At 43.4% G+C, this 72089-nt stretch overlaps 1 protein-coding gene and 1 pseudogene across 3 annotated transcripts; one reads left to right on the top strand and one right to left on the bottom strand.

The window, feature by feature from the left end:
- The first annotated feature begins 12052 nt into the window (after window positions 1–12052).
- LOC147444614 (hydroxyacylglutathione hydrolase 2, mitochondrial-like) lies at window positions 12053–49616 on the top strand. Of its 3 annotated transcripts, XM_086527165.1 has the most exons (9): window positions 12119–12212; window positions 12962–12995; window positions 13091–13228; window positions 16514–16717; window positions 17157–17280; window positions 18270–18370; window positions 48238–48312; window positions 48925–49023; window positions 49124–49616. In XM_086527165.1, exons 3-9 carry the CDS (start codon window positions 13091–13093, stop codon window positions 49268–49270), a joined length of 888 nt encoding a protein of 295 aa, XP_086383291.1. In that variant the 5' UTR covers window positions 12119–12212; window positions 12962–12995; the 3' UTR covers window positions 49271–49616. The 3 variants fall into 3 exon arrangements, with proteins under 3 accessions (XP_086383290.1, XP_086383291.1, XP_086383292.1); XM_086527164.1 differs by lacking the exon at window positions 12962–12995 and having other exon boundaries at window positions 12053–12212; XM_086527166.1 differs by lacking the exons at window positions 12119–12212; window positions 12962–12995 and adding an exon at window positions 12266–12606 and having other exon boundaries at window positions 13180–13228.
- LOC147444615 (guanosine deaminase pseudogene) lies at window positions 33342–35439 on the bottom strand (annotated as a pseudogene).
- Window positions 49617–72089: the final 22473 nt, after the last annotated feature.

The raw sequence follows: 72089 nt of genomic DNA, 5'->3' as shown, positions 1-72089 counted from the left end.
TTCGGAGTCCACCACTCCTAGATCTTTTCTAACTAAAGTATACAAAGTAGTTTATACGACTCACCTCGTAGGATTAGTCTAAGGTCACCTACTTAGGGCTCTCGTCCCCGACAACGGCGCCAAATGTTAAGGCGGTTACGCCGCTAGCGGAAGCTAAATAGCGAGAACTCAACCAACAACAGAATTTGTCAGACGAGGACGGAGCTTGACCCGCAGGCGCATGGAAACAACTAGGTGGGTGTCAAATCACCTACTCGACCTTCTAATGACAATCACTACTAAGGAAATCAAATCTAAGTTCTAAAATACGCAAGTGACTGAAATCCGTACTACGAACGAATGCTATACGAAACAGGATCTAGAATCATTGAATCGATCTCAAACTCAAGGGGAAGTCTATACACTAGGTAAGAATAACACCCTAAAGACTTGAACTGCAAAATCAACCTATAACCACTCCGTGCGGTAAACGCGTATGAAGACAGGCCGAAAAATACAGGTGACCAAAACTTGACCCTGATGGTACTAATGTGTAGCTCTACTCGTTGTGGTTCTATAGATATGCTGCACGCTCTATTCCGACACACGAGTTGGAAGAAAACTCACACCGAAGCTCGTAGGAACTTACCACACATAGAAGCCGATAGCGCGCACTCTTGGTATCTGTGCGTAGCTCTCACCGTTGCTAACACAATGGCGGTGTCGCTTCTCCAATGGCGGCCGCGTAGCTCGCGTAGCTCGCGTAGCAAGGAGATAAGACTCTCTCTCTCTCTCTCTCTCTCTCTCTCTCTCTCTCTCTCTCTCTCTCTCTCTCTCAGACACAGTCACGGCGCTCAAAAACTCACTTTGATTAATAATTGAATCCCCTTAGGTTACAAAACTTTGGCTTCTATACCTCAGCCTTGGAGGTGAGAACATCTCTAATTATTTACATCAACAGGTGAAATTACTTCGGGATTACAAGCCGGAAACTCAATTGAGTCCCGTTACTTAATGAATGGCTCAAATCAAAATTAATGTCGGAAAGACATTTATTACAATCAATGGTTACAAAATGATGGGTGTGAGCAAAAATGTGGGTGTGATCCTCTGCTGGCTCAACACTTCCTCTGCTGGCTCAACACTGGATGAAGGTCAATACTTTGTCAGTGGCACCAAAGGTGCCATCATAGGTGAGAAAAGAGATACTCTTTCCTCCCTCTTTGAACTTCTTGAGATTTTGTGACCTTCGCCATGCAGGGTATGATTTGCAATGTCCTCCCCTCTTGTATTCTCTAGGAGAATAGCCATAACTTTCGTCAGAAGATGAGGAAGGTGAAGAAGAAGGAGAAGAGGCTGACCTCTTCCTTGCCCTTTTCTTCCTTTGTTTCCTTTCTTCCCTTTCAGAGTGACGAGGACAAGGACTATGTGTTGATCTTTTCCTCTTGGAAGGAGTTGGCAATCATCTAGACCGCCATCTTCGTGGAGCCACATCTTCAGAAGAACTTAAAGTTTCATTACTTTCTTGCTCTTTGGATTCCTCCTCTCGTATGTGAGAGAGTCCCCCCTCCAATACGCATTTGTATTATAGTTTCTCCCATCAACAGAGACTTGGTACAATACAATCTTTGCGTTCCTTGTGACTTAGGTGATGCAATGAAGATGGAAAGCTTCATGCACTATGAGCAAAACATAAACTTTGTGAAAAGACTATCCCAAGCCTCAGTCCCAAGACCTCAAACACCTTCGAAGGTGGAGAGAGCTAGCAGGGAATGAGGGTAGGGAAGAGGAAGAAGAAACATTTCATAGGAGAAAGAATTAGTTCCTCACTTATCATCACTCTTCTTGCTAGCATACATAATAGCATAGTAATGAAGATGGATAAGATGGCAAGCTTAAGCATTGAAGCATGGCTCTTGGTTGGATTTGTATTCCATAGCCAAGAGTGTTGGTGTAGGCTCTCAACTTCTCTACTTGCTTGGAGAAGGAGATGGAGCTCTTTCCCTTTTGCACTTCACGCAATGAGTGAGTGTGAGAGATTATACCCCTCAAGCATGCCCCTAGCTTCCTTGGTCAACCCCCCTTGTAGATCAAGCTTGATGCTCATTGGACCCATGCAAAACTGGCCAATCACATGCAAGATGCATTACAAGCAACAAGGTACTCTTGGGACAAGTGTCCCCCTTTCCCCTTTGAGAGAGAGGACTTGATAAATGCAAAAAAAATTAATTAATTCTACTAAATTATCATTGGACCCCTTGGGTGGCCAACCGATAGGCTTTAAGCACACCATGAGGGCAACATGAAGAGGAACTTGACAAGTGTCCTAAATGCTTTCTTTGTACCAAGCTAACCTTGTGAGGGTGTGTGTGTTCTCTCACTACCCCCCTCTTGTAGGGTTCGCCCCCTCCTTGTAGGGATAGGTTTTGACTTTTTCACACCTTACCCCAAGCACCTTAGTCAGCAAGCATGACAAAGCACCTCAAGTTTGGGTGGTGTTCCCACAAGCACCTCAAGCTCCCTAGTCGGCAACCACGACAAGCACCTCAAGCAGCTTAGTTAGCAAGCACGACAAGCACCTCAACCAGCTTAGTCATCAAGCATGACAAGCACCTCAAGCACCTTAAGCTTGGGTCGGGTTCCTAGCTTAAGCTCAGCCCTGGCTTACCTAAGGTCAAAGGACTTTTTAACACTAACCTTTGGAGTTCTTTAATGAAGCTAACCCTAAGGTCTTTAAGCTCCATTAGCTCACTTGTTCTTTGACATATCATCTCTCATTTGGGCCCCTTTACCATTGGCCCCGTGTTGAGATAGACTTGAAAGCACATACCTATATTCTAACCCTTGTTCCCATTTATTGTCTTACATTAAATGATCAATTTAACATGAGAAAATAAATGGGGTTGGTTAGATACTAGATTTTATGACAAGTATATTATATGTTCAAAATGACAAACGAGTATAAATTCAAGCAAGCTTGCCAAGAAACCCCTATTGCTATTAGAAATCTATTTAGTGATGAAGAAGCACACTCAGAACACAATAGTTGATAACAATAAACATTGTAATTTTGCTTCTAAGAAGCATTGTATATAATCAAAACACGTTGATATACAAGCTTTTTTATTTCATAGTTGCAATCTTGATTCTTCACTCAAGTTATGTTGAACTTGTGTAGTTATTGTCTTGTTTTGAGTCTGAGTATTGGTGGTTTGCCTGTATCTGAACTTCCACATCTATTGTGAGGTTCTCTTCAATTTCTTCTATAGTGCATTGAGATACATCGGCATTCAACTCACCTTCATCTTCATTTCGATAACACCAAGCTAGACATTTCTTCCTCGTAGTTATCACTTTCAATGTGATGCAATATCTTTTCATTGCAATACATGTGAACTAATTTTTCCGCTATGTAATCTGTTTCAAATAGTACTATGAACATACTTGTACATGCTCCAGTTTCTCTAAGCTCGAATTTGCTGCACATTGCGCTAAAAATTTCATTGCAAGAGGGCGTAGGATCGACTAAAGTTTCCCACCATTCATCATCCACCACTTCCATGCAGGTTGCTCTTTTGCCATCCATTGTACAAAATCATTTGCAAAAGGTCCTTCTTTTAGTTTAAATGCACTCATTTCTTGATACAATCAATTTGATCCTGAACATTGGAGTAGAATGTATTGACTACATGATGAAAATCGTTGACCGCCTCTGTATTTGACATTAGGTCAAAATTCCAATACTCTGGATCGAGTATGTAAGCCACACTATGGAGTGGACCATGAGTGCTCTTCCACCTTGCATGAAAGTACTTAGACAAAAAAATTTATTGTTTTGTAAATAATGGTATTCGCCACTCCTTCTCTACTACGGACTCTTTTAACTCCTCAGAATCTTCCAAACCTTGTTGTCCATATTTGGCGCCTTCTAATTAAGGTTACGAATCGCGAACATAACGGGCATCATTACATGGTATGCATCCATTACATTCCTCCACCAAGCAGCCTTGTTTATGGAGCCACGTAGACAAGTAATTGTCTTTTTCACTTTTTTGGTCTGCTCAAGTTGCCAATCATCAAAAGTCGTGCAGTTGAAAGTGTCAATCACAACACACTTATTGCGTAGGAGTGATTTCAATGTATAAAAGTGCGTGCAAAATCGAGTTTCAGTAGGTAATTTTAACATAATAAACATGCGCTTTTTGTACAAATCGAGCACTCTATGTCGTTTCAAGACAAACTTCACAACTTGTCGTGCTTTGTCAATTATTTTGGCTTTACTAGTATGCCAATCTTTTAGCGTCAAGTTTAAACTGTGCGTATTGCAACCATTGGCGAAAATGTGTGAAAATCACTTTTTTATTATTTTGACATCATTTTTATAGTTCTTTGCATTGTCCATGACTACTTGAACAACATGTTTAGCACCGATTTCTTTAATTACAATTTAGCCCACCGAGGTTTTTTTGTTTTCCCGACACGGTTACCGGCTCTAGTGGCTTTTGCAGGTTACCATGAAAATCACGTTAATAATTAAAGTAATCACGTCTTTTTCATGTGTAATCACTCACATTATTAATGTAATCACATGATCGTGATCACGTCAGTGAAATCCTTGTATCAATTGGATATATATTCCTAATTTACTAAGTAATTGGGGTGATATTCTCTCAAAACGTGTTCATGAAGATCAATAACAATTTTCACTCTCACTTTCAATGTAGTTCCTCTAGATACAATCTATAGCTCATCATGATATATGGTAGTTGGTGAGTTGTACGGTTCTTCATTATTGGTGGATAGTTGATTTCTAAGTAGCCTTGGTTGTTTGCATTCTTTGGACATTGCATGGCAACTTGGAGATTTTGGAACGTGGTATGTGACCGGAGGTGAAGGTTTGTGACTCTTTCCTCAATGGTGGAGCTTTTGAGAGTTGGTAAATGATATGAATACAAGTATTTTATGCCTTAACCCTTTGTTTTGATGCTTTCTCTTGGAGCGGTCATCACAATACCCTTTATGGATATTGGAATTGGTCGAGTTGATGAGATTCTTGTGAGAGTCGGGTTCTTCTCTAATGGACATCATTTTACTTCTCAGATGTCTTTTGAGGATAGTGGTTGGATGGTGTGGCATCCCAACCTCAAAATTTAGTTGCAGATATCCTCGTCCACAAATCCTCATTTTATAGTTACAGATTGCTCACTCTAGTGTTGGAATTAGGGTTGCAAAGAAACACACACAGCTTGGATAAGACAAAGGAAGCTCAAGGCACACAATTGAGAGTGTGTTACTTAGTGTGCAATGGAAAGATAGATAGCCTTAGAATGAATGGGCGTATATACACTGCACGGGGGAAAAAACCTCCTAAAGAGGGAAAAAATGCCCCGATGGTCCTAAGTGTGTTCACACACATCACTCTTACATGTATATGGTAACAAACCCCCCCTGGAGTGATAGGGTGAATGAGAGATGGCACATGAGAAGGAAAGTGCCATGCCCTAAGGACATGATCAATCCACAAAGGGGAGTAAAACCAAAGCTTTGCGGAAAGCTTCAAACTTCTCACGAGACAATGCCTTTGTGAAAAGATCTGCAAGGTTGTCCTATGTTGGCACATAAGCCAAGCTGATCTCTCCTGCTGAGAGCCTCTCCATGACATAGTGGTAATGCACCTCAATGTGCTTTGTGAGAGCATGAAAAATTGGGTTCCACGCAATTGCCAATGCACTCTGACTGTTAGTGTAGATACTATTGGCAGTGTCCTGTCCAACACCCAAATTAGCCATAAGGCATCTGAGCCATACACACTCAACCGTAGTTGTAAAGACTGCCCTGTACTCAATCTCACAACTAGAAGTGGCCACAATAGGTTGCTTCTTGATCAACCATGATATACATGAACTGCCAAGCATGAAACCAAAACCACTTGTGGACACTCACATGTCAAAACAACCAACCTAATCCGAGTCCAAAAAAGCATGTAAGTCTGGTGGCAATGATCCCCCCTTGGGATAAAACAAGCCAAGATGTAAAGTGCCAGTCAAGTAGCGAAAAATTCTCTTGACAGTCTGCCAATGCTTAGACCCTGGGCTATGCATAAATCTGCTGACTAGTGAGACTACAAACTGAATATCTAGCCTTGTGTTGCATACATAAATGAGACAACCAACAGCTATTTGATAAAGAGTGACATTAGCAGGATCACCAGCATCATGTAGACTTAACTTCAAACCTGTTTCCATGGGAGTGGCAATAGGTTTGCAATCCTCAAGTCCAAACTTCCATAGCAATGTCTATGTAACTTTTCTGACACAAGGCAATACCACCATCACACTGCTTAAACTGTATGCCCCAATAATGATGCAACAACCCCAAATATTTCATCTTGAAAGTAGCATTCAAATCAGCCTTAAATTTAGCAATATGTGCCTCATTGGGACCAGTGCAAATGATCCACATAAAGAACAACAATGAGAAGTACATCGCCCTCACGCTTTACATACAATGTGCTTTCTGTTGGACTGTTAGAAAATCCTCGTTTGACCAAATGAGTGTCAGCCTTCTCATACCAAGCACAAGGAGATTGCTTCAACCCATACAAAGCCTTCTTATATCTACACACTTTGTCCTCTTGTCCTTTCTTGACAAAACCGCGAGGTTGCGTTACATAAACGTCCTCAAATATGTCACCATTCAAGAAAGCATTAACAATTTATGATTGATATACATCCCAACCAAAATGAGTTGCCAATGCACATAGAAAATGAACAGTAGTCATACGACAAGTGGGAGCAAAAGTCTCTTCATAATCTATGCCTTTTTTGCTGCACACAGCCTTTTGCAACAAGTCGAGCCTTATGGCGATCAACCTCACCATCCAACTTGTGTTTCAACTTGTAAACCCACTTTGTACCAATGGCCTTTTTGCCAGGAGGCAAATCACATAAAGTCCATGTGTCATTTTCAATAAGTCCAACATATTTTGATTGCATGGCAGCCATCCAAATTTCTGAATTCTGTGCTTCATCAAAAGACAGAGGTTCCTCGATATCATGTAGGCTAGACACAACCAAAGCATAACAATCTGATGCAAAAGTTGCATGGCGAGAACGTGAACGAGTACGACTAGACAAAGGTGCATCCAATTTACTGTCACGCAAAGTATGCACCAGCCATTTTGGCATACCTCTAGCCTGCTCATTTTCAACCCTTTCCTCATCAAGTACATAATGTACATTTGCATCATTAATAGGTTGATCTATAACATTTCAAAAACCCCCATAGGCTGTACATTTGCCTCATTGGAATTTACATTCGTATTTCCACCACTGAAAAGAGGCAACAAAGTGTCATAAATGTCCTGTGAGCTTACATTACTGTCTCTAGTACATGACAACAAGGACTGAACAAAATCTTCCACAAACACATCCCGTGAAACGAGAATACGCTTTGTTTGTGGATGATACAACATGTAACCTTTGCTTTCAGCACTATAACCAACAAAAATACATTTGACAGCCTTATCATCCAATTTTTTGTGCTGTGTTTGTGGCACCAAAGCATATGCCAAACAACCAAAAACATGCATTGCTCAATAGAAGGCTTTCTATCATGCCATGCTTCATATGGAGTAATAGACTGCAAGGCTTTCGTAGGACATCTGTTCAGTACATAATTGGCACACATGATGGCCTCGAGCCAAAAAGAATGCGGCAAAGCTTGACTTTTGGCCATACATCGTGCCATTTCCGTAAGTGACCTATTTTTCCTCTCAGCAACACCATTTTGTTGAGGTGTATAAGGCACTGTACATTGGTGTTTTATCCCATGACTAGTCCGAAATGCATTAAATTCATGAGACATATACTCCCCCCCTCGATCGGAACGGAGGGTGCCCATAGTACATTTCGAGACATTTTCAACCATAGGCATAAATTTTTTGAAGCACATAAAAACTTTGGACTTCGCTTTAAGCGGAAATACCCATGCATGCCTGGAGTAATCATCAATGAAAGTCACGAAGTAAAGGTAATTTCCCAAGGACGGAGTTTGCATGGGCCCACAAACATCACTATGCACAAGCTGCAACCTGCATGTGGCCCTAACTAAACCATCCTTTGGAAACTTAGAACGCTGCATTTTACCCAAAATACAAACTTCACAAACATGTTGGATAGATGCTTCAAGAGGCGGCAAAGAAGCAATCATATCATATTTTTGCAAACGCAGCAAACTGGCAAAATTCAGAGCCCAAAACGTGCATGCCACAGTTTTGCATCTGAAATAGCCCTTGAATCTGCAATTGCATTTGCAAATTCTCGTCCACACTTGTCATACAAAGTGAGTTTATACAGCCCACGACACAAAAGGCCAGATGCAACGATTTCATCACCAAAACTGAGAGCATGAACTATACATCTGTCATCCACAAATTTGACTACAAGTCCAAGTCTAGCAAGTGCAGATACAGACAAAAGATTCTTCTTAATCCCAGGTACATAAAGTGCATCAACAAGTGTGAAAGAACTGCCATTTGCAGCAGTAAGCACAATCTTTCCACCTCCCTGAACCGGATAAGAGGCATTGTTGGCACAAGTGATTGAATTCCCATGAGGGACAGACTCGAGAGAGGTAAACAATTCACGATGTGAGGTAATGTGCTTTGTAGCACCACTGTCAAAATACCACACATGTGAATGTGCAGCAACTGACATGCATGCATCATGGACGGCAGGATTGTAAGTGCCCTCTGCACTAAAAGCCCATTCTGCATCAACATCAGCATCACGGTCTCCTTTCACAGAAGACTCGACAATGGCTGCATTTGTAATGGAACCAGCATTTGCAGTGGAACCACCCTCTTTCTTCTTAGCCTCTTTGGTCTTTAACTTGGGACATTGCTTGATCAAGTGATCATTAGCTTTCCAATAATGGCAACGCATCTTGTTTTTGCCCTTATCACTAGAATTTCAGACGAATTGCTGCCAGCAGAAGCATTAGGAACAAGTGATTTTCCACTCGCAGAAGAACCATAAGAAGTGGTTGTATTGCTGTTACCACCCTTTCTTTGAGCAACAATAAAAGCCTATTCAACTGCACGCTGTCTAGTCTGGTTCTTTCTAGAAAGTGACTCTTGCAACAACAATGTGCATAATGCATCAAACTTGACAACTTCAGGATTTCCTTGGGTCATAAGTCTCGAAGTACTAGCAAAAGTCTGGTAAGACATCAAGAACAATTTGCACAAGGGAACTATTTGAAATGACTTCACCTGCAGAAATAAGTTGCCATTGATATCCTTGACACCAGCAAGGAAAGTGTCCATATCATCTTCCTCATGCATAATCTTCGACTCCAGTTCTTTACGTAGCAATGCAATTTATGCCTCATTGTGGCTTGCATAAAGACCAGCCAGAATATCCCAAGCATGTTTTGTAGATATTGTTGAACAAATGTGAGGAGTAATGGCGCGCTTCACAGACAACACAATCAACGCATGAGGCAGAGCATCCTTTACATCCCAACGAGCTTGTTCTGCCATAGGCAAAACAACTCTAACAGTAGCAATCCTTGCATCAAGACCTGCAACATCCTCAACATCGCCTACATCCTCAGAACCAGGACGTACATCAATGCCCTACACAATATTCCAGACACCCTCTGACACAAGAACATGTTGCATCATGTAAGCCCACATAGGGTAATTGTCCCCATCCAATCTATCCTCAGCAGCAAACATCTTGAACACATTTGTGTTGTTGTCAACCATGGTAAATGTTGCACCTGATATGAAAACTGCCTGAAAAGAGGAGAAACGAAGCGGGAACAACAAGTGCTATATAGCACAATCCGTAGAAGACTGTAAGAGACCTGTTATGCAAAAATGGCACTAATAGAAATTTTGCACAAAATGACGAGATAGCCTGTGCAAAACTGTCTGTAGTGAAAACGGAGGCCAAAATGAGATCGAATCAAAAATCTGAGCATCCAAAAATTTTGTCGACCTACGAACACTCACCAAAGCTCACTAAAATCGAAGAAAGTGAGTAGATGTGTGCTTGAGCTGGTGGCGACTAAGCTCGAGAGGACAAAACCTGCTATGATACCAATTGTTGGAATTAGGGTTGCAGAGAAACGCACACAGCTTGGAGAAGACAAAGGAAGCTCAAGGCACACAACTGAGAGTGTGTTACTTAGTGTGCAATGGATAGATAGATAGCCCTAGAATGGATGGGCGTATATACAATGCACGGGGGGGAAACCTCCTAAAGAGGAAAAAAATGCCCCGACAGTCCTCAGCGTGTTCACACACATCACTACCACATGTATATGGTAGCATCTAGCTCCTTTGGATATCTTCCTTTCCCATAGCTAAGAGGGGGTGTTAGATTTATGACATCTTTTTGTATTTATCTAGTTGGTCTTGATATCTCCCATGAATTGTAGTAGGGAGTGAGTGCTGTGCCCAACTAGAGTGAGGCAGTTTTCTCATGTTGGGATTTTCCAGGCATGTTTAGCTTGGGTTTTTTCTCATTCCATGGCCATTCAAGCTCTCGTAGGCTAGGAGTTATTTTCCCTAGTCTTGGACTTTTCTTCCCCTGATCCATATGGGCCTATATTGCCTTTCTCCTATATTTCCTCATTCTAACACCTATTTTTGTAGGTTGTGAGCTGGAGGAGTGGGTTGGGCAATGTGGTTATTTCCATACATAGGGAACGTCGAAGGGGGGGGGGGGGGGGGGGGGGGGGGGGGTTCCTCTCTTTGACTACATATTTGTAGAGTCCTTTGGAGGGTGCACTCATCAATCAACATGCAACTAGGAGTTTCATACACTGCGTTTGGGCTCTCTCTAGCATTTTGACCAAATTCGCTCTATCGTTTTGCGGGGCAATATGAGCAATTATGGGCGACTCCTCAACGGTGCAGTTCCCTCCTCAGGCCAGCCTTACACAAGTTTTGTAATCATGTAGTGGCAAAGTTTCTCATTTGAGATCCAAATCTAGATCACCTCTCGCCAGGAGGAGATACACCAGATCTATACTCTTAGAGCACGTTAGAGGATGTACCCATGTCAATGCCTTGCCAATAGTCTCATGTGAAGGAGTAGATGGCAATAGTAGTGGTCACTTTGTTTTTCATAGTTTGTTATTACAATGGAGGCCTCTCTCTCTCTCTCTCTCTCTCTCTCTCTCTCTCTCTCTCTCTCTCTCCCCGGTCACAAATGTCCTATCTCTTTCTACCTTAGCGACCTCTCTTCTCCATGGTTGCTTGCATTTGTTCTCTCATGTGATCTTATTAGAGTTTAGCCAGATCTGAGTTGAGGTGTCCACCGGATCGGAGGCCAATTCTTGTCTTCATTGCATCTTTCAGCTGCCTACTGTGACAATTCACACACGCAAGGTGCAACAGAGCTTACACCCAATAAGAAGAAGAAGAAACTCACAAAGTAGCTTGAAAATGAGTTGTCGACCTATGAGGATAGCTATAATACTTTTGAGTCCTTTGTATAGAAGAACATACTTGAAAAATATAACCAACTACAAATACCACCTTTTATTTTGGTTTTTTACATTTTGACTTCTCCAAAATGAGGTCTCATTTTCTTTAAGGTCTACCCGTGCCATTTTCGTTTTAAATCATTTTTTGTTAGCATTGGGGAAATTGATGAGGGGTGTAGGGAAGATTCTGGTAAAATTAAAAGGGATTTTGGGAACTTTTGGCAATATTTCCAAAATTGAGGGGAATATAATGAAATATGAATGCCCCCAACTATTCCCCTTAGTGATTGCTCTACTCCCTAGACCAACACAATAGGACGAGAGTCCTAATCGTGTTATTGGCATTGCCTGCTTGCAGGTAGCGGTATAGGCGTGGAACCTCTCCAATCTTGTTGCACTTTTCCAAGGCTATTTTTAGTTGCCTCTCTCTCTCTCTATGCGTATGTGACGGTATGGTGCTCTGTGTGTGTGTGTGTAGGCAGTGCCGACATCGGCCCGATAGTGATGTCCACTTGTTCCATGCTATTGTATATTGGGAATTTGAGGGGTCTGCTATAGGAATTTTTCACAAAAAAGTTCAAAAGAATTTGCAAAGTTCACTTTTGAGTTCACATTATCCCTCCTGGAAAATAGGCAGTTGTTTAATCCGTGGCATTCCCTCGTTGTGGGCGCTCTCGTCTGCTGCAGTCGTGCAAGTTGTTCTTACGCACCTGCAATAATTTCCGAGCAAGGTAGAAATCTCTCCTCTCCAGCTGCTTCATTCAACATAACTAATCAAACGAACGCATGAATGCAAGCAGAAATCCTTGTTGTTCTTTTGAGAAACTTAAGAGTACACGGCACAATGTTTGGTATACTTCATATGAGCAGAAAACAGAGCTGCTTTTGCTTCGTGCACGCCTCTGCATGCGTGTATGTATGCTTGCATGTGGGTATTTGTATGCACTTGCTTGGGTGCGATGCTGCGCTCTTTGGGCTTTTTATCATACACTCAATCGACTTCAGCTGGCTTTTCCGCATGGCAGCAATTATCCAGCCTTACCCCACCCATACTTTTGTACCCAGCTCCTCCAGTCTCGTGGGGATTGTTTCCTTTTGGGAGATATTTCACTTCAGCAATCTGAGGTTTTTTATGACTGTTTCTAGCTACTTCACCCATTTTGGGGGGCCATGTCTTGTACATTATTGTAATCGATGGAAAGTTCGTTTCACAAAAAAAAAAGTATGTTTTGTATGCACTTATGACAATGGTATGCATCATGGAGCTATGAATTTCATCGTCTTGTGAATGACCACCAAGCGTCTGGAACTTGTGTGTGGATAACCAACAGCTGCATTGAACCAAGAGCACCAAGGTTTAAGATCTTTTTAGGACTGCAAGGATCTCTTTTGAGAGGGTGAATATGACTCTATGGTTACATCACAAGTGGCTACATTGACGATTACTTTTTTCATTTCTGTTTCAAATTTCAATAAACAGCACCATTCTAATTCTGTGAAGATGGTGAACCGGTGTAAGTCCCTGCATCCTGCACACCATGTCAAGTTTACAGCTTTTACAACTTTATTGTTCCAAACTTCGGTGGTTTGCCTTTGGTTACTTGTGTAGATGATCAATGGGACATTATTCAAGGGAAATCTCAGATTATCAACCTGGCACAATACTTCTTTGTTGAAGGCTCCTTTTTGGGCATGTAGAAGGAGAGGGCTTCACTCATCAGCGGTTTCTGCTCTCCAAATTGATGTGGTAACTCTTTTAGCAACTTGCAGTTGCCATTTTATATAAAAGCATAGAGGTTCCATCGGTCGTCAAATCCTTACAACATTGCCATCCTGTAATTAGACACTGTCCTATCAGTTCTCGACAGACTACACCATTGTTTTAATGCCAGGGATCAGAGGATATCTAGAGTAGCAGTTTTATGGGGGGTTTCAGCTTTGAGCTTGCTTGTGCTTGCACCACTTATGTATAAGGGGTATGAGCCTCCCGAAAACGGCCACGGGAGGGGACCCCCCACCTAGACACGCTAGCCTCACTCCACGCACTCGCACACCGTGGGGACTCCACGCAAGGTTCCCCAGGGCACGCTACGACCCTCCGTGAGTGCGGCGGAGCCTGAGGCTACGTGGGGCTAGGGACCCGGAACGCATGACCCGCGAAATGCAACACGGCCGTCGACCCATGGAACGCAACCACGCCCGAGCCGGTCCCGTCCGAGCCGGGCCCCCTTGAAGACAACACCTCGACCCGAGCCGGTCCCGTCCGAGCCGGGCCCACCTGAGCCAGGCCCCCTGGAAGACAACACCTCGACCTGAGTCGGTCCCGTCCGAGCCGGACCCTCCTGAGCCGGTGCCGTCCGAGCCAGGCCCCTTGAAGACAAAAGCACCTTGCCCCGAGCCGGTCCCGTCCGAGCCGGGCCCTTTGAGCGCAAACGCGCCCACCACGCACCTCAACATGACGCGCCCAGCTCCTGGGGCGTCACACTTGGTATCAGAGCTGCAGGAAAAGAGCTCCACATTCCTCGTCCCTGTGACGCGTCCAAACCTCGGGCCGTCACCCGTGACCCGAGCCGGTCCCGATCCGAGCCGGGCACCTCCAACATGACGCGCCCAACCCGCGGGCCGTCACACCTCCAACAAAAAGGAAAGATGCGAGCCAGACAGGGCTCTTTATATCAAAAAGCAAAACGACGAAAAACGCGACGGACCAACCCAACTGAGTTCGTCGTGTCCCGGCCACTTTTGTGGCCCATGCTGAGCTGAAGACCCACTCAAGTCTACAAGAGACCACAGGGCACCGAGCTAGCCCTCCAAATGACGTCCACACAGGGACACACAGGGATCAGTTTGAAGAATGAAGATCAACCAAAGCCTTCATGGTGTCATGACGACCAACGCGACTTCAACCTGAAGACTGCATCTAACCAAGAAACCTTGCCCGATTCAAGATTCGGCGATTGGAAACCAAAGCTGGTGTCAGCCTAAGTCTACAACGCGCGTCAAAATGACTGTAAGTTTCCTTGCAACTTCGCAAGGGCTGCATTGCGACGGACTCTCCTTCACATTCGGCTTTCAAGAAGCCTCCGCGCGGGCCAACGCAGCAGGTGGCTCCGCGCACACCGGGTTACCCTTTTTGGGGAATGCTCAAGTATGGGGAATTCTACTTGGGTATTCAACGCATACCTTTTCAGCCTTCTGCCAAAAATCCAAAAAATACACACACTTCATTCCAAAAATGACAAAAACAAAGCATGCTACTTACTTGCATTCGGGTACAGTTTTTCACACTTGCACTTATATGCACCCCTTAGTCCCTTGGCCTCATGCATAGCCAAGCTCTCTTTTCCCTTCGTTCGACGAGGACGTCGAACTCTCTTCAACCGGGGGTGTATATAAGGGGTATGAGCCTCCCGAAAACGGCCACAGGAGGGGACCCCCCACCTAGACACGCTAGCCTCACTCCACGCACTCGTGCACCGTGCGGACTCCACGCAAGGTTCCCTAGGGCACGCTATGACCCTCCGTGAGTGCGGCGGAGCCTGAGGCTACGTGGGGCTAGGGACCCGGAACGCATGACCCGCGAAACGCAACACGGCCGTCGACCCATGGAACGCAACCACGCCCGAGCCGGTCTCGAGTCCATTAGCCATGGGTTGCAAACGATAAGACACCAGGGAGACCAAAGTCTCTTGTCATTCGAAGAATATAGAACTCCCCAAGTAGGCCATTTAACCCCTGAAATAAGCTAAAGAGCTTGAAATCAAACATAAGTGTTGGGAGAGAATCATAATGTGACGCCCTAGGAGCTGGGCGCGTCATGGAGAGGTGCATGGTGGGTGCGTTTGCGCTCAAAGGGCCCGGCTCGGACGGGACCGGCTCGGGGCAAGGTGCTTTTGTCTTCAAGGGGCCTGGCTTGGACGGCACCGGCTCAGGAGGGTCCGGCTCGGACGGGACCGGCTCGGGTCGAGGTGTTGTCTTCCAAGGGGCCTGGCTCGGACGGGACCGGCTCAGGTGGGCCCGGCTCGGACGGGACCGGCTCGGGTCGAGGTGTTGTCTTCAAGGGGGCCCGGCTCGGACGGGATGAGGGCGGGTGTAGCCATAGCCATAAAGATCTATCATGAGGCTCCTAGAAGTGTACATCGTGACGCTCTCTCACAAATGGTTGATGTTGCATATTATTTAGTCACCTTATCCTATGCTGCTTGCCTCATGGAGGAGCAATGGAATCAGCAAGTAGAGTCATTTTTAGATCCTTCTAAGCACCTCATAACAATTCTGCTATGGGAATTGAGAAAAAAGCCTTGAAGAGGTAGTGAGTAATTACAAACAATGAATAAGGAAGGTTTTATGGTTTTCAGAAGGATGGTTTTATTTCAAAGATTGAATAATAGTTGCCATGATAAAATATAAATGAATAATAATTGCTATTATCCATGATGAAAGATAAATGTCTTAATATGGAGGTTAAAATGTGATGCTGTAAGAAGCGTGTCTTGTTGGGAAACCCAAATCTATTAAATTGATGACTGATATGTCATGTCACCATTCTCACTGCTTGATTCGTCATGTGTACCATTTTCACCGCCCAATGTGCTGCTCTATGGTTTCCTCAGAACCGTAATTGGAGGTGCATATACCATTTACCACTCTGTAAAAATTTCATGCTCATGTTAGGACTTTGTGAGTGTTTCTGATGCCCAGGTAAGGATGTTTTGAGTATGTTAGTGGGTCAGGCATTGATAGGATGATGCTCTCAAGTGCTGCATTGGCATTTTATTATCTGCAGCCATGACTCGAGATAGTGAATGATCATTGTTTTTCAATTTTGAACTTTTAGGGAAATACGTTATTGATTTTTTTCAGGACAAGCTGACTTTATTGACATCCGTAGTCTATTCTTATGGAAAGTATGCAATTTTCCTCCTTATGAGATGGATGGATAAATGAAAAAGAAAAAGATCTTGGTCAGAGGCCATATCGATGCATTTAGATACTGCTTGCCTATCACCACGGTTGGTTGTATTTTGGACAGGTACCGTGTCTAAAAGACAATTATGCATACTTGCTCCATGATACAGACGCAGGTGTTACTGGAGTCATTGATCCTTCTGAAGCGAAACCTGTTATTGAAGCTTTACGAAAAAAAGACCTTGGACTGGGTTTTATCTTGAATACGCATCATCATTGGGATCACACCGGGGGCAATGCTGACTTAAAAAGAAGATTTAACGCAAAGGTATTTAACATTCATTGCTGTAATACCCAAGGAAAATGTTTGTGCATCTACTTGACAGTAATGGGCTATATGTTTATGTACATCACTCTTTTAACTCAATTAGGAATTATACCAAATATTGTTCATTTTTTATTTATGAATGGTTGAAAAACGAGTATGTCAGCAGGCTGGGATGTACACAATCATTTGTATATCGAGAATACCTTCACTTTAAGGCTTCTTTACGTCTCTGGAGGGTTTATACCCTGCGTGACACACTCATTTGTCTGCTTAAAAGTACCTTAGCTCGAAGTCTTCAGAAGAACCTGCCATTTGTTATAGTGTCAAGGGCTACTCAATCAATTAGCCCTAAGCCCACAGTTCTGATAGTCTTGAAGTTTAAAGTAGTGATTAAATGTTGGGCTTGCATGCCATTTTTTGATTTAATATCTATATGCAGGTTGTAGGCCCCTATGCTGATAGAGGTCGAATTCCAGAAATCGATGTGGCTTTGAAGGATGGAGACACCTGGATGCTTGGGAGTCAGAAAATGTTGGTGCTAGATACTCCGGGGCACACGAAAGGTATTTACGTTTATTACTCTTTTCATGTTCTTTCTCTCAATGGAAGTAGGTAAGGTTTGACCTAGTGAACAAATTATGCGGCTTTCAATATTTTTGTCCGTTCCCTTATGTTCTGAACAATATAGATGAGCCTTAGATATTAGGTAGCCAACAAAAATTACATAAATGAGCGTCTTATATAGGTTAGATCGAATTAGTTCACAAGAATTGATTAGTTACATATTATATATGTATCATTGCTCACAAGCTGGATCAAATTTGAAGATATTAATTGCTCAACATGAAGTAAAGCAAGTACTTGCCGCAATGTAGTCATTTTGATAATTGGCAAAAAAACCCTGTCAAAATCTATGCCTTGCTTCTGCTTGAAACCTTTGGCAACCCATCTCCTTTGGCAACCAATCTAGTCTTGTTCACATCAGTGGGTGGGATCTTCAAAGTGTAGATCCATGTACATGGAAAAGCATGCTTCCCTTTTGGGAAAGGTACTAAGTCCCATTTGATTGTGCTTCAAGAATCCATTTCAGATTTCATACCACTCTCCCACTTAAGCTCGTCATCCTGTAACATAGCCTCATCATAGCAGGAGGGATCACCATAGTCTGTCAGCATAATGTAATCCAGGATCGACACAAACCTCTCAGGCGTTAGAAACAGACTTGAGTGCCTGGCCGATTCAGCTGATGAAGGACAGGCAACTACATTGATTGAGTTGTCTGGTTGTAGTTACCATGCACTTGCACAAACCTGGCAAAGTGGCAAATCCCTATCAGAAAGTCAAGATTATGATTCTATGAGACACCTTGTCACACTGTTATAAGATTAGAAGATAAAAGAAATTTAAAAAGTTGTAGGAATTTGTCACGTGTGACGTCACTGTTGGTAAGAAGTCTTTGGAGTAAGGTTAGCAAAGGCACTGATTTGCTTGAGTTATGTCAACATTGATGTTGTAGTTGACTCACACAAAAAAAGTTTGGGATATTTCACAGGACACGTGTGCTTCTATTTTCCAACCTCAAAGGCCATCTTTACAGGAGACACCTTGTTCTCATTGTCTTGTGGGAAGCTGTTTGAAGGAACACCACAACAGGTACTTTTTGGGATCACTCAAAAGAACATTAGTTGGGCATTGGGCATGTGCAGCTCTTTGTCTGCTATAGCTTTCATAAGAAGGTGGATTTCTCTGTATGTTGCTTTTCTTCTGCTTAGAAAGTGTTGTGGAAGAGATTTTATGCTTTAGAGCAGGCAATTGCAAAAGCTACAACTGTTTTCAGGCTGTCATGTAGCACAAAGCAGTGATTTAATCTGCTCAATAATTCAGCTCTCCAATCTATTCTCTTCCAAATATTGAACGAAAGAAAAACTTTATAAGCACGAAGGGAGTTGCTAGCTTGTGGGGGAAATTCCTGTTGTTTTTCTACCTTTCAGTGACAATTGAATTGTTTTGAACTTTCTTTAGCCAGATCCTCGCAAAGTAAATTTGCTGGGCAGCTTTCCTATGCGCCATGAAGCTCAGGCCTTGCATCATGGCGCCCTTGATCGACCTCACAGCAAACAAGACTGTCATTTTTGGCCATTTTTCAATCTTCTGACCTCAGTCGTAGTTTTCTCGTAACAAAAGAGGGACTGTTGAAAAGGACGAGGGAGGGCCCAAAGATCTACTCAATATAGCTTATGGTATAAGAAGCACTGCAAGGAAAAATAGATGTGAAGCCGGGTGCGGAGTACTCAATTTGTGTCACTGAGGTAACCACCCTTGGTAAGAAGATGAGGCTACCGCCATGTAGAGAAGTGTCTAGCATCTGTAGTCTTCTCCAATGTCTGTAATTCTTGTGGTCCTCACAGGTTCATTCTTGCTGGAAAGAGATGTACCATGTATGCCATGTGCCAAAAGATGGCATGGAGTAACATATGCTGGCATTTTATGCTGTCTTTTGAGATAGATGTGCTCTTGTGCTATGACTTGAGCTGGTTAAAGGGGGCAGCCTGTATCAGGCTGTAATCAACTTTGTCTCGCCTCTTTTAGATTGTTTAACAAAGGTGAAGGAAACTAATGGTTCAGATAAGAGCACTGTTCTGACAAGTGCCTAGAGAGTGTTGGTTATTGGGACCTGGGTCCTATCAAATGCATTCTCCCCAAAGGAGCTGCCAGTGTGTCTTGGGATTATTTGTTCCACATAATGAGAAGAACAATTTTGTAGAAGGTGATGTCAAACTGTCTACAGAGTCAGAGTAAGCAGTGCACCACATGGCTGTTTGTCATATGAAACCTCTGGAGCGTGAGGAAAACTCAGTTTGCCAGATTTGTAATGTAAGTTAGACTAGGAACCAAGTCTACAAATGTGCACCAGCTCTTGGGCAATGTGTTTGTAGATGCATTTCATCTAAGTAAGCGTCCCTCTTTTTTTTGCTTCTTTTTGTTGTGTAGTGTGATTTTGAGTTGTAATTGGTTTAAAAAAGGTAAATAAAATGGGATCTTTCATCTTTGAGGGAATTCAGTTTCGAATCTTCTGTCTTTATATGTATGTGTATTGCTTGGTTTTGTGTCTTGTGGAAGCGTTATAGCACTTACCTTAGTCCTTAACTTAAGACCTCGCTGGCCTTATGAAGGGGTATTTATATAGACCACTTTTAGTGGGAGTGCATCTTCTGGATAAGAGTATGCACATGCGAGCGTGTGTGTGCATGCGTGAGGGTAGGCTGTGGGCTGGCAACCTGGGGTAGGCACTCCCTGTTATGGTCCATCGAGGGGCCTACAACACATTATCCACCTAAAATAGATTGCCATTATTATGTCATGGGCCGTTTGGACTCTCTCAATCTGACACAATAGACTGGCATGTCAGACTCAGATCTCAGGACGACTAGCTTGTTTTGGAGGGTATTGTGTGAGAATTTGGCTCCGACACCCAAGTTCTCTTCATCGTTTTATCTACAGATCAATGGGCAGTTAGAGATTACCACTCCTGGTACTGTACTCGTTGAAGCGCTATGTCTCTTGACTACAATTTCGAGTGGGATAATTTCTTGACATTGGTGGAGTTTTCCTACAACCACACGTCTTTTGGGAAGGCACCTTTTGAGATACTCGAGGTGGCAAGAAGGTTCTGCCTATCTTGTTTATGGACAAGATCTTTCAGTCAGATCACTTTGTTGAGGATCTTGCTACGTCTTTTGCTTGGGTCGAGGAGGCTTTGTAGAATTCCCACGATAGGCACAAGAGAGCAGTGGATAAGCAAATATGTGACTTGCAGTTGAAGAAGGAGATTGGGTGCTTCTCAAGTTCGAAAAGTCCAAACTTGGAATAATAAAGGAAAAGGAGAGGCTTTAACCAAAGCTCAGCATGCTATGTTATGGACCTTTCTAGATCTTGCGGAAATCACGATGTATCCTTGGGGTTGAAGTTGCCGAACCATTGGAAGAAACACAATGCATTGCATGCGAGTCTTCTACGACCTTTCCAAGGACAAGTGGCAAGAGGATATGGTGCATGAGCAGCGTAAGAGGAGGGTATAAAAGAAAGAAAAAACCTTTCAACCTTGGTAGATCTTGGCACAAGGAAAGGAAAGTGAGAAAATCCGGCTCAAAAATACTTCGTCAAGTTGAAGAATTACACTACTCTTGATGCCAATTGGATGAGGAATTGGCAGATACTCCTTAGTTGTTAGGGCTTTACCTTGAGGCTTTTGGTTTGGCACCAACCACGGTTTTGAAACTCCCCACCTTGGCAGTCCGTTGGCGACAATGACCATAACACTTCCTCCTCTTTTGGCTCGGTGCCCCTAGTTACCCCCACCTTGTGACCAAGTGTTTTTAAACACTCTGAGTCAGTAGGGGTCGGGCTGTGTGTTGTTAGAGAAGGAACAAAGGAGAGCTGAATTGTCATTGGGAAGCAGGGATATTTGGAGCCGCTTTGGAAATGCAACCTGCATAGGTATCGAAGTCTTGGGAGAATGGTTTGGAATTTGTGCCATGTCTCTTTGGGAGCTGTGTACGCGGCTTGGAAAAGGCAGAGATTGGAGCTCAAGAGAAGGGTGTAAGAGCACCTTTTGGCAGAGCGGCTTGGAAAAGGTGGAGATTGGAGCTTTAGAGAGGGGCGTCTTTTACTCTTTGAGGAGTAGATCGGGAGAAGTAAAGCTTGGAGACCATTTCGTGTGGAGCTCCCTGTGCAGAGTGTGTGCCATGTGGAATAGCTTGGAGATTGTGCGGCCACCTTTGGAGTGCGAGAAGGCTTCGTAGATTTCCAGATCTTGGAACTTCAACATGGCCCTCCCTTGCTCGAACGCCAGCAACATCGACCAAAACCAGCCATCGGCTATGGATAGCAGATCAACCATCCAGGTAGCGGCCTATGCATCGACACAATTCTCAAGGAAACCGACAAATTGTTTGGCTCTAGATTGTGAAGCCAAAAGCAAATGGACGAGTTCGCTAGAGGACAGAGGCATTGGCAAGCTTGACAAGGATGGCAGTACCAATACTCAATTTACTCAGTTAGCTGCCTCGGTACCCACGAGGTACGACCAAGTTGTTATAAATGTGACTTGACGCTTTGTTTGGCTCGGGAGCTTGAAACCAAAGGCAAAAGCAAGAACTCACATGAAGGCAAAGGCAAAGCCAAACTGGACAGAGATTATGGTAATAAAGATTTGACAGAGATCGGCATGGCACACGTGGTGGTGACCAAAGTGGGCACGACACCAGATTTCTAGTCAAAGATGCAATTGCCGCTACTAGCTTTGGCCAGAGAGGCTTGTGAGTGGCGCAGAGGGGCAAGAAGTGCTCCGTATAATTAATTTTGACCCTTGTGTTGGAGTTCAAGTTACCGGTGTTTGAACTCGTAGGTCGGAGTTCAATGCACATGCATCTGATAGGGAACCAATAAGACGTCTAAAACACTATGGGATGTGCGCGCCAGTTCATTGTTGTTGGTTGGATTGGATAGAATGTGTTTCAAAGTTCATTATCTTGGAGTATTATTTTTGGACGTGATGTGTTCACAGTTCATGAATGGGGATTTTTGGACGTAGTGTGGTCTACAGTTCAATTTCTAAAAGGCAACTGATGCTCAAGATGGCATTCTTCTAAGGAGAAAAGTTGGGGAAGCAAATCCGAGGTGTATCTAGTGGAGTGTACAACTGCTAGGGTGTCCATGGTAGCTTCCTCATCGACTTGGTCTCACTATTGATGTCCACTATGAGCTGTAGAGTGGGTGTTGGAGTTTTGGCATCTTAAGTGAATACCCAATGTGACTTCATTATTTAGTTTGGATTTTAGGTATTTATTTTACGTATTTGTCAAAGTCCGGGTAGGGCAATTTACTGAGGTTGTTATATAAGCAACCCTTAGCCCCCATTGTATTCATCTGTTATCTCATTGCCAAGGTTGGTTGGTTTAGGAGCATCTCTCTCTCTCTCTCTCGCGCGCTATCTCCCTTTGGTCTATATGCTTCCTCATCGTTGCCTCTGATAGTTGGTTCACGAAACACTCCAAGGTGCGAAGGGGGGCATCTTACTTGAAAGGAACTGCACTGACATGGTGGTCTACTCTGTTGTTATTCAGAGAAGCACTTGCGACTTGGGTAAAATTGAAGACAATTTTCACATCAACTTGGATTTCAGACGAATATGAAAGAGATGTCATTACGGCTTGGCATCATTTGAGAATGACTAAGAAAGATACATTGGATGACTATTGCCATAGGTTTTGGGATACTTATTTGCCAGTGTCTTCGTTTCGGAAGATTACTTTGAGGGATCAGATTGAGCGGTTTTGCTGTGGCTTTTCAAAAGAGGCTAGATTTTGGGGGTTTAGTGCTTTTGAGGAAAGTGCTTTTGGGGCTCTGCTTTTGGGCATCCCTTGTAATGTTTATAAGGAACCAGGGCCTCGCTCTGCAGAGCATCTGGACGTAGAGTGTGAGAGTAGAGGACCCTCGGGAGTTGTATTTTGCTGTGAGCAATAATAAAGAAATACCAAAAGTGGCGCTAGTCTTTGGGGCCAGTGCATCTGGGCATAGAACTTTGCTGTGCCGTGTCGACTCTCTCTCTCTCTCTCTCTCTCTCCTAGAGTTCAGAGATATTGCAGTTTCGGTTCGTGTGTTGCTATGGATTTCTCGCTTGGAGTGTCCACACTTTATGCCGTGGTCCACGCTTTAAAGAAGTGACGAAACTTTTTGTATGGCTCTATCTTTGTTGCAAGGAGAGACCATCACTCTTTGTGCTATGTTTGTGATCAGGGTGATCTTAGATGCCGGAAGGCCAGATGGATTGAGCTTATCCAAGAGTTTGACTTTGAAATCTGTTACAGAAAAGGATCCAGCAATCGAGTTGCTGACGCACTCAGTCGAATTCCTGAGGTTGATGCCTTGTCTATGGTCGAAATCTCGATGGATTTCTCTCTTTCTCCGAGGGCTATGTTGTTCCAATAGTTATTTTGGCACGATATGAAATGAGGTCGAAGTAGGGCGCGACTCTTGTACAAGCTTGGGTGAACCGGAGACCCAAGTAAGTCGTGCTGGAGAGACGAGACAAAGACAATATTCCATTAGAGGTGGACTATTGTTTGGAAATGGAAAAGTCTTCGTGTCAGAAATTGATGAGGTTTGACAAAGGATGATGCTCGAACGCCATGATGCTCCTAGCGTTGGGCACCTAGGCATCCAGAGAACTTTAGCATTGGTCAAATGATATGTCTATTGGCCAAGGATGGGCTCTTACATAGAGAGTTATGTGAAGAGATGTTCTCAATGTCAAGGTAGGATCCTGCACGTTTTTTTAATATAAAATAATTGTTTTTTTTTGGGGTGGCCCTGTGGGTTATGTGTGGAAAAAACCCTATTGTGTCGGTCTTTAGTCTTATCCCAACACCTAATTTTGTAGACATTTCGACACAACTTGCATTTGTAGAGCACACACGAATGTCATTGGGGAGGTGAATATAGGAGGGCAAGCACGATCAGGAACTCATATGAAAGCTTTGCCTTGGTTTGTAGAATAGTGAACTACCATCCTTGGAGTGATACTTATGAATTTTTTAACCAAGTATAGACCGTATTGTAGGTTTTTGGCTTTTAAAAAAAGAAACCTACAAATTTTACGTACCTAACAACTCTATCCATTCGATACTACGTAGAGGTCGTACCGAATATGTACCGTACGTTACGTACCTTACCACCTTGCTTAGTGTCAAGTCAATAAGGAAGAGTACCGTAGGAAAGCTGACTTGCTACATCCATTGGAAATCCCTAATGCCAAGTGCCAGAGTATTTCCATAAATTTTATTGTTGGTTTGCCAAATACTAGTCGTGGCAATTATGCCATTTGGGTTGTGGTTGATAGACTCACAAAAATGGCGAAGTTTATAGCAACGAAGTCGACAGTAAAAAGTGGCAGTTTTATTTGTCGATTAACTTTGTAAGCTGTATGGTCTGCCAGAAGATATCGTCAGTTATCGGGATACCAAGTTCACTGGGCGATTTTGGCGAGATGTGTTTGCTTACCTTTGGACGAAGTTGAGTATGTCGTCCTCTGATCATCATTAGTCCGATGGACAAACTGGATGGATGAATCAGACATTAGAGGACATGTTGAGGGCTTATGTCTCTCACAGGAAATCTGATTGGAAATGATACCTTCCATAATTAGAGTTTGCCTACAATAGTAGCAAGCATTTTGCTACTGGATTTAGCCCATTCATGCTGATGTATGGCTTTGAGCCTAAATCCCCTGTTGCTATTGGCTTAGAGAAACTGAAAGATTGCCAAGTTTGTGATTTCTTGTATGATTTGCAAGAAATGCTCCAATTGGCCAAGGAAAGCATAAGGATAGCTCGTGATTGAGTTACCACTTATGCTAATCAAAAGAGATCTCCAAGGACTTTAAATGTGGGACAATGGGTCTATCTGAAGATACCCAAGGATTCCAAGACTATGCGAATAGGAAAACATTATAAGCTTTTAGCTAGTTTTGTGGTCCATTCTTGATCACAAAGAAAATTGGCCTAGTTGCCTATTAAGTGGCTCTTCGTTCGGATATTAGTGTACATCCAGTGTTTCATGTCAGGCGCTTTGAAGGAAATTAGGTGATGCTGACATTGTTGTGCCTATCGAGGAAAATGTATGGCAAGATATGCAAATTGAGTTTATTCCTCGAGAACCAGAGGCTGTTCTAGATCATCGTACCCATCATGCGTGCCGAAAAGCTTATGATGAGTACTTAATTAAATGGAAGGGCGAGTCTGAAAGGTTTGCTGGGAAGTATGTTATGTCCCACTTACAAGAGAGGGGATCTAGTCTGAGACACTGTCGGGATGGGCGTCCAGTGTCCGAGCGGACGTAGTTGTTAGATTTACATCACTCTACTGCTTCACATAGGTCTACGGCATACTTGTACGGCTTGTATGTCTCCGGGTTGGCCACCCATGTATAGGCTGCACCTTTGTCCGGCCGCCCACCTTGTATGGGCACCCACTCATTCACATGCTGGGTCGTAGGGCATTATCTGGACTGCCCAACCCCCTTTGGGCACTCATATATATGGGGCGGGGGGGGGGGTACCCACTTGAGATAGGCTGACATTGTCGCAAAACGGGAGCGTACACGAGCACTTAGAAAATCTGAAAATTATAATTCTTTGAAAACATGAGAGAAGGGAGAAGATCGACACAGTATTGGGGACCAGAAGATGGGCTGGTCCCCCCCTCGTTAAGAGTATTCTTTTATTCAGGGGGAATTCTTATACAAGCACGAGAACCCGAGGAAACCCCTCCGTTCTGTAATCTTAGACCCGAAGGTCGTGCTTTCCCGTAAAGGGCTTGGGCACAAGGCCGTTCCTTCCCGTAAGGGACTTAGGCGCGAAGTCGTACTTTCCCGTAAGGGACTTAGGCGTGAAGCCGTACTTCCCGTGAAGGGCCTTCCTGTAAGACGGGAGATTCCTGCAAAACAAACCACACAAACACGCGACAACAATTCGTATGGCGAATCCACAATAGATACCTGTCGCTCTTGCGCGAGAAAAGCGACTTCCGTGCTTCGTAGTCTCGCGATCTCTTGCGGCAGAGTCTTCTCTTGCTGATGTTGGTACCTCCCGTGAGTGAGGGCATGTGGTGCTTTTATAGCTCCCTGGCCACTGCACGAATAATTGCTCGCGTAGAGATCGCGGCCGTTTTTTTTGTTTTTTTTGATAGTTTTTTTGTTTTTTTTTTTTGCGTTGTTCTACCCGAAATAGGGAGAGAGAATTCGCTGGCTGGTTTTGTTGCTTTATCTTCTAAGTGGCTGCCCACTTATTAAGTGGGCGGCCGGCTTATTTTAAAATTGGTATGAAGCTGCCCAAAAACTCAATAAAACCTTATAAGTTAAAACCAATGCATTTAACAACACTTCCCAGGCGTCCCTGGATGCAACCACATGCACGAATGCAATGCAAACATAGATTCCTCGCGGGAAAGCGTGTGCCTTCCCGCGATTGTTTCTGCTTTTCGTAAAAAGCTTCATTGAACCCATCTTTATTTTTGTGCTTGCGTTCTTACGCGTATTTTCTTACTCAGTTCGGATTTCCTCCTTAGCCTACGGGATGCCCCCTTACTGATGCACCCGTCACCCATCATGTGACGCATCAGGGGCACTCGTAACCCGGCCCTTTCCACTGAACTTACGGAAACTCCTTCGCGATGTTTACCGTCACCCATCAAATGACACATCAGAGTTGTCCGTTCCTGATGGCAGTTCCTGTAGCTACAATCTTTTAACAGTTCTTAGTGCACATAAAAAAATATCCTAAAAAAGAAATTAATCATTAAAAATAAGAAAATAGTCCAATTAGCAACATCCCTCTGGCTTCTAAACAGTTGACCTCAACTGTAGTGCTTAGACATATACCCCCAGTATCTCGGGATAAGCTGCTAATTCCTCCTGCGTCATCCACTGAGCATCTAGATTCGAGTAGTTCTTAAACTTAACCAAATACTTTCGTGTTATCTTTCCGGATTTGAGAGACCGCTCCTGATGACTTACTATCTGCTTCGGTTGGAGTATTTCTTCTGTTTCCTCAACCTCAGGAGGTTCCTCAGCGCTAGGCTGGCTCGGAGGCGGTCCCACATGCGGCCGGAGTAAACTGACATGGAAAGCATTATGGATCTTCCAATTAGATGGTAGCTCTAATCGGAAAGTGACATCATTCACTCGCTCAGTGATCTTAAACGGCCCATAATAACGGGTAGAAAGTTTTACCACTTTCCCCTTATGAGACGCTTGTTTCTTAAGTCTTGCCTTCTCAAACTTGAGTAAGACTAACTGTACGACTGTTAAGTCTAGATTCCTTCTTTGCTTGTCTGCAGCTTTCTTATGCTTTTCCTGAGAGCGTAGAATAGCTCTCCTAACTTGCCCTTAGGCGGTGTCCAAATCCCGGACAAACTCATCTGCTGCAAAGATCTTATCCTTAGTTAAAAGGATGGGTGGAAGCAAAGGCTTACCATAGAGAATCTCAAAAGGTGCTTTCCCCGTCGATGAGTGTATGGTATTGTTATACGCATACTCAACAAGAGGCAAATATTTCTCCCAGTCAGATTGCCGGTCTGACACATAAGCTTTTAACATGTCCAATACTGTGGAATTGGCTATCTCACTTTGCTCGTCCATTTGAGGATGGTAGGCAGATGAAAAATTCAGCTTTGTACCAAGATTATCCATCATGGCACGCCAAAAATTTCCTGTTATGCGAGGATCTCGATCACTCACAATAGACTTAGGCATTCCATGATGCTTAAAGATCTGTGCTAGAAAGACCCTAGCCATATGATCTGCTTTGATCGTTTTCTTGACTGGTATAAAGTGTGCTTGCTTGCTAAATCGGTCCACAATGGTCCAGATCGCATCATTTCCAGTCTGAGTGCTAGGGAGGTCCATGATGAAGTCCATGGCAATACTTTCCCAAGGTTCATTAGGCACAGGCAATGGTTGTAGCAACCCAGGCGTCTTATGCCGATCATACTTCACTTTTTGGCAAACCAAGCATTCCCTGACATACTTATCAATGTCTGCTTTAAGGGTAGGCCAAAAGAAATATCTTTCCATTGCTAAGGTCGTAGGGAGAATACCCCGATGACCCGCATAAGGCGAAGCGTGTGCTTCATCCATGATCTTCTTTCTTAATGGTTCCGCTACACATATGGCCTGATGGTGGTAGAGATAACCGTCCTGAATGGAATAGGGAAACTCATTCTCTCCACGATGTAGCTTTTCCCAAATGGTGGAGAAGTCTGGATCATTTGGATACAAATCCGGTAGTGCTTCTAATTCTTGGTGATACACCGAAGTGATAGCGTTCACCCTTGGCCGCCTAGACAATGCGTCTGCGACCACATTCTTACTCCCAGCCGTGTGAAGGATCTGGAAGTGAAACATAGACAAAAAGTTTGCCCATCTCATTTGCTTCTCAGATAGTTTCTGTTGCGTAAGAAAATACCGCAAACTCTGGTGATCAGTCTTGATCACAAAATCCGCTCCTAGGAGATAGTGCTTCCAGTTGGATAAGGCGTGAATCTCAGCCGAGAGTTCCTTTTCGTAGATTGATGCATGCAACTCTGCATCCTTAAGCTGTCTGCTTTCATAAGCCACTGCATGGCCTTCTTGGTTTAACACTGCTCCGATGCAATCGCCTAAAGCATCGCAGTGAACCTCAAATGGTTTCCTTAAGTCAGGCACTATCAAAATAGGTCCATGGCTTAGCAAGTACTTGAGCCGATCAAAAGCTCCTTGTTGTCTCGATCCCCATCTGAAAGGAATGTTTTTCTTTGTCAAATCATGAAGTGGTCCTGCCACATGGGCAAATCCTCGGACAAACCTTCGATAATACGAACATAATCCCAAGAAACTACGTACATCATGTACCGTAGTGGGAATAGGCCAATCTTCTACCACTCGGATCTTGGCAGGATCCATACTCACTTGATTGTGAGAGGCTATATGGCCGAGATAGTGTATCTCTGAGAGAAAGAACTCGCTCTTCTTTGCATTCACATGCAACTCATGCTTTCGCAATTCTTGAAACACCAAGTCCAAGTCCTTCCGATGTTCCTCTTCTGATTTAGAGAAGATGAGTATGTCATCAAAGAATACTCCCGTAAAAGCTCGATACGGGCTGAAAATGCGGTCCATCATGCGATTGAACGTCGCAGGAGCATTGGTCAAGCCGAAAGGCATTACCAAGAATTCATATAGTCCAAAGGTTGTGCGGAAAGCAGTCTTATGGACATCCTCAGGGGCGATCCGTATCTGATGATACCCACTCTTTAAGTCTATGCGACTAAAGACACTTGCACCCTGCAACTTATCAAGTATATCATCAATCCGAGGGATCGGAAAGCGATTCTTGATTGTGATCTTGTTTAAAGACCGATAGTCTATGCACATTCGAAACGTGCCATCTTTCTTCTGCACCAGTAGAACTGGAGAGCAGTAGGGTGAAGCACTGGGCCGTACTAACCCTTTCTCTAGAAGCTCGTTGACTTGCTTCAAAGTTTCCTCTTGCTGAACAAGACTTACCCGATAAGGGGGTTGATTGGGAGGCGAGCTACCCGGTATGAGATCTATGCGGTGATCTTCTGGGCGTACCGGAGGGAGTTCATCAGGAAGTGTTTCCGTGAAACAATCCTTGTACTTTTCAATAAATTGAAAACGCTTAATTTCCAGACTAGAGAGAGAGTCCCTGCTTGGCGGTGCGGGTTCCTTCCTTGCTTTCTCTTGCCTTGTAGAGGCTTGTTCTTGCCGTTGCTGCTTGTTCTTGTCATCAAAGAATACTCCCGTAAAAGCTCGATACGGGCTGAAAATGCGGTCCATCATGCGATTGAACGTCGCAGGAGCATTGGTCAAGCCGAAAGGCATTACCAAGAATTCATATAGTCCAAAGGTTGTGCGGAAAGCAGTCTTATGGACATCCTCAGGGGCGATCCGTATCTGATGATACCCACTCTTTAAGTCTATGCGACTAAAGACACTTGCACCCTGCAACTTATCAAGTATATCATCAATCCGAGGGATCGGAAAGCGATTCTTGATTGTGATCTTGTTTAAAGACCGATAGTCTATGCACATTCGAAACGTGCCATCTTTCTTCTGCACCAGTAGAACTGGAGAGCAGTAGGGTGAAGCACTGGGCCGTACTAACCCTTTCTCTAGAAGCTCGTTGACTTGCTTCAAAGTTTCCTCTTGCTGAACAAGACTTACCCGATAAGGGGGTTGATTGGGAGGCGAGCTACCCGGTATGAGATCTATGCGGTGATCTTCTGGGCGTACCGGAGGGAGTTCATCAGGAAGTGTTTCCGTGAAACAATCCTTGTACTTTTCAATAAATTGAAAACGCTTAATTTCCAGACTAGAGAGAGAGTCCCTGCTTGGCGGTGCGGGTTCCTTCTTTGCTTTCTCTTGCCTTGTAGAGGCTTGTTCTTGCCGTTGCTGCTTTAGCGGGCAATCCGGTTTCATATGTCCTTTCTCGCCACAGTAGAAGCATCTTCCTTCCTCTCTGAAAGTTTGAAGTTGAGTAGGAGAAAGATACTTAGTTCGCTTGCCAGTGCCCTCTGGCTTCTTAGAATGATCATCGTCTCTAGATGGAGGACGTTTTCTTCCTCGGCCCCCTTGGTCATCGTAGACCCCTCTTTGTCTGGCACGGTAAGTGCTATGCTCCATCTTTCTAGGCGTCCCAGTTGAGTGCAAATCCTTAGCAATGATTGCTGACTCCATCATCCTCTGAAGAGTATCATGCGGATACACCTTCATACTCTTTCGAAGCTGCGGTTGGAGACCCGCTTCGAACTTTCGTTTCTTTTCCTCGTTGGCAATCTTCATGAAGGGAGTGACCTTCAGAAGAACCGACCAATACTTGTCCACATAGGTCGTTACTCTTTCATGTTCCTTCTGGGCAAGCCAGTCCCATTCCTTCCGTATGTCCTGCTCGAAGTCAGGCGGAAGAAATTGTTCATAAAATTCAGATTTGAAGCTCTCCCAAGTTCTGGCCTGAGAACCTTCCAGAATCTTGGCTAACCACCAATTACTTGCCGTTTCCTTGAGGTGCATCCCCACATGGCGTAATTTGGATTTTTCTGTGAAGTGCCCATTGGTAAAGGCGACTTCAAACTGTCTGATGAAGGACAGTGCTTGGAGATGTCTCTCCGTCGGTTGTAGGTTTCGAACTTGATGTCCTTGTCGCCCGATTTGAAGACTCTCATGCGATGTTGAGACTTGCGACCATGCTTCTTGAATCGAGGTTTATCTTTAGGTTGATGTAGGGTAGTGGCATTAGTAGCGGCTTCCTTCTTCTGACGAGATGATCGAGAAGTGGAAGTATAATCAGGAGAGTAAGATGGAGATGAGATAGAGATGTCCTTGCTCTCGTCTAGCAAAGAGAGCGCTTTTTCTTGGCCTTTCCTTGAATTAGGCCGTTCATTCCGATCCGTAGATCCTTTGTGCACCTCGGCACGTTCTTCTTCTCTTGCCTCCTGTGGTCTCACGCTAACAATGTTATCTGGATGCTTGGCTGCATCAGTTCCATTCGTTTTTTTCATTCCGCCCAAAAGCTTTTGGACGTCTGGCAACAGTAAAATTTGTTGCAACTCCGCAAGCTGAGCTTGCACTTGTTGAAGCTCCTCTTCAATGCTTCTCCCTTGGCTCGACATGGTTCTTCCCGTTCTTCCCGGAATCGTCCTTCTTTGCAGAGAAAGAGAGGAGTCCGAGCTCTGATACCACTGTCACAAAAAGGGGAGCGTACACGAGCACTTAGAAAATCTGAAAATTATAATTCTTTGAAAACATGAGAGAAGGGAGAAGATCGACACAGTATTGGGGACCAGAAGATGGGCTGGTCCCCCCCCCCCCGTTAAGAGTATTCTTTTATTCAGGGGGAATTCTTATACAAGCACGAGAACCCGAGGAAACCCCTCCGTTCTGTAATCTTAGACCCGAAGGTCGTGCTTTCCCGTAAAGGGCTTGGGCACAAGGCCGTTCCTTCCCGTAAGGGACTTAGGCGCGAAGTCGTACTTTCCCGTAAGGGACTTAGGCGTGAAGCCGTACTTCCCGTGAAGGGCCTTCTCGTAAGACGGGAGATTCCTGCAAAACAAACCACACAAACACGCGACAACAATTCGTATGGCGAATCCACAATAGATACCTGTCGCTCTTGCGCGGGAAAAGCGACTTCCGTGCTTCGTAGTCTCGCGATCTCTTGCGGCAGAGTCTTCTCTTGCTGATGTTGGTACCTCCCGTGAGTGAGGGCATGTGGTGCTTTTATAGCTCCCTGGCCACGGCACGAATAATTGCTCGCGTAGAGATCGCGGCCGTTTTTTTTGTTTTTTTTTATAGTTTTTTTTTTTTTTTGGCGCTGTTCTACCCGAAATAGGGAGAGAGAATTCGCTGGCTGGTTTTGGTGCTTTATCTTCTAAGTGGCTGCCCACTTATTAAGTGGGCGGCGGGCTTATTTTAAAATTGGTATGAAGCTGCCCAAAAACTCAATAAAACCTTATAAGTTAAAACCAATGCATTTAACAACACTTCCCAGGCGTCCCTGGATGCAACCACATGCACGAATGCAATGCAAACATAGATTCCTCGCGGGAAAGCGTCTGCCTTCCCGCGATTGTTTCTGCTTTTCGTAAAAAGCTTCATTGAACCCATCTTTATTCTTGTGCTTGCGTTCTTACGCGTATTGTCTTACTCAGTTCGGATTTCCTCCTTAGCCTACGGGATGCCCCCTTACTGATGCACCCGTCACCCATCATGTGACGCATCAGGGGCACTCGTAACCCGGCCCTTTCCACCGAACTTACGAAAACTCCTTCGCGATGTTTACCGTCACCCATCAAATGACACATCAGAGTTGTCCGTTCCTAATGGCAGTTCCTGTAGCTACAGTCTTTTAACAATTCTTAGTGCACATAATAAAATATCCTAAAAAAGAAATTAATCATTCAAAATAAGAAAATAGTCCAATTAGCAACAGACATTACATTGTACAGGTCTTATGCCGTGGTAGTCAGTGGGGCTGATCACCCCCTCTTCCTGCGTTTTCGGGGCTGATCTACCTGCAGATGGGGGGAACGCTGGGCTTCCCACCCACTTGGTCTTGCAACCACCAAACCGGCTTGGCATCCGGTGCCTTGTCGGGCCTGATCCTCTTCATTTTCCGCCAGCATTCGCTGCTGTTTTCTCTGTTTCCAGCCCACCCGAGGTTGCTACATTGATTCACCACCATCCCCACACCCTCTGCACCGCTCCGGACCCTGCGGAAGCGTACGAGCACGCTGAAATTCTCTGGACAGCAGCGTTTTCATCACCTCGCAGTGGTGTTTATGGGTGGACAGCAGACACTTGGTTCGCGTTTGATGGAGAGGACGTTGCTACCTCCTGTCAGGACAGCATCCGATGGTGGTCCATGCACTCTCTCAATGATTGTTGCAGTATACGATATCTTCAACATTGGCTTGATCATTACGGGCGTACGACCCTTGGGAAATCCATTCATTCCAGCCATCATTCGGCGGTTGCGCACTCCAGAGGGGGTGGTTACTTGTGGTTTGCTATGGACACACCTATGCACTCATCAGAGGAGTTCACACGAGATATGGCGATGCTCATGGCATATGGGATTCCGACATTCCCAGAGAAGACACCACCATCTTGGGTGGATAGACACTTACCACTTGACCTCGACACGTCAGATCACTTGCTTACATAGGGGCATCTACATGGACTTAGGGAGATGATCTTGAATCTCTTCTTGGACAGGTTCATTGCTACATACTGGAGTAGGACTTCAGTGCTTTGGACTCTCTTGGAGAGGGTACCCGGGAGAGCGGTGTTGGTGTTGCAGCTACGGGGGATGCCGCCTTTGGGGTGCCATGGCAAGAGGAGGTCTGCAGAAGAGCTCGGCTTGCAGAGAACGAGAACGAGAACGAGAACGAAACGAGAGAGAGAGAGAGAGAGAGAGAGAGAGAGAGAGAGAGAGAGAGAGAGAGAGAGAGAGAGAGCAGGAGTCGACACAGTATGAATAAAAATAATACGCTATATTCTATGATTGAGAGAGCTTACAATGTATATAAAGCCACAAAAACCATGCAAAACTTGACTTTAACTGATCTTTCTACTGCATGCCTATAAGAGGCTTTTCCCACGGCTGACCAAAAAGGGCTTGGACCCAACAATCCCCCCCTCAAGCCCGAACTGGGTAGACCCTCTCATGATACCTCGAGTTTTTGGTATAATCGGCAACCGTGAGTTTTAGGTTCTCTCACAACCAAGGATTTCTGGTGTATGCATAACCTGGTGCTAGATCAGTACCCCCCCTTGAACAGATAGGGTGTAGGTCGAAAAAGTTAGCTACCAAAAATGGAATTTTTGGTTCACTGCCAAACCTTGGGTTTAAGGTGTACCCAGTAACCTCATGAGAAGTGGTAACAAAACAGGACTTGAGAACATATGTTTTGGGAGGTCTTACCACTTATATTTGTGGCAGTGTCTATAACCCGTACAAATTTCAACATGATGACAATTGAAAAAATAAAACAAAGCTTTGACAAAATATAGATGATGATAAACAAAATCATGGCAGACCTATGATACTGAATAGGTAAAACTAATTTGGAACTTGGCATTTTGTTGCTTGAGCAGGTTTTGGAGAAGTTGTTGATCTTTGATGTCATATGTGAATTTGCAAAAGAGCTTGAAGATGAAGAATACTGTCGAGCACGATTGGTTTGAGTATCTTTAAACACCTTTTCTGCAATAAATTCATCAAAGCCAACTGCAATGGTTGCTTCAGCTTGAGCTCCATAGATCAGTGGCTTGATTCGAGAAAGATGTATAGCACCAAAATACATCGAGTAAGGCTGACACAAAGCATACATCTCGTAGTTTGACAACTCGATGCGCCGGAGCTTTTTACTTGCCTCTTGAATGGCTGTGACCTTTGCATGAGTTGTTGGATCCATGTATTTAAGGACTATGTTGTAACGGCTAACAACAATCTCATCCTTCGAGATCACCACTGCACCAAAATGTCCTCCATGGCCGCAGTTCACACCTTCATAGGCTTCTTGATTGCAATCCCTATCTTGAACCTCCTCATGATGACCAGCAAAGGTTGAGGCAACAATATCATCCATGACTCCGCTTAGAAGAAGAGAAAAGAGAACTTTTATAGTCGCTTCGCTCGTAGCACTTGCAACTCGCGGCGTTTTGTGAGGCTCGTATGAATGACCTCTTGGTTGGCCAAGACTCAAAAGCTTTTAATCAAATTCAATATTGCCTGACATTTCAAAAAACCAGGGTCGACTAGAAGTACTGCAGACAGGGAAGACGACAACGTTGATGGCTCGCTTTGCTTTCGCATGCTTTACACAGTCAACAGTATGCCGGCCTGGGTCTGCTGTAATTGCGGACTGCAACGCCTAGGCTTCAACTTATTTTTGCGACGTACTGATATGCCAACAAAAGAGGGAATTTGATTGCAACTGCTGCTGTGCAACCATGTCGACTTGAAGCTCTTTAATTAGTAGCGTTTAATAACGCCCTCCGACACTGCTTGGTAGTATGACCACCAGAGTCGACCTTGTGTCTGAAGCGATGCTTGTCACATAGATGGTGTTTTCAATATGCCACTTGCAGATTGCCTCTACACTTGCCCAATTCTCCCCTGCTCGATTCAATTTTGCAGAGTTGAGCACCCATGCTTTCTCGATTTCGCTGCAGAGAAGCCAAGTTTCGATTTGGAGGACCTGGGGAACAAAAAGCCGGTTGGGGATCGGCAACGCTCTGATACCAGTTGTTGGTGTTGCAGCTACGGGGGATGCCGCCTTTGGGGTGCCATGGCAAGAGGAGGTCTGCAGAAGAGCTCGGCTTGCAGAGAACGAGAGAGAGAGAGAGAGAGAGAGAGAGAGAGAGAGAGAGAGAGAGAGAGAGAGAGAGAGAGAGAGAGAGAGAGAGAGAGAGAGAGAGAGAGAGAGAGAGAGAGAGAGAGAGAGAGAGAGAGAGAGAGAGAGCAAGAGTCGACACAGTATGAATAAAAATAATACGCTATATTCTATGATTGAGAGAGCTTACAATGTATATAAAGCCACAAAAACCATGCAAAACTTGACTTTAACTGATCTTTCTACTGCATGCCTATAAGAGGCTTTTCCCACGGCTGACCAAAAAGGGCTTGGACCCAACAAGCGGGAGATCAGGCATCCTGCGACTACATTCAGAGTCACCCGGAGCTTGGCTTGGATGGTAGTGCAATTGCTCTTCTACACTCCTGATCATTTGGATTGCTACCTTCAGAGTTGCTTACACTCACCCTCTGTAACCTACAACAGTCTTATCCCCCGACCTAGGCAGTAGGCGACTCCCAGCTCATTCATATTGAGAGCCACACCGAGATGCGGTTTGGTGGCGTTGTTGGCACGGATTTTGTTTTGGTTGACATCGGAGGATTGGAGGCAGGAGATACAGGCAAGACGGCACAAACAGATTGGTCTGGCCTTTCCTCTTCTCAGAGATTATTCACAGTGCAAATTGTTCAGTCTGGCTTCCCTTCTTCATACAGGATGATTACGGTGTAGACGCAAACAACCTGAACACCTAGACCAAACTCATCAAGCTGTCCAAACCTGTCAAGGGCAGAAATTGCAGGTTTTCGATCCCATTTCGTCAGCAAGACGATGCCAAATTCTCTGTGGGCAAAAGTACAAGCGTAGGATGCATTCCCTTGCATTTTAGAAGCTTTTCGGTGAGCTGTAAGTAGACTTCAGCCTGTTGTAATTTTCTGTTTTGGTCATTGACAGGTGTCCAAACTCCTGTATAACCAAGGCTTCCTTGGTGTTATCTTGCAGTTTAGGTGCAACAAGCTGTAATTCTCTGTTTAGGATCGTTTTGAGTAGAGCAAACACGTCTATGTGTGTCTGAGGGGCTCGTGCATGCAATGGGATACTTCCCCTCTAATTTGGACGAGTTTTCATGCGAGAAAATTTTTCGCAATGGAACTGTGTGTACCAGTGTGACATGAAACGTTTTGTGGTTTCGGTCGTTTCGGGGTTTTGAAACGTTTCGTTTCATAGCGTCAAAAACATGAAACAAGTTTCATAAACGAAATTAAATTATATATTAATAAAATATGATAAATATGTATACAATGTAGCACACATGATTCTAGACTTTAATGTCCACGAGAGAGAGAGAGAGAGAGAGAGAGAGAGAGAGAGAGAGAGAGAGAGAGAGAGAGAGAGAGAGAGAGAGAGAGACGTGCTCACTGCTTAGAAGCGACTTCAAGCGAGCACGATCAAAGAGATGTTCAGTATTGATGAAAGTTAAAACATAGCCACTAGTTTCATGAATCATAACTGATGCATCATTGATTCATTTAGCAAAGTACTTCTATTGAACAAAGTTTTTGGAAAAAAAAACCCCAATTTTAAACGTTTCATAAAAAATGCCTGTCCGTTTCATGCGTTTCGGCAAAACGTTTCATAGGTTTCGGGGTTTCATCTGCATGAAACGCGTTTTTATGTCACACTGGTGTGTACGTGTGGGGGATTAGCAATTAGCTATCCGGTCCCTACTTAGAAGGCTCTTGCCTTGGCAAACGCGCATAAAACTCACAAGCCTATACATAGTCATCCGAGAAGCCCAACTGGTGGGGCATTACCATATGTGTAAGGGGGAGAGAGATGCTCGAGAACGAAATCATCGTGCTACATGAGACAAGGGAGAAGGCAAACTTTCCATTAAAGCCGTAGAACGTGAAAATCCACTCACAAATGAGTAAAAACAGCCCTCACTCTCTTTTGGACGTCCGTAAGCTGGGCATATGCTTCTGGAGAGACGAGTTGTCGAGCAGGTGGCTCGCCTTCAATAATGTGTCCAACTCCTCCCAACTTATAAAGTTGTTAGTGTCTTGACAAGTTAGAAGTCAGTGTCTTGACGAGTGGCTACTAACTTTTCCCAACTTATAAAGTTGTCAGTGTCTTACCGAGTGGCTCAAATTCCATTTAGGCGCACAAAAGCTTTCACATTCATCAGAACTCAATGCTAACTAGCTCGACCAGTCCCTGATTGACCAACCTAGATTCCCGATGTGAGAAACCGGTTTGGCTGTAGCCGTTTCACACTGGCCATGCAATGTCCACTTGCACCTTTTCAAGGGTACATATTTAAAGAAGGCAACAAGAAAAATACACCTCCTGGTGACACAATGCCAAAAAAAATCCACGATTTCTTAAAATGTAACTTATTAATGAGGTAATAAACTCAATTATATTTGTTCCAATTCTGACTCTCATGTGAGAGCTATTGAGTAGAGGATTGCACATGCGAGACTTCTACTTGCTCTATTTCTCAGAGGTAGACTGCACACAATCCAAATTGGTTGTTACTTGTTCTAGGTCAGGTGATAGTTCCTCATTGTAGGCTTTAGCTCACTTAAAGATTTCAGAATTTTTCTTTTTGTCTTTATCGATTTTTCTTTTAGACGGTGCTTTAGTTTGACTTCTTTATCTGTTTTCTTGTGTGCCTTGCTTTTGTGTTTTTGTGAGTGCTTTAGCCCCTCAATAATACATAAGTTCCATTTTTTCTGACGTTTTATGAAGATATATCTATCCGCAATCCAATTTTGCATGTACTGGAAAGAGAATAGCTGGTAACTTGCTCCTCGTTGGACATTGCATAGTGTGCTTTTCGAAAGTGTCCTCGATGTTGCATGTGTGGGAGTGTCATTGGAGAGACTCGTTCTTCATTTCCAGCAGCAAAAACAGCAAGCTGTTTCTTTTTTCTGATTTTTTACTAAAATTTGCCGCGAATGCATTGCTCTCGAGTCGTGCTTCCACCTCTTGCCTGTCAATGATGTCTATGGGCTGAGAGATATCTCGCCAGCGACATATGACTTCTCGCACGCAAGAGTGTTTTCCCGATTCAAATCTGTTCAATGAAAAATGACTAGAGAGCACACCTCACGCTAGATGTGAGTTTATGAGCGCATCTGACATGGGGAGAGAGAGTATGGGTGGGTGGAATAGATGGATCTGCCTCTGGTGTCAGTGTACAGAAATTTTCTTTTTAGAGACGTTCGTGGGCGGACTAAGCATATTGATGTTTATTATTACTTTGTTCGGGATCACATGGAGGATGGTTGTATTAGCTCGGGATATTACCCCACTATTGATAATCTTGTAGATCTTCTCATAAAGCCTCTATCTGGACCTAGACTGAATTATCTTCTTCAGCAAAGTGGAGTTCGGCCACGAATATGGCGCTGAAGAGCAGGTGCTGGAGATATGTCATTACGAAATGGTGGCATTGTAGTTGCATATCATGATTGTATGGCCACAATGGCCATGTGTATTTATTATTTGGGTGCCCTCTCTAGCCCCAGATATGGTCCCAATTTAGGGTGGCCCACATTTTGCACACCTCTAGGTCACTTTTACCAATATAAAAAGAGTACCTTGCCCTTTCATTCTCATTATCTTGTTGTATGAGCACTCTTGAGTTTTTGAGCTAATGCTCTTGGGTCTCTCTCTCTCTCTCTCTCTCTCTCTCTCTCTCTCTCTCTCTCTCTCATTAGCTGCCCCCCCTATGGAGATTGAGGGGCTTACCAAATCAGTCTCCTTTGTACACAGTCTGTGGGATACTACCAGAGACAGATATGCTAGGGTGGCTCTAGAGTCCTCCAGACAATTAGCTCTTAATGGGGATACATCATGCTGGTATGCACAGATGGCATCATGGTTTCAGACACATGGTTTCACCATGGACAGGTTGCCTCCTTTTCAATACTCTCTACAGGCACCCCTGAGGTCTCTGACACGGGTAGAGATTAATAGACTTATTTGTCAGGATCTGATCCAGCTGGACACGGGGAGGACATGGATAGAGCCGTTACAGGAGTTCGGCACAAAGATGGCTTTCTATAGAGAGCATCTTCTCCACCTCACGGGGGATGGGTTTGTGATTCGACCTAGCTATATGGACACGCATCTTTCTCATGGTTTGCGTTGTGCCATCGGCCAGATACGCACGTCCTCACATCAGCTCGAGATTGAGACTGGCAGATTCAGAGGGACGCCAACAGATAGCTGGATATGCCGCTTATGCCATCTAGAGCCAGAGACAGAAGTACATTACATATGTCATTGCACTGTGTACTATGAGATACGAGGCCGTTTTCATATCAGAGAAGGTTTTGGGCCTCTATCTAGGGTCATGAGTTATGAGGATCAAAGATGTCTTGGGCTATATCTACTTGAGTTACACATGCATAGAGAAACTTTAATGAGGAGAGCTGAAGAGAGACAACCCTAGAGACAGATCACAGATTTCTTTACACTAGATATTGTACACCCAGAAGAACAGACAGAGGAGGAACCAACTGTGGAGAGGTCTACCCGCACTACTGGCATTCTCATAGACCGAGTATTGGAGCTAGGGAGATCTAGACGACCCCAATGGAGAAGAGGAGCTACACAGTTTCGAAGGAGGCTACAGCAAAGGATTGGAGCCATACTCTTTCGTCGTCCAGAGTACAGATGAAGATGGATCTCTATGAAGATGGATCTCTACTCCCCTTCCATATTGTCTTCACATTGTACTGCTTAGTTTAGGATCCCGCAGTATTTATATTTTGTTATCCTAGTTTAATTTATTTTGTTAATCTGACTTTGTATCAGATACACCGCATTGTAACTGTCTGGTCTCATAGGTCACTTTGGCCTTTTCAAGACGTTAATATAACATTTCATTTCTCTCTCTCTCTCAAAAGTGGCGTAGAGAGAGAAAGAGGGGGAAAAAATTGCGTAGAGAGAGAAAGAGGGGAAAAAAAAACCTGTAGAGAGAGACAAAGGAATAACGTAGAGAGAGTTTTTGCCTGTGTAGAGAGAGAAAGAGAGAAAAGAGCGGAAAAAAAGAGGTGTGCAATAGTGTGGGTCCCGTCGGCGACAAGTAAGCATGAGGAAGCAGATGACAAAGCCGACTCCTTAGAGGATGCCATTCAAAAGTGCAAAGAAGAGATGACAGAAACCATTACCAAGATGAAACGCAACCTGTTGGGCACGATAAAAATGCTTGAAGGACGCGTGTTGATCCAAGAAAGTAAAATAAATGCATTGGAAGACCGTGTGATGGCTCAAGATGAAGAAATTATGTCACTCAAGAAGGATCTTGCTGACACACGATAAGGAAACACACTTGAAGAAGGAGAATTGCAACCCTCAGTAATAGAAGAACTAACACGATCAAAGAGCAAGTACGGGCCATCAAAGAGGGAGAAGAACAGGACAAAGAAATGACGACTTCGTGGGTGGATGTTATCACAAAGACTCAACAGAAGGTAGATGAAGCCGAAAAATGGATCGAGGTTGCCAAGAAAGGGAAAGGCAAAGAAATCACGTCCACGCCCACACTAGAAGAGGAGCAAAGAAGACGGGTGCGCGCTTTACCTGTGAGAATTTGCGGCCTTAAAGACAAAGATAATGTGGACGAAGAAGTAAAAGAACTCATGGCCCTGATGGGGGTTCATGAACCAATGCACACAGGAGCTTGGAGAGTAGGCAACAAGAAAAATGGAAGCAATGGGGAAACCTCGAAGGAAAGGGCACTCATTCTTCGTTTTCCCTCCATGGAAGCGAAGGACTTTTTGAAGAAAAGGCAAACTCTTAAGAAGACGGACATCTTTCTCGGGGATGATCTTACCCTCTCGCAGATTGCTCATATGCAAGAGGTAATGCCGGCGGCAAGGGAAAAAGGCAAGATTGCCTTCTATCGAGATGGAAGAGTGGTAATACTGGAGCCACGTGCACTTGATGGTGCAAGACCTATGGGACCACACTAAAAGTTGCCGCGTGGAATTGTAATGGATCTATGCGCCTTGATGTGGGTGCCTTTGAAGATAGTTTTAACGGGAGAGACATCATCTTCTACTCTGAGACGCATCAGGCCCTTGGGCAGTCTATGCCCCACATTAGTGGATACAGATGGGAGACAGCTTGTAGACAGGAGACACGATCAGACCACAGAGGGCGGGGCTTAGGAGTGGCAGTGTTATTCGGGGAGGGTCTATAGCCATTGATACATATAGCTCGCAGGGACGAGCAATCAAGGTACATGTGGATGAGACTGAGAGCAGATATCTCTACATTGCTATTTGCTACTTTCCCTTGAGTACGTCAGTATATGCACCACCTAGAGGACAGTCCCCCTTCTCTATTTTGGATGATGACATATGGGAATTCTCTAGAGATGGTGACATTATCATTCTAGGGGACGTCAATGCTAGGACTGCCCATCATCAGATAGTATTTTATGATAGATGCTGAGAGAGCTGGATGTGACAGAGACAGGCCTAACCAGACTATCACGGGATGGGGAACAGACTGAGTATGGACGGCACTTGATAGACATGGGGACCGCACATGGATTGGCCATCTTGAATGGCCTACAGAGATTTCCCGCTGAGGGAGGCTTCACATGCTTTCCACACAGACACGGAGCCAGCACAGTGGATTATGTCATGGCACAACCAAGCCTCATCCCTAGTATCAGGATCTCATAATTGGGCCCAAACCTGTTGGGGTGGCCGTGGATCATGCTATTGTGTCGCTGACCATCTCTTTCTAGTTCAGTGTAGCACACAGTCCACGACTCGCTATACCTTCACATGGGGGACGGATTCTGTATACATAGACGAGATCTACAAACGCCTATGAGGACCCAAGGCGACCTCTGGAGACCTACTACTATACTGACACAAACATTACATGATGCAGCAACAGAGGCATACCCACACACCCAGCCCGAGCATAGATGCCGTTCTGGGAGCATGCCTCAGAACCAGTGTTCGGGAAAAATCATTTTTCGAAACATACAAAATTCCTTTGCTTGAGTCATGCCAAGAGGAAATTTTAGAAAATTAGGGGTATTTTTTGGGTTTTTAACACTATTTTTCTCTATTTTGGGGCAGAATTTCTCCTTTTACCCTTGTCCTCAACCGGCATTTTTTAAATTGGAAACGGCACGATAGTAAGCTGAGACACATTTTTCCCGAACAATGCTCAGAACAGTTGGTATGATGAGGAATGCCGCCAAACTAGAGCTAGACTTCAGAGGGAGGTGCTTTTGGGAGACATCACTCACAGACAGTCACAAATTGACTTCCGACGCCTAGTGCGGCGGAAAAAGAGGGCATTTTTGGCTCAACTAGAGTAGGATCTCTATCAGCTATTCTTGAGTTAGGACTTGTGTCAGGCATGGCGGCTCTTTCATGAGCTGTCCCCCCCCCCCCCCCCCCCCCCCCCCCCAAGCCATTACCTCTACAAAGACTTGGGGTCAATACGCATCATCTCTGTGCACAGTCTCTGGACAACCGCCCCCTCCCGACCCATGCCCACACACATGTGCTTTTTCACCGCTGAGATGGTGAAGAAGGCTATTGATAGGATGAAGACTGGGAGAGCATATGATCATGATGGCTTGGTAGCTGAGCATTTCATGCATGCTAGAGATCTACTAGCAGAGCTTCTAGCAGTCATGTTTAACCGTGCCATGTGCGAGGGCTTGCTTGGTACTTGGAGCCTATCTACGATTGTACCTATTTTCAAATTTGGAGACCCTATGGAGCCTCGGAATTATTGCACTATCATGATTGGACACACACTGGCCATTCTTGAGCAGCAGCTGAGTAGATGGGTAGAGAGGGAGGGAATGCGTGCAGCCGGGCAGGCAGGGTTCAAGAGAGGTTTTTCTACTCTTGACCATATCTTGACACTCAGGGTCATCATGGAGGAGGGCAGATCCCGTGGGAAACGGATCTATTGTAGCTTTGTGGACTTCCGCAAAGCATTTGACACAATACCCAAAGCTAGAGTGATGCGCAAATTACAGGAGATGGGAGTACCCACAGAACTCAGTTGGGGGATCATGGCATTGTACAGATCAGTAATAGGGCACGTACGCACCGAGAGGGTCTATCTACACCGGTTCTCTCCACTATTGGGGTGAAGAAGGGCTGCCCGCTCTCTCCTACTCTATTTGGTATGTATGTGGATGAGGTTTCTGACTACATTGTGAGAGATGGGGATAGAGGTGCACTGCTGGCGGGGACATGGATCTCGCTATTGTTATACGCTGATGATATCGTGTCGATCTCCGACTCCCCGGTGGGGATGCAATGTCACCTGGATGCTTTGCATAGGTTTGCCCATGACAGTGGTTTGTCCGTTAACCTTGGTAAAACCAAGGTCACGGTATTTAATACCACCCCACAGTGGATCAGGAGGTCAACGCCCGCATTCGCATATGGCCAGGAGACGGTGGAGTATACAGATGCTTACATTTACTTTGGAGTGGTTTTTAGTGGACCAGCATTCTCATTAAGGAGAGCGGCTGAGACTAGATTGACCAGAGCCCATTCGGCATTGGGTAGATTGGAGAGGATGTGTTCATGGGTTCAGTTTTAGGAGCCTCGGACGAAGCTCTGGCTCTTTGACACATTAGTGGCTTCTGCATTGCTCTATGGAGCTGAGATTTGGGGGCCTTCATTGGACCATCACGGGAGAACAGGTCGCACTGATGGGTGGGGACCATGGAGAAGCCCCTGGTCTCTATGATTTCGCGGCTCATTAGAGCCAAGGCTTCAGTACCATGTGCCATTATCCGAGCAAAGCTAGCTGCCCCCCACTAGTGGTTGAGGCGCTCACCAGATCTATCTCCTTCATGCATCACGTGTGGGAACTTCCCAGAGACAGATACGCCCGCGTTGCACTTGAGTCCTCTTGACACTTAGCCATGCAGGGAGATACAACATGTTGGTATGGGGAGATGACATCATGGTTCCAGGCGCATGGGTTCAGTATAGACAGATTGCCCCCCTTCCAGTACTCACTGGATGCACCCTCCATAACTCTTACTAAGTCCGAGATCACCAGGCTCATCTGCCAGGACCTGACTTAGCTAGACACCAGAAGGACATGGATACAGCCAGCACAGGAGCTGGGCACGAAGATGGCTTTCTACAGAGAACATCTTCTCCAGCTTACGACGGACGGTTTCGTGACGAGGCCCAAATACATGGACACCCACTTGTCCCATGGGATATGGTGTGCTATTGGCCAGATACGCACATCTTCACATCAACTGCGGATCGAGACTCGGAGATACAACGAAGTACCAGCAGAGGCCAGGACATGCCCCCCGTGTAACATGGAGCCTGAGACAGAGTTACACTACACATGCCACTGCCCCGTCGACTACGAGATACAAGGCCGCTTCCACTGCTTGTTCAGAGAGGGCTTTGGACCGCTCTCCAAAGTCATGGGGTACGAGGATCAGAGATGCCTAGGTTTGTTTCTGCTCGAGCTGCGCAGACACAAAGAGAGCCTGCTGAGAGGAGAGGCCAGCCAATCTCAGAGACACATCACAGACTTCTTTAGAGCAGACACTGGACACCCGGAGGAGTTACTACCACAGCAGATCTTGTCGCCTCACACCAAAGGCACACTGATCGACCGAGCGACTGAATTGGGGAGATTCAGACGCCCACGACTGCGGAGGACTACACAGCATCGACGGAGGCTACATCAGGAGGATCCGGATCACTTTGGCCCGAGATGCACGACGCCCAGTCAGACTGCTGACCATGGGGTAGATTGATGAGATCCGCCAGCGGACAATGCTGGATCTCTTGTGATCTGTGGTTTAGTTATCCCGACTAGCTGCTTTATTCACACCTACCGGCTTAGGATTTCACCGTATTTATATTCCATCATTTTGTCATTTCATTTCATTTGGTTACTAAGACTTTGTATCAGATCCACCACATTGTAACACTCTGGTCTCATAGGTCATTTTGTCCTTTTGAAGACGTTAATATAACATTTCATTTCATTTCATTTCTCTCTCTCTCTCTCTCTCTCTCTCTCTCTCTCTCTCTCTCTCTCTCTCTCCTCCTCCTCCTCTCCTCATTCCTTCAGCACCATATGTGGCTAAAATTTCGGTCTATCCTGCTTAAGGTGACTCCTTTCTTGAAGATCTTTGGCGAAAAAAAGTTGCAGAAGCTCCAAGCTGGACTTTCCACTCTGCGAGCGCATGAAGGTGTATCTTAATGATACACTACAAAGAATGATGGAGTTTTCCATTATTGTTTAAATATTTTCACTCCACAGAACTCCTTGAATATAGAAATATGGTGTCTATCGTACTGAACAAAAAGCAGTCTATGGATAGACTAGAGCGAACAGAAAGAAGCCCTCTTTCCAGAATGAGTCTCAGTCTAAGAAGCTAGAGGGCGGCAATAAGAGGACAGTATCTCTGCCCCTTTCAACTAAAGATGTATAGAAGAAGGAAGTTGCTTCCTATGTGGGGAAAAAGGTCATAGAAAAGTCTCTAACTTGAGACGGAATCTGCTTCATCACTGATCTTAGAGGTGCAAGGGGATAGAGTTTCAGAAAAAGGAAAGAGACGGCTGCAAAAAGGTTGGAAAAGCATGAATAATCAATAGGTCCTCTTCTTGTATAATTTTATCTTTCTTGACATGGCTCAGATTAGCTTCGCATATCGTGAAACCACCCCTCTCGCTACAAACTCCTCTCCAATCTGAGAGCTACTCAATCTCTGCTTTTAAATCACTAAGGCAATGTATCATTTCCGTTGCTCTTATAAAAGGATGGGAGGTCATTTTGGATCTGCCTCAGCACTTCAGCACTCTTCCAGTTCCTTATTAAGTTTGATGGCAAGCATTATGTGACATGTGCAGATGCCCGTTTTGCAAGTGCCTATTGTAAGTCACATCTTTTTAGAGAAATACATTAAGAAGCATTGTTTTTGCTTAGCCTTTGCAAGAGTGACTGATGTATTTGATATGAAAGCCCACTTTTTATAGATGAGAGTAGACTTGAGTCAATTGAAACGTGTAAAAAATATTCTTTTGATTCTCTTCCATACAAGCTGCCTCTCAGAAGACTGAAGGATTATTCTGGTGACAGGCAGTTTCCCACTGAACCAATCTTCCTATTGAGTAAGTTTAAAAAGGAGCCTTCTTAAAAGCTCTGGGCTTTTCCCGTTTGTTAATTGATCACAACATATAGGGTGTGGTACTTTCCTATGCGTGAGTAGCTAGCTTTTGTTCACTGCTTCATGCAGGAGGGAATTTGCTACCACATTATAGTAGTGGTAAGTGCAATACACACTTGACTATGGGAGCACTTCAGTAGAAGGTTTTTCCCCCGGATTGTATTTATGCCTATACATACCCATGACCCTAGGGTTTTTTTTAGCTTTGTTCTTTGGGATAGTAACATTAAACTTAAGTGTTATGTGGTCTCCTTCTCCAAGCTTTGTGTGCATTTTTGCAACCCTAAATCTAACTCAATAGATTTTTTAATTCTATGACAAAACATATTAGAGCACTATAATATGTTGGGAAAAAATTTGCGTACCCCCTTGAACCATAGCAGCTAAAGTATGCGTATTTTATTTTAAGTACAGTACTCGGCATTTTGAAATGTACTGTGCGTAATATAGTCTATTCATAAAAAACGTGGACCCATTTATAGTTGGGGGCTGGGCCTTTTATTGCAGAGTCCAGATCTATTTATTTACCTTGTTGGCAGAGTATTTTGAGCTTTTTCTATTATAGTAACAGAAAGTCAGTGCGCGTTGCACTACATTGGAATGCAGCTATTTGAAAATGGGTCTTTTGAGTTGTCCACTTCTTTTCTCTATTTTCTATCTGCACTTCACTTGTGTATCTACTATCAAGGGGTGTTTGAAAGTGGTGCTGAATCAAATCAATTGAACTCTTCCCATAGACACGAAACTGTCTTGGGCTAATCCTGGTCCTCACAATTTGAGTTGTGGATGGAAATAGTGCACCTATTGTAGATACAACTTATCAATTTTGATTTGCAGAGCAATATTTTCTCACTAATCAATCTGGCAGTTTCATTTAACAGATGTGGACATCGCTTTCGAAAATAATGGCGTTTCCAGATGATACATTAGTATATTGCGGACATGAGTATACGCTTGTAAGTTCCTCTTCATTTTTTGCTTGCTTTACCTAGTTGTGCCCTGAAAAGGAAACAGACAGGAGGCTTGAAGGAAGATAAGATTGTATAGCTGAGGCATTTCAGCATTGAATGGTGCCGGATGGGTCGAGCTTGATGTGAACTATTCAGCTTGTTCATGAAACAAGTTCACAACCATGATTCCTATGTGTTGGATACATCATCCTTTACTGTGTTTGAAGATGAAAAGAGAAGATAAATTTTAACGTCATAGGAAGAATCCCAAGAGACCTCAAAGATCTATCCGACGAGTCTTGAACCCAAGACCTGATGCTCCAGAAGGAACTGGCATAACCAATCCTCAACAATTGGGTGATAGAAAGATTATTCCTGTTTCCTCTTCTTATTCACACACACCCACACACCCATGAAAAGGGAAATTCTAATGTCAACCTGTGTATGTTTAGCCATTCAGAAGTTTGCGCCAACGTGAGATTAGGAAGAGACTAGACTCTTCAAAGATTTTTTTTGAGGTTTTGGGTTAGTAGGTGACTAAGAACATTAATCATAAAGGTAACTATCTGCAGTCATGATCTCATTTGTGCTCTTCTAAGAGGACTTCTTTGTGTTTAGTCCAATGCAGAGTTTTCACTCACTTTAGAGCCCAACAATGAAGCCCTCAAGAAATACTATAGTGAGGTGAAGGAACTTCGACAAGCCAATCGTCCCACGGTGAGGATTGCGTACTCTATTACTTTCTTGCAAGAGGCAGCAGCAGAACATTTTTTTGTGCTGTAGATATCAAAAGTAATTTTTATGAATGCTCTACTAGATTCCAACTAGTTTGGGGCGAGAGAAAGCATGCAACCCTTTCCTTCGGGTGTCAAGTGCTGAAGTGAGAGCATCAGTAGGCATTTCTCGGGAAGCAGATGAGGTGCAAGCACTCGCTGCGGTTCGTGCCCGTAAGGACAGGTGGTAATGATGTAGAGGCATTGTCCCCCTAATCCAATCTGGTAAGGACATATCCGTGTGAAGCTGAATGATTGGTGAGTGTCTGAACATGTTTGATTGTAAGTGGTATGCGCAACATATGTATATAGTTTGAAGCACTCAAATCATTTTATATTTGTTTCTACTGTTCTGAGAAGAGTTGGTGAATGTTGTCTACTAAGAAGGCTGTTCAATGCCAAGGATTCTAGTCCACATAGAGTTTAGGTCCAGAGCTGTCCTTGTTGAGGATCTATCATACTCCCCAAGGGTAAAAAGTATGTCCCTTCAGAAGTTTTAACAGTTGATCCTTGCTATAGAGTGGATTTTCATAAGGATTCATCATTGCAAGTGATGTGTTAGCGATTGCTCTTAGCTTCTCTCATGTGTATAATGTGCTTGCTAATAGTAAGTTATATTAGGATGCTAACTTCTCAGACAAGATTATGCTATTTAATTCTTTGTTTGGTCATTATTTTGGGTGGTCGAATCGATTCTTACAAAGAAAGTGGCATGTGCTTGTGTGTTGTCGTCCAAGAGAACCCGTCCTAATGGCTTCAAAAAGATAAATTCAGTACATAAATAGTGCAAGGAAGCTCTAAAGAGAAGAAAACGCTGAAGGGAAGGTAAAGAAAAAGAAGAATATAGATGTAAAATTACACACAGTGCATTCACCTCTTTATATAGACATGTAGATTCTTTTGAGTTTCCACTTTCAAGAGGCTTTTCATGTCTCAAGACTCACCCTTTACTTATCCATTTGAGATGTTTTGAAAGTATGTTCAGATTTCCAAAATTGTGGAGACCTACTAGGAGGTGGTTACCAGGTTAATACATACCAATATTTACATTAGCTAAGCTATCCTTACGTTGCCCCGCTTGAAGCTGCACGCAAGAGGTTATGTACATGACACGTTAAACTATGTGGTGGAGTCATCAAAGCATGAAAATTTGTGGGGGCAATATCAATTCACAAACGATTCTTTTGATGGGGTTGGAGGGCCTTATATCCTGGCTAATGAGCAAAGTGATTTATTGAATTATTTTACGATGCACGGACCCAAAATTTTAATGATTCTCCCTTGGTGGAAGTGCTTCATGGTGGAATAGGGTTACAAGGATGCTATAGGATGAGTGTGATTTATTGGAGTCATTTTTCCATAATCTGTTGATCCTTTCAGTGGAATAGGGTTACAAGGATGCCATAGGACGAGTGTGAATTATTAAAGTCAAGTTTCCATAGAGGCCATTTTGATCCTTTTACTTTTTTGTTTGGTCAAGATTGTTTTTGTAGAAAGAACAAAGTGCATTGTTTTATTAAGGAAAAGAGTTTTATTTCTATTGATGCTTTCACCTTTTTTTTTATTGCCGAGGTGGTTCTATGAGAACAAAGAATTATGTCACTTTTGGATTTGGGGGAAAAAACTTGGAAAATCTTTTACTTAGAAATTTCATACTAACACACCACTGTAGATATAATGCTTAGGTCGTCAAAATGTTTCACCACAGTATTATTGTAGATCTTTGCTTGCACTCAAATAGTGGAGAGGCATTGCATTGTCAAAAACATAATGCAAGTGACTTGTATACAATCATAGAAATTTGCACAAGTTTCCTAAAGTATCAAAGAAATATAGATGTAGAAATTGCAATTGAAAATTTCCCCCCCTTACGTTTTGAGCTAGAATTATGGTTGCAATATTTATATGGTCATCAACCCTCAGGTGCCAAGTACACTAGCCGTCAAGGTCGTTGGTCAGGGGTTGTAGATCGCAACCCTTCATCTCAGCTCCATTATCACTTGTAATATAGGACTTAGTCTTTAGGTTTTTCCCAACTCAGCATGCAGAAGGAAAATTGGATGACGGCGTTCAAACCGTTATAGAAGTAGGAAAGATGCAAGCGGTCGACACATCAGCACCCAAAATCTTGGAGCTCTATCGTACAACCATAGCAAGCCACATGAGCAGCCGGAATGTGCAAATAGTTTGACAATTCAGCATCTTGCACTAGACTTGCAACCATTGTAACACAGAGCTGCAACCATTGTAACATAGAGCCCTGCACGCGACTGTCGTACCTTCATGCAGAGGAATATTTTTCGATGTAGTTGCTATCTGCTAGTTTTCACTAAACATGGTTGTTGTGAAGTGTTCTGAATATGTAACGGCCCCCTCCTAGTGACCCTTGACGGCCAAGAAAGGTCGTTGATTGACCTTTCCCTGCAATCCATGCTCCTCGCCTCTCGGAATATGCAGAGGTCATGGAGCTCCTACATTGGACCTGCTACCATTGTAAGACAGAGCCGTGCACATGAATGTCGTCCCTTCATGCAGAGGACTGTCACCCTACGCATCTGCCATATGCTAGTTTTCACTAAGTGTTCTGAATACCTTACGACCCCCTTCCAGTGACCCTTGACGATTGGGAAAGGTTGTTGACTGACCTTTCCTCGCAATCCATGCTCCCCGTCTCCGTCGATCGCCATGAGTCGCATGGACTACAGGGAAAGGTCAGTCAACGACCTTTCCCTACATCATCATTTCCCTAACTCCAAGCATGATTTTATGAACGAAAGGAACTTGAAGCAAAACCTATAGAAAAAAAAAGATGATAGAGAGAAGGTTTCTGAAGGGCTCTGAAAGTTCACTGGCGCTATCAAGGACCTTATCGGTTATCACATAAAATGGCATCAAGCTCTCCATTAGATTGTTATTTGCATGCCCTATGTGTTGAATTCATAGTCATCATTCAAAAAAATGATCAATTTATGTGTATGATCCTTGTACCTTGGATTTTCCATTACATCCTTGCTAATTTTATTACATTGGGAGGTAGCATGCTTGATCACAAAAGAAAATTAGCCAAGAGATTTGCACATTTGGAATGATTATTATAAAAATTAAAAGGTATTCCTAATGGCTTCAAAAAAATTAAAAGGTGCTCCTAATTCAAAGATTTCACTCAAAAACAAGAAAAACGATGCGTTAATCTATAGCACGTAACGACAGACAATGACGAAGCACATAGATTTGCAACAATATTACCTAAGAAAGATGAATATAACATTGTGTGTGTGTGTGTGTGTGTGTGTGTGTGTGTGTGAGAGAGAGAGAGAGAGAGAGAGAGAGAGAGAGAGAGAGAGAGAGAGAGAGAGAGAGAGAGAGAGATGTGCTTTGCACATCTAATAAAGTCCCTTGCACAATTTCAAAAAGAACATCTCATCTTAGTTACATTCATAAAGCTTTAACTCAACTTGTACAAAATCAAAGTAGAAGGATCATGGCATTCATTTAAGGCAACCAATTTGCATCTCAAAGCATAGTGGTGGTAGTGGCTACCTTGCATTTTGGGGACAACATCTTGCATAGAGGCTTGTTGCATTTTGCGGACAACCTTTTGCATAGGGCTTGTTGGAAATGCATGTTGGTCAATTGCTTTTAGATCCGTGTTTAGCCATTTTTGGGGGGTTGCTATATTTTTGTGGCCTTTGGGTCCACCCCTTCTTATATAAGTGACATGAGGGATTTCACTTCTCGAGCACTAAGTGTTGCCATAGGAGCTCTAAGCTCAAAACCATACTTGAACATGAATGGTGAAAATTTTGCAGCCAAACGCATGGCCGTATTGTAAAAAAACTCAAAATCTGGTAGATAATCCCTTCTAGTTGGATTTTTTCTTGCACTGAAAAGAGCACAATATATCCTCTAGAATTTGCTTGACTTGTTTTATTTGGCCATCAGACTAAAAATGATCATCATCACACTTAAAGTAGTGTCTAAATTTTTGAAGACTTCCCTCCAAGACTGGTTGTTGGACTTTCTATCTTTATTTGACACTATATATGTAAGCATGCCATATAGCCTATAGAGATGTTCAACAAATAACTCAGCTAGCTCAGTTGGTTTTGCATCCTTCCTAGTAGGTATAAAGTTTTCCATTTTAGTCAATCTATCCACTTCTACCCAAACCAAAGAATTCCCTTAAGTCAACTTAGAAAATCGTGTGATGAAATCCACAAAAATGCTTTCCCCTTTCCCTTGACAAATATCCAAAGGATGGAGCAATCCTCAAACTTTGAGGCGTTCATGTTTATTGACTTGACACTTTTGCATTGCAAGACGAAGCTTTGGATGTCCTTCACCAAACTAAGCCAATAGAATTGCCTCATAACTAGTGCATAGGTTTTTGGGATGACCTCCACGTGGGCTATTGTGATTGTGAATAAGAAGGTGGCCCTTGAAGTCACCAATAAAAGGGACAAAAATCTATCCTTGTAGAGAAGGTACCCATCATCCAAGAAGTATCTCCCCCTAACGAATTTTATCACCCCCCTTTGAAGCACTACTCAAATGTTGTGAATGATCCACCCCAGGGGTAATTGGAAAATGTCTCCCCTAGATAAAGTTTTTCACCCGGATTTGAAGCACTAATCAAAGGTTATGAGTGGTGAAACCCCCTTCGAGTTCTCTTGCTTAGCATTCCTAGGAGACTTGACTAGTCGCTCTAGACTAATATCACTTTTTCTATTGTTGAGGCTCCGATTAGTCTCTTTTAAATAACACATCGTTCCACCAAGGGACATGGCTACTATGAAATAAGAGTGTAATCATGTACAACAAACCAAATTCAACGAAAAATGGGTCATTCTCACATAGACCACATATATAATCCAAGAAATTATGCTTCATTGATGGTTGGAATTTGACTCAATGCATCGGTCACCACAATGTATTTCTCACAATTTTTATGAAAAACTCTTGGATGACCTCTACCCACCAAGCTTCTTTTACCACACCTAGGAACCTAGATTCGTTAGTATCGCGCCATAGGCCATAGCTCCTTCATGCCACGGCTATGACTAAATTCAAGTTCCTTAAGGATCTAAAGTTGCCTACATATAGTAGTGAGGAAAAGGAGAGAAAAAAAGATGTGATCAACATGTTCTTTGCCAAATGGTCATATGTGCATGCTTTATGGCATATCTCCTAGAGGTGGCTAATCTCATAGAGGCTAGCATGTCCATGGTACCAAAAGTGTACAAATGATAGATAAGTTTGACAAATCATCCCATCACTTGAGCCCATTTCAAAATGATGTTTGGATGGGAAATTTTACTTCACAACAATGTAGATATATCGTGGTGTCAGTGGGATGCTTACTTCATGGCATGAAAAATTATTGATGTAGTATATCTTGAACTATCAAAATGTCATACTCAATTAGATGGGAATGATGATTTTCATATACTATGAGAATTAGGAGTGGCCTTACAAACAATTAGTTTGAGTATGTAGAGCCCCTACAATCAAAGGATTTCATGAGGCTATTTCTTACATGCAGACATATGCCAACATCAGGCATCTTAGTGGTTTGAATCATACAGGTGAAACCAAAAAAGGTTTGGGATTGAAGATAAAAAAACTATAATGGAAAGGGGAGTGACATAGGTGTAGAGGCCATGGTGGGTGGTGGTCATAGAACCATGCCCATTGAGAGAGAAATGCCAACACAAAACCCTATCAGCAACAATAATATGAGAAAGCACAAAAGGAACATCGTTGCTTTAAATACAATGAGGTTGAGCACACAAAGTCTAAGTGTCCAAAGGTAGCCTTAGATACTGGACCTACCAATGCCAAGAGACCGGGAAAACCCTCTCAAGAGATGCATACAGTCTAGTGCTTGCCTCTTTGTTCCGTAGAGTTCAAGGAGGTACATTGTTCACTTGGATAGCCCTTACACCTACACAATCTATGTGGCATCCTCCCATGGTGGGAGCACATGAGCTAGCTAGATTATTTGATACTCTTTGTGCCCATAGAATTGCAACAAATATCTTTAAAAAACACAGTAAGTTGATCGCATCACAACCCCACTTAGCATGGGAGAGAAGAGAGTAAGTTCCAATCCTTCAACTTTTGAACGTTTTCAAGTGTTGTACGTCTTCAATTTTAACGAGTCCATGTCTTTTTTTTTTTTTGGGGCAAAACTCACGAACGTGAGTATATTATATTAGCAACCCAAAAGAATTACAAATACTACTCATGCTCATGCAAATCCATGACGTCTTCCAGTAAACATTCGTACATCGGCTAACAGGGGGGGGCACCCCACAACAATGGTGAAAGACATGTCCGGCCTAGTCAATGGAGTCCTTTGTTGTTCATCTTTCTGGCTACCTCCGTCTAGGAAGGGTTCAACAAGACGCTCCCCACCTTAGACAGCCAAGGGGACCTGTGAGACATCGAGTTGTGGAAGTATCTAGTTACCTCTCCCCATTCCAAGGTCTTTGCCGCTTTGTTGTACTTTCGAGCCAGCTTGCCAGCTAAGCCCCCAAGCTTCAAGTTAGACCACTGAGGGGAAAGTAACTTATCGTGTAGATCTAGCCCTTTCCATTGGACACCTTGCGAGTTCAATTTGGCATTGTCCATCATGACCTTAGTCATCAGAGCCTAGGCTTGCTCTTGCTTCATGATAGCAACCGCAAACTTGGCACACTGGGCCTTCGCGTGAGCACTAGTGTTTAGAATTTCGAGACCGCCTTGCCCCACTGGCCTTGCTATGGCCTCCCACATTGCCCATTGCCAAGGTAGTGAGTCTTTATTGGTTTTTTTCCAGAGGAATCTCTTCACTGGTTTAAGGAACTCCTTCCAGTTGCATTTGGCTATCTTGAGCAACGGGCCATTGAATGCTAAGTATGGGAGCATAAACGAGTTGTTCACTTTCAACCTGCTCTCAAAAGGGAGGAGTACATACTCCCACCTTTGCAACTTGATTCTTATCTTATTCAACACCCATGATAATCTTTGGTTGTGGGATATATCTACCCCCCGAGGGGCTCCCAAGTGTCTAAACACCGTCCCTTTGGACACAATCTCTCCGGACCTTAGTGTCGGACCGAGAGAGTCATCTTCTGAGAGGGAGATCAATCTAGATTTTTCAATATTGCACTTTGACCCTGATGCAGTAGCATACGTTTGCACAATCTCTAGAGACTTCCTAATCACTTGAGGACAAGCTTTGAGGAAGAGTAGTGAATCATCCGCAAACAGCTTCACCAAAAGTTGGTCATTATTTGGAAGGGATAGCCCTTGAATCTCCCCTTTTGAAGCACTTTCTTCAAGCATCATCACCAAGGGATGAGATCCAATGGCAAACAAAAGGGGAGCTAGTGGAGAGCCTTGCTTAATAGATCTTTTTACCTCAAAAGCCTCCACAATCTGCTCATTAAATAGTAGCTCAAATTGGCTATCAACACCCAAAGCGCTAACCAACCGACACATCCTCTGTCCAAAGCCCAGTGATTTCATGACCTCTTCGATAAAAGACCATGTGATCCTATTGTATGCTTGATCTAAAAGTCTATGTCTTTCTTAGCTAGATGTTTGTTGCACTGAGGGAGATTCATATTGTTTGACCTTATATTGAGGAGACATAAATGTAGCATGGGTGATTTATGATTGATCCATAGGGCTTAACCCAAGGTCTTTAAAGCAAGAATTTTGTAGTTCAAGCCGTCACCTCATGTTAGCAAAAAGTAACACATGCAGCCAAGCAAGGACAATGTGACATAATTTTCCCATCATCTTGTATGGTGTGGGTTCATTACTGGAAGATTCATTAGTAGTACTAGGGAGAAGTCACATGTGTGCACCAAAGTTGCCCTATTTACACCTTTATACATGACTCCCCTTTCGTAAAATCTAAACTTTTTGATTTACAAAACCCCTCGATTGTACACTCACATGATACCATAAGGTAACCCTTAGTGAATACCCGGCGGTTCATTGAAATTTCCACATTATATGGTAGATGGCCCTTATTTATGCATATTGTATAGAGTCTTGGAGTCCATCCTTTAATTGAAGGTCTCCTGTAGTATAGAGATAAGCATTCTTGGAAGAGCCATTCTTTTAGAGCAACTCTTTGAGTGCTCCTTCTTTGAATGGACTAGCCTTGAGCTTCAAGCTTATGCTTGAAGGAAGAATCCCATACACCGAGCGAACCTTTTCGAGCAAAGAAGAAATTGAGCAAGATCAAGAAATTTAAAACATTGAGCATTATTTTTAATATCAAGAGACTTGAAAATAGATAAATCTATTACTACCTAGACCCCCCCCCCCCCTCCCCTCATTAGCTTGCACTCCCCCACCTAGCTTCAGATCCCCTCTTCGCCTCCGCAAACGACCGTCATATGTGTTGCCCAATCCTTTGCTCGGAACTACTAAAACCCCTTTCCCTCTCAACAAGGCTCCTACAGCCTTGATTACCTCGCCATAGGTTGCTGTCAATTCTCCCCTATACATTGTCAATCCGTGTACCCAGCTGCCATGCCCTCTATTTGTGCTTGGGCCACTATCTCCTACCGACAAAACCATGCTCAATGAATCTTGCCTATGTCCCCCAAGCTCAATCATTGCTGCTATTGTATTTTCTTTGCACCCGAGCTCAAGCTCCAATATAGCACCCACACCCTACTTAAGGGTGTTATGATAACACCAAATCTAGATCATCAAAATAGAAAGTTTCTATTTGCTAAAATATAAATTTGTCTTTTTGGGTCCCTCTCCCTCTCCCTCCCTCCCTCCCTCTCTCTCTCTCTCTCTCTCTCTCTCTCTCTCTCTCTCTCTCTCTCTCTCTCTCTCTCTCTCTCTCTCTCTCTCTCTCTCTCTCTCTCTCTCTCTCAGGTTCTATAATGGCTAATGCGTCTGTCGGGCTGCGAGTAGACAACGCTCTCTCTCTGTCTCTCGGTTGCAGGGAAACACACATAGCTTAGAGAAGATGAATGAAGAAGCTCAAGGCACACAACAGAGAGTTTATTGCTTAGTGCATAATGGAAATATAAGTTAGCCCTAGAATGAATGGGTGTATTTACAATGCACGAGGGAAAAAATGCCTTGGTGGTCTTAATGTATTTACACACGTCATTACCACAAATATATGGTAAAAAATCCCCCCTTGGAGTGATGCTGTGAATGAGAGCTGGCACATAGTGTATATGGAAGTGCCATGCCCTGAGGAAATGGTCATTCCACAAAGGGGAGTAAGCCCAAAGCTTTGCAAAAAGCTTCAAACTTATCACGAGGCAATGCCTTTGTGAAAATATATGCAAGGTTGTCCTGTGTTGGCATATAAGCCAAGCCGATCTCTCTTACTGAGAGTCTCTCTCTGGCATAGTGATAATGCATCTCAATGTGATTTGTGCGAGCATGAAAAATTGGGTTCCTCGCAAGTGCCTATGTGCTCTAACTGTCAATGTAGATGATGTTAGTAGTGTCCTATCCAACACTCAAATTCGCAGTGCCTATGTTCTCTGACTGTCAATGTAGATGATGTTAGTAGTGTCCTGTCCAACACTCAAATCAGCCATAAGGCGTCTGAGCTATACACACTCAATCATAGCTATGAAGACTACCTTGTACCGAGCTTCACAACTGGAAGTGGCCACAGTAGGTTGCTTCTTGCTCAACCATGATATGCATGAACTTCCTAGCATGAAACAAAAACCAAAAGTGGACACTCGCTTGTCATAACAACCAGCCCAATCTAAGTCCGAAAAAGCATGTAAATCTAGCAGCAATGAAAATAAGGCAAGCTGTAAAGTGCTACTCAAGTAGCAAAAAGTCCTCTTGAGAGCTTGCCAATGCTTAGACCCTGGGCTATGCTCAAATCTGATGACATGTGAGGTTGCAAACTGAATATTGAACCTCATATTGCATAGATAAATAAGGCATCCAACAACAGTTTGGTAAATATTGACATCAGCAGGATCACCAGCATCATGAAGACTTAACTTCAAACGTATTTCCATAGGAGTAGCAATAGGTTTGCAGTCCTCAAGTCCAAACTTACATAGCAATGTCTCTATGTAGCGTGTTTGACACAAGGCAATACCACCATCACACTGCTTAACATGTATGCCCAAGTAATGATGCAAAAGCCCCAAGTCTTTCATCTTGAAAGTAGCATTCAAATCAGCCTTAAATTCAGCTAAACCAACGATGAGAAATACATTACTTTCGCGCCTTACATATAAAGTGCTTAGAGTTGGAATGTTACGAAAGCCTCATTTAACCAAATGAGTGTCAGCTTTCTCATACCGAGAATGAGGAGACTGCTTCAACCCATACAAAAATTTCTTACATTTTCACACTTTATCTTCTTGTCCTTTCTTGAAAAAACCGCAAGGTTGCGTTGCACAAACTTCCTCAAATATATCACCATTCAAGAAAGCAGTAACAATATCTGATTGATATTCATCCCATTCAAAATGAGATGCCAATGCACTTAGAAAATGAACAATACTTATACAAGAATGGGAGCAATAGTCTCATTAATCTATGCCTTTCTGCTGTGCATAGCCTTTTGCGAGCCTTATAGCGATCAATCTCGCCATCCAGCTTACGTTTCAACTTGTAAACCCACTTTGTACCAATGGCCTTTTTCCCAAGAGGCAAATCACATAAAGTCCATGTGTCATTTTCTAAACGTACATCATAGTCAGATTGCATGGTAGCCATCCAATTTTTTGAATTTTGTGCTTCATCACAAAAGACAAAGGTTTTAGGTTCCTCCACATCACATAAGCTAGAAATAGCCAAAGCATAACAAGTTGATGCATAAGATGCATGGCAAGAACCTAAATGAGTACAACTAGACAAAGGTGCATCCAATTTGGTGTCACGCAAAGTATGCACCAACCATTGTGGCATCAATACTAGGCTGATCCGTAGCATTTTCAAAAACACGCGTAGGCTATACATTTTTCTCATTGGAATTTACATTCAAGTTTCCACCATTAAAAAGAGGCAACAAACTGTCATAAATGTCTTGTGAGCATACATTACTATCTCTAGTACATGACAACAAGGGCTAAACAAAATCTTCCACAAACACAACATCTCGCAAAACCAAGATACGTTTCATTTGCAGAAGGTATAACTTGTAACCTTTGCTTTCAGTACTCTAACCAACAAAAATCATCCAATTTTTGCACCGCGTTTGTGGCACCAAAGCATAAGCTAAACAACCAAAAACGCGTATCTTATCAATAGATGGCTTCTTATCATGCCATGCTTCATAAGGAGTCATAGATTGCAAAGCTTTCGCAGGACACCTATAAAGTATATAAGTAGCACACATGATGGCCTTAAGCCAAAACAAATTTGTGTGCAATGTCTTCTCACTAATTTCTTGCAGTTACGCCAAGAAAATCATGAAAAATGAAATGTGTGCACCCATGCTAAAGCCACTTTCAATTAATGATTTGTGGTATAATGGGGCTCATTTATGTCATTGTATTGTCAAATTCATATCACATGTGTGTGGAAACATTGGAATTATGCCTAAGTGTATTGCTGATTGTACCAAAGAGAAACTTGTGCCCTAATTTTTGAGTGTGTGAATTGATTGATTGAGTGAAATTGCAAACAACTTTGATTGAAAAATTGGATTTTTTGAGCATATGTGTTTTCAAATATGCCTAGACAAGTGTGAAATCAAAGCAATGCAATGAATAGGAGAAAATTTGAAGACCAAATTCTTGGTGTGTGCATCATCATTAGCATGAGATTTGAGATAGATCAATCAATTGGTGCACAAGTGTGGGTAATTTATGTGTATTACCATTGTAATGATTGTCCAAATTGTGTGCCTAAGTGCGGCCAAAATCGAGAATGTGTAACTATGCAAACTTGATTGATTCTAAGTGAGTTGGGCATACAAAGACTAGATTTTGATAAACTCATTTAGGATTAGAGATTTTTTATGCTAATCATAAGTAGTAGTAGACAATGACCTTAGGTAAATTTATGCTCATCTCTTGCTAATTTAGTTGACCTAATCCTTACGTTAATAGTGCAATAGCATGCAACGTGCTCTAGGTTTATGACATAGCATTTTTCTCTTAGTCCGCATGCCAAAAACAATTTGTTTTTCCATAGAAGAATAAAAACAAGCGCAATAAATGAAAAATGTTATGAAAAAAAATAAAAATGCTCCCAAAGAAGTGGCAAAAAATTCTACCAGACACAATGATTAAATTATTATTTTTGTACATGTCTTTGTCTGGCTTAACACCTTATTGGTCTTTAATAGGTGGGGCCATTCAGGGTTGCAGGAGTGCACACATAGCTTGGAGATGGAGAAGAAGCTCAAGGCACAAAAGCGACAATATGTTTCTAAATGTGTGAATACAAGATAAAGAGTAAGGGGGGAGGGAACCTCTTAGTGAGGAAAAAAGTGCCCCTACCGTCCTTAGTGTGGTCACACACATCATTACCATATAAATGAAAAAAGTGAATCCCCTTGGCATGTGTTGTTAAGACCCAGAATTGATGCCTTAGCTTGATAGGGGCTAGCCTTTGCCTTGATAGGCTAGTAGATTCTTGGACAAGGCCTTGTTTGTCAAACGGCCTCTTTTGAGACAACCATTCTTTGAGTGGCATAACATTGAGCTTCAAGTTTATGCTTTGAAAGCCAGTGCTCAAATTTTGCACATATAGCTAGTCTTCATTTGATCTTACTCTTACTCTCAATTTTTTATGTCTCTCTTATGCTTCATTGAGTCAAGGAGTCGATTTAGTATTTCATTGATATAGATTAAAGGACGAATCACTTCTTGATTTGATTTTCAGCCCCTATCTTGTTCAAATGGTGTTAAGAAACTTCAATTGGTTGGTTTGGTGAAGTGTGTGGTGCACTTTACACTTATTTTGAGCACTATTTTATGTGTGTGTGATCGTGATTTGAGTACCTTGATTTTGACAAAGGATTGGTTAGGGGAGTCCACCATCAATCCAATTAGATTGTGCCTGTCATATATCCCTTTGTGATGGTTGTGCTTAAGGGTTGTGGTGACTCGAGAAGATTGGCACGTTGGATCTAATTGGCACAATGTGTGTAAGTGGTTAATAATTTTTAATTAGAAGATTAGAGATAATCAATCCATGACTACTCTCTATTCAAACAACCATCCTAATAATTATTGGGTCGAAACCACCAAAACCCATTAATTAATGCCTCAGATTCCAAGATCCCCCCAAAAGTCTAGAACCGGAAAAATCATGCATGTCGTCATCATTGCCATGTCTCTGTGTTCTCTGCTTCTACCCTTCACCATGGCACGCGGTTCATTTTGCTCTTGCCGAGGCCATTGTAGCAGTACTCCTCCCTCTCCCCCCCTCTCTCTCTCCCTCTCTCTGGCTTGCCACTACTACACTCTGTGCCTTCGTCCCATCAACTCCAGCATGCCATCTCTCCTCGTGTTCTTCCTCCACACCCCCCCTCCTTGTCCTCAATTTCTTTTTTCATTTTTTCTTAAAAACTCTGTCAGATGTACAAATGTATGCATTCATACATAAGCACATACAAATGTCTCAATTGAAGAGGGATAATGAAGAGCAAGGAGAAGGGACGCAGTAGGTCCTGGTGATGATGGACTCCTGAGACGGTGTCTCCTTAAAACTACAACAAATCAAGAATAGGATGAGAATCGTCAATGCCATTGGCGAGTTCCAACTTTTACCGACTGTCCACAAGTGGACATAATAAAAAAACCTCCTCGGCAAACCCTCCTCCATACCAGGCCCTCTCTCACCTGCTGCTTGCGTTTTCGCTGCTGTGAATTTCCAAATTGCCTAGCTTTAGGATGGCTGCTTCCCAACCACGTCATCATCACCTTAACCCTGTCAGCCCATCACACATAATCAACCTTGCAACCAAGATGTCGGCAACAACATGCCGCTTCTGCTCATGCTCTGTGTTGGCAACAATGTTGCATCCTACTATGCTTCTCCTCTCCTTATCGCCATTGCATATTGCACACTCATCCTCTTGCCCTCCTCGACCACTCCTTATCACCACAGCCTTCACAAGGTTTTGTTGTAGACGCACGCGAGACAAAGAAGATCCCTCCCTTCGTGCTGCCTCGTCAGCTCTAAACGCAGTGTGCGCCAGCTGTCCGCCAGGCTTTTAAAGGGAGCACTGGATTCTCCAACCCCTTGAGGGCTTGTCTCAACCTCCAGCTTCTTCGGCTCTGCAACGCACTCTCAACTCCTTCAACGCCTTCTATCACACAACCAAGCACCGTGCGCGGACTAAAAATTCGCTCTCTCTCTCTCTCTCCGCCCATCTTTACAACTGTCAACAAAAGTCTCTCTCTCTCTCTCTCTCTCTCTCTCCTTTCGCGTGCCCACTTTTTCTTGAAGACAGAAGGGGATCTTTCAATTTACCCCTTAAAACACCCCAAAACCAAAATTGGCTGGCCTACTCACATTAGTGTAACATTCTCAAGAATTATGAGATCAACAATTTTGTTGGTCTTTCTATGTGAATCTCAACACCTCAATCCATTGGGCTAATTGTAGAGGATGCAAAATTCTCATGTTTAAAGCTATTATGTCATTGCCTCTTTTAGAAAAAAACAAATTACAGGGTTCACATGGAGCTTTCACCTGTAGATGGAGGTTAGGCGGGGAGAGGCCTCCGGTATATGTTTTTTTTTTTTTTTTTTGGGTGGGGGGGGGGAGAGGGAGCCTGGTTGGGCAACCTCGGATCATCATGTTCTCCTCCAGTGGCCCTATCTTTTTGGAAGCAAGGCACCTAGGGCGCCTCTTGCTCTCGGGTAGAGAAACTTTCTGTTGCGCTGGCAGTGCTGCAGATGCTCAACTTCGGACGGAGCTGACCTCGAGGGTGGTGATGTTGGCGTGGGGAGTAGACAACGCCCTTCAAGTTTGTGGGCTTCCATGCTAGCCCCCTTGGAAGGCAGGGCCTATAAGATGCAAAAGAAGGGCTTCCAGGGGTTGGGGTGTCGGCATGGTCTATTGCAAGGGTTGGTCGTCTGGTTCTGCCATTTGTTGATCTGCAGGTTTCATGCTTGGGTGTGGAATGCTTCAGAGGTTTTTTTGGCGACTTGTGTTGCATAGGCTCCTTCGATTTTATCTTTGATCGGTGTGGTGGACAGTCTGTGCGGGGTGGCAGCTCGTCCGACCTGGTGGAATCCCCACTTGGTCTCTCTATGATCTTCCTCGATTGGGTGGCTCCCAATTCAACCGCAGCTATTGTGTCAGGGTGACTCCCCCTTATCAGTCGATCATGTCTTCATGGTCGGGCGACTCCCATATCAACCGGTGTTTTTGGAATTGTCCTTTTGGTAAGGTGGCTCCCATTATCAGCCGATGTACTGTTGGCTATGTTATCTTTATGAAACTTATGTCTCTCCCTTGAGAGGGTGGTCCGACAAGGGTGGGAGTCCGTTGGACGACTGTGGCAACCTAAAGGTTTTTTGTTGTAGTGGTTATGTGGTGCCATGGCTCCTTATGAGCATGGCTACTGTGTAAATTTTTTGGTTTTAATACATTAATAAACACTTAAAAATTGTGAGTTTTGGCCCCAAAAAAAACAAATTGCATCTTTAAAACTTTTTGATAAAGTTATATTTGGCTATATAAATTTGTAGTTCGATTCATTCCCATTTGATCTTTTTACAGCATTATAGATTGGAGCACACATGTTGTGCACAAGGGTGTCAAGAGTTACTTCAATTTGACTAGTATGGATGTCAACATGGAGTTACTTCAATTTCATCTACATTCTACAACTCAGGGGTGGAATTTTGGCCCCAAATGAGACCGTGGTGCAATAGCCTCATTTAGGGCCAAAAATATTCATGAAGGTATGTACAAATGAGCTTGCCTTTTATTGTTTGAGGCCTTAAAAATGTGCCAATTGCAGCTATGAGAGTGACAAGTAATTTGTGTTGGATTCAAAGAAAGATGTCTTTAGCTTAGTAAATGTGCGAAGTGTAGCTATGAGAGTGACAAATAGTCTATTTTCAAACTACTTTGTGTTGGAATCAAAGCAAATTGCCTCTATTACTCGTCATTTTCTACCTTGGTTGAAAACTTATTGGGTTTAAGTTTATGCAAAGTATAGTGAAAGATTTTGTTCCACGCTATTTGTTGTGCTCATAGGGAGATTCAATCCCTGGTCCCTTGTGGACACTTGGTCCCTATGCAAATAAATCTTAGTCCATATTTCTCCACAATGGACTACGGATAAATATCTCTATAGGATCGACGGTCCGAGTTGAGAGGCGACATCTCGAGGAGTACTAAACACGGTCGCACAAAAAATGAAGCACAATAAACTCGAGGCGTATTGCTGCGTTTTGAACCGGTGGCCTTGTAGTCCAGTTTGAGGGTCGCATGGACTAACCACCTCACTCACACACGCATCATGTATGCCTAGGCGTTTTTATGGCCTTATATTGTGAGGTGATATGCATTTTCCAGGCTGTCCAGGTTTAGTGACCGTCCAGGTTTAGTCTTTGATTTGACTGCTGCGGTTGCGATCTCCTCTGCTTTTGCGCGTGAGCTTCTCTGCCTTTGATCCCATTGCCTCCCCCTCTTAAAAATGGATGCTACGATCAGATCAGGGACTGAGTCTCCCTATGCAAAATATCCCTATCACCCATGGATGGTGTGATGATTGATGCGATTGATTTGAAAACATGACATGAGGGCTTCCAATGATAAGTGAAAAGAAAGCCCAACTATAGGGATCCCTCTGGGTAGGGAGGTCGCTTCCTACAAATGTTTAAGCAGGAGAGGAGGAGGCTCAAGATCTCCACCTAGCCATAGAGAGAATGATGAGAACACTTCTTCTTGTAGCAATGTATGTAGTGGTTTGCCTACCCATGTTAGCCCTGTCACCCATGCACTCGCATCCTCACCATTGAACCTTGGGCATGCATGCTACCACAATTTGATGGGAAGGCTCGATGCCCGATCAAGCTCCAATAGCACAATAGCACTATCCCCCCCCCCCCCCCCCCCCCCCCCCCCCCCCCAAAGAAGAGTTTTTTTGGCGAAAGCAAAGTGGAAAAATCTCTTGGTGATAGCACTATGACATTTCCAGGTAGATGCATCCTCATCTCTGCCCTTTCACTTTAATGTAACCTCTTTGCTTACCATGTGCCTAGTATGACACTCACTATTTGCAAAGGTGATAGATCTATGCCTTTGGTTAGCATATGTCTTGGCATGATTCATTAGTGCACTACGAATGATTTCTCTTGTTGCGTTCAACGTGTCATTCATGTCTTCAAGGAATTCCTAGAGGGAGAAAACATAGTTTTTTTTGCTTGTTCAGAGCTTTTTTGTGTTATCGACCAGATGGCTTCACGGTAGACATTGTCTAGGAGGTCATTTCCAAAGCTTTTACATACATGGTGTTGTCCGCTTTGTCTAACATTAGAAGTATAGATTTTATCACTTTTGCAAAGAGGGATTCAAACTCGTTTTGCCCCACCTTTTCATTCATGTTTTTTATTTTTGGGCATGTAGAATAACCCTAAATAAGCAGCATGTCTCTTTAGAGTGCTTCTCTCTCCCTCCTTTTCATTCATGTTTTTTTATTTTTGGGCATGTAGAATAACCCTAAATAAGCAGCATGTCTCTTTATAGTGCGTCTCTCTCCCACTTGCAAAATTGGGCCCGCCTACTCCCTCCTTCCCTCTTTTTCATGACTATTCACTGCCATATATATATATATATATATATATATATATATATATATATTTGTTGCTTCTCACACACACCACCATGCCAACACTACAAAGAGGGGCTAACAACAAGGACACTACCAACACTAATGGGTAGGTGATTCAATGATGCACATGGAGGTTCAACACCACTGGTGTATATGTAGTGCACACCTTTGATGATAGACAAGGTATCCACAATTGTGAGTTGAGAGAAATTATATTAACTCGAAAAGGATACAATTTCTCTCAAGCACTACATGTTCCTTGAGGGGGCTAGGGTTCCAAGAGAGGCTTACGCAAACAAAGAGAATACCAAACCAGAGATGATACACAAACCTCTTGAGTGTTCTAAGCAGCTCAATGCATGAATCCATTCTTCATCCTTGTCACTGACCCTCTTCTAGCTCTTACACCATGGATGAGCTCAGTACTCAGATGGACAATACCATCAAAATGAGCTATAGCTAAAATACTCGAACGTTCCTAGACTTCCAGACCTGGTTCAAGTAGCAAAATCTAGTAATTTGGGTGCACACCAAAACAGCCTGGCTTTGGAGTCCATACCCTCCCAAGATTAGGTTATCAATAAAGAAGATGATCTTCCAAGTCCTTCGTACCCATTCACAAACCCTAGCGAACAGCCCCCATGAAGTAGGGCACTTGCTGAAGAGATGAAGGGGGTCTTCAGAGGCTGACCTGCAACCGGAGCAAGTGTCACAACCGATCCATCTAGTGCGCACCTTAATCCCAATAGGCAAGGCTCCCCAAAGAACCTTCCATATGAATACCTTCATGTATTTAGGCCATTTGATTTCCCAAATGGCATTAACACTCTTTCGCCAACGCTCTTCTGACTATTTTTTCTTCCAGATCTTGTTGAGTAGGGCAAACCAACCTGCTTTGTATACCAACATATTATAGGTACTCTGGGTCTTGGGAAGCAAGAACACTTTGTCTTTCAACCAATGCCAGGCTCTCCAATCTATTTGTGATCCACAAACAGGTGGAGGCCCATGACGTGAGCACTTCCAAGAGTCTATTGATCAGAAGCCTTTTGTATATCCCCAAATTATGTTGCAGCACTATGAGCTCCACAACCTTCCAACAAAAGCTTATGTCATTCCATAGATGAGCAAGTTTAGAAATTCCTTTGTTGCTTACTGGCCATGCAGCTTCCCTCCAAAAAGGGTCCAAGGAATCCCTTCCAAGTTTGCAGAGCTAGGGGGACCCATTCCAGGGTTGAAGCTGCTTTGTCACACTTTTGTGCTAGTTTCCCTGTGCAACCATCAAGCATCAGGAATGTCCAAAAAGGTGCCAAAATCTTGTCCTACATTGCGGCCTTCTTCCATGTGCCCCCTTTCGAGGCAAGCTTTGCTTCGTTTATCATATCCCAAGCCATGATAGCCCATTCCTTTTTTTGATCTGTCAGAGAGACAACAAGTTTGGCACACGAAGCTTCTGCATGCACCATGGGATCAATAATCCCACTTCGGCCTTGATTCTTTGGACTGTATAGACAAGGTATTTTAACTAGTGTGCTTTTAATGGTTTATAAGAAAGAATGCTTCAATCTCATTTTCTTAATGCTATTACTAGACCCTACCAAAGTTGTTTTATGAGCTGAATTTTTTTTGGCTAGGGTTCCATCATGGATCTTGTGCTTGCAAAAGATTTTGCAACCTAATTGTGTCGAAACACATACATTATTTTTGGACATTGTGACTCTCTACAAATCATCTTAGTGATGTTTATAGTATTATGAGCTTTCATAGAGATATGAAAATATATGTGACTTGATTTAATAGCAAAAGTTTTGCTTTTGTGAAATTTTAGCATGTTAGATAGAAATCTAACATTGCCAATTTAATTGTTCACATTTATTTCATACCATATGAAGTATCCTTCAGTTTCATGGCACCTAATACTCCTAAAGGCAGCAAAAGTAGCAATGAAACTGTTTTCCATTTTGTTGAAACTCATTTGGAGATAAGATTGTGCTCTTTTAAGAAAATCATTGTGACTATATAGCTTATATATTGATATAATGAGACATTTGCCTATTTATAGTTAGTTTTTTAAGGCAAATTTAAAGGTCACAATGTGGAAGCTAGTTTTCTCATGTGTGCAGTGTTAATTCTCACATACTCGTACTCCTACTGGGTCTACGTGCCCTTATTAACCCGAATCTGTCTAGATTTTGCTAAGGAATCCGAAACGTAGTCCAGATCAGTGTCGCGTATGCAGTCCACATCAGCAACATCCGCTCAGAACAGCTTTTGTCTCCAGTTCTCGCGACACTTTCTTCTTGTTCGCCTATGTGTCTACATACAGCTGCACAAAGCAAAGCATCAGTAGCTGCGTTTACAATATCGATAGTGAGGATATCTAGGATATTCAGTCTATTGAGTTGCAAGGACGAGGCATTGCAAGCATCGCCCTCCCTCTCTGAATCCTCTCGTTTCTGCCCACACTCTGTACAAACATTCCGTTTTGACAGACGAAATGTGCGCTCTCTCTCTCTGTCTCTCTCTCTCTCTCTCTCTCTCTCTCCCTCTCTCTCTCTCTCTCTCTCTCTCTCTCTCACACACACACACACAGACAGACCATCATTTTTTAACTGCACATTGCTTCAGCTGCTGCCGAACTCCCTCAGCTCCATGCGCCACATTGGGCCCCTCGTCTCCAAACTGTTAGCACTGCATCAACGCGTCTGTACTCCACCTGTGACGAATGCGGTCAAAAAAATATGCACTTGACAGATACACAACAGGACCTCTCTCTCTCTCTCTCTCTCCACCCACGTGCTATCTCCTCCCTTTTTTCTTTTCCAAGGCATAGGAGGATCTGCCAAGATTCTCCTTAATAAACCCCATTTCAGAATTGGGAACACCTACTACCATGATTATTTTTTTAAATGGCACAATGTGGAGCTTTGTAATGCTTTTAACACTTGTATGGTGATGATGTATGAATGTGGAGCACTAGATTATTCAAGAAAACTTATTCTTCGTACCAATTATGAGCATAGCATTAGGAACCATGCCTACTAGGATTAGAGGGACCGGCACTGACACTAGCTCTGGGTACAGAGCGGCTTCTGAGGACCCCTTGCATTTGTTCATCAGCAAGTGCCTGCAGCCTCGTGGGGACTAGCGGCTAAAGTCTGCAAATGGATAAGCAAGACTTGGAAGATTATCTTCTTTACAGATGACCTACTCTTGGGAGGGCATAGCTTTCAAAACCAAGTTGTTCTGGTGTGTACCCAAATCACCAAATTTTGCTACCTTAATCAAGTCTGGAAGTCTAGGAACCTTCAGGATTTTGAGGCCAAACTGGATGTGGCTGAATTTGATGAGCTAGTGCATCTTAGCATGGAGCTCATCCATGTTGTAGGAGCTAAGAGAGGGACAACATGTAGAGATAAAGAGTGGCACCATGCACTTAGCTGTCTAAGCCTCTCGTAGCACCCATGTTTTGATTTAGGTGTGGCTAGGTTTTGGAATTGTTGACACCTTAAGGCACATGTCATGCTTGAGGGCGATTGTATTCTTTTAGAGTTAATATAACTTCTCTCCACTTACAATTCTGAGTATGGAAAAAAAAAGGAAAGTGGATAACAGGTCAAAAAAAGAAAAAGGGTGATCTTTTATACCTAATTCTATGTCTAAATTAAACATTATGGTGATGCAAGAACCATGAAGTCCAATTTTAAACCAGATTTAACTCTATGGGAAAAGTAGGTTAGTGGTTGGACAAACTATCTAAACTCCTTTATATGGACCACTTGGAGAATTCAGTGTTTTTAGTAAAATGTAGCACTACATCTACCATGACCAAAAAATGACTAAAGTTATATCTTTTTTTTTTGTGGAAAAACTCACAATGGTAAGTAAATTATATTGAAAACCATAAAAAATTATGTATTCTGGTCATGCTTGTGCCGAGCCATGACATCTCTAAGAGATCACTGATACATCGGCTAAAAGGGGGGCCAACCCACAAACAACTCAGGGTTCTTATCTATGAGAGTCAGTTAAAGCGATGCCAATCAACCTATTCCATTCATCACATTTCTTACATTTTCCAAAATCTAGGATCTCCCCCCTTCCTTCTTGTATTATCTCTGTGAACCTGGATGTTTCCATGGTTTTGTCGAATAGACAATTGTTCCTAGCCTTCCATACCTGTTTGAAGTAGCAAAATCTAGCAATTTGTGTTGAAATAGGTAGCTCCTCGATTTTAGTAACCTTCCCTCCCAAGAACATATCGTTCTTATAGAAGCCTATCTTCCAGGTCCTTTGCATCCATTTGCATATCTTACCCACAAGGCGACTAATTGTAGGGCATTCCTTGAAAAGGTGGGAAAGGCCTTCGCTAGCCATTCTGCATTGAGAGCATCTATCTGAGCCAATTCCCCTAGCTAGAGCCTTTACCCCAGTCGACAAAGCTCCCCACAATTCCATCCAAAGAAATACCTTCACATTGAGTGGCCACTATGGGCACCAGATGTTCTTGGTGACTTCCTCCCATCTTGACTCTGGCCACTTCACGCCCCACCGTTTGTTCACTGTACAAAACAGATCCATTGAAGCCATAAGTGTGTGGTATACTTCTTCGGTTTGAGGCTTAAAGAAGTGTCTATCCTTAGTCCATTTCCATGCTTTCTACTCAAACTTAGACTCACAGCTAGGTAGCAACCAATTGTCCATCCAATCCAGGACTCTGCTAATCAGTAGCCTTTCAGTCCCATCCATATTTTACTAGAGAACCATTTGGTATGTTCTTTTCCACCAGCTACTGCTATAATCCCACAATTGGTCCAAACATCGGATGCCTTTGTTATTGATCTTTCTAGTAGCTTCCCTCCAAAATGGCTTCAGAGAGATGCTTCCCACCTTAGCCAGTCACGGGGACCAATGGGATGCAGATTTGTGAAAATACCTTGAATACCTTGTAAGTTCTCCCCACCCCAAAGTATTTTCCACTCTTTTGCATTTCTTAACGAGCTCGCATATCACACACCTAAACTTCAAGCTAGCCCACTGAGGGAAAAATAGTTTGTTGTGTACCTTGTGCTCTTTCCATTAACCACCTTGTGAGAAAAGCTTGGCATTGTCCATCATGGGATTGGCCATAGTATCCCAAGATTGGTCTTACTTTGCAAGTGGAATCACAAACTTAGCACATTGGGCCTTCGCATGGATCCTAGTGTTCAAAATCTCAAGACTGCCTTGCTCAACCGATCTCGCAACTATTTCCTAGC

This window comes from Adiantum capillus-veneris, chromosome 13 (assembly GCF_014529385.1).
Source record: "Adiantum capillus-veneris isolate H3 chromosome 13, ASM1452938v2, whole genome shotgun sequence".
NCBI lineage: Eukaryota > Viridiplantae > Streptophyta > Polypodiopsida > Polypodiales > Pteridaceae > Adiantum > Adiantum capillus-veneris.
Note: the sequence above shows the minus strand (reverse complement) of the source record. Positions and strands in the feature narration are given on the sequence as shown.

What these genes read in the sequence shown, in the direction of transcription:
- LOC147444614 (XM_086527166.1), top strand. Translation starts at nt 12,272, where the DNA reads ATGCAAGCAGAAATCCTTGTTGTTCTTTTGAGAAACTTAAGAGTACAC. An exon ending in TACTCCGGGGCACACGAAAG is followed by an intron (nt 17,281 to 18,269) that starts GTATTTACGTTT and finishes GATATTTCACAG; the next exon opens with GACACGTGTGCTTCTATTTT. An exon ending in TTGAAGGAACACCACAACAG is followed by an intron (nt 18,371 to 48,237) that starts GTACTTTTTGGG and finishes TTCATTTAACAG; the next exon opens with ATGTGGACATCGCTTTCGAA.